The sequence below is a fragment of the Dreissena polymorpha genome, chromosome 10 (genome assembly GCF_020536995.1).
Source record: "Dreissena polymorpha isolate Duluth1 chromosome 10, UMN_Dpol_1.0, whole genome shotgun sequence".
NCBI lineage: Eukaryota > Metazoa > Mollusca > Bivalvia > Myida > Dreissenidae > Dreissena > Dreissena polymorpha.
In genome coordinates, this window is record NC_068364.1 from 88,035,398 (window position 1) to 88,107,486 (window position 72,089).

At 34.1% G+C, this 72,089-nt stretch overlaps 2 protein-coding genes across 2 annotated transcripts; both read right to left on the reverse strand.

Annotated features, from left to right (window-relative positions):
* Positions 1-9,875: 9,875 nt before the first annotated feature.
* On the reverse strand, positions 9,876-16,627 carry LOC127847785 (uncharacterized). Its single transcript, XM_052379927.1, has 5 exons — positions 16,510-16,627; positions 12,298-12,559; positions 11,876-11,991; positions 11,522-11,590; positions 9,876-10,538 (listed from the first exon to the last, which is right to left on the reverse strand). The coding sequence occupies exons 1-5, from the start codon at positions 16,559-16,561 to the stop codon at positions 10,291-10,293; spliced, it is 747 nt and encodes a 248-aa protein (XP_052235887.1). The 5' UTR covers positions 16,562-16,627; the 3' UTR covers positions 9,876-10,290.
* Positions 16,628-30,413: 13,786 nt separating this feature from the next.
* LOC127849313 (histone-lysine N-methyltransferase EHMT2-like) lies at positions 30,414-48,452 on the reverse strand. The gene is made up of 3 exons (XM_052382032.1): positions 48,351-48,452; positions 47,821-48,057; positions 30,414-30,491 (listed from the first exon to the last, which is right to left on the reverse strand). The coding sequence occupies exons 1-3, from the start codon at positions 48,450-48,452 to the stop codon at positions 30,414-30,416; spliced, it is 417 nt and encodes a 138-aa protein (XP_052237992.1).
* Between the last annotated feature and the right edge of the window lie 23,637 nt (positions 48,453-72,089).

Sequence of the window (72,089 nt, forward strand, 5' to 3'; positions counted from 1 at the left end):
TAACATAAATTCGCTTTCATAACAATATAAAAAAGGTCAGCTATAAGTGGAGCACAATTAGTACCCATAGGAACGCCAATAATTTGTTTAAATATTTTACCATTAAATTCAACAAACAAGTTATCCAAAAGAAAAGTAAGTGCTGCACAAAAGTCAAGACCAGTCCAAATGATGTAATTATCTAATATCTGATTAGTAAAAAAAGCTGTTTTAGTGTTTAAAGCTAGATACAAACACTTCTCTCTAGCAAAAGTTTTTTTCAATCAAAGAAACAAGTTTGGATTTTATTAAAGCGTGAGGAAGCGTTGTATATAGTGTCGAAAAATCATAAGTACTTACCTGTGACACCTTATATTTTTTATTTTCAATTTTATCAATAACTTCTTAGGTGTTTTTTATTGACCAAAATAGGTTAATATTACTATTTTCATAAACTTTATTACAAAATTTAGCTGTATGATATCTAATAGCACTCAATGCAGATGTAAGATACACTGATAATTGTTTGGTGGTACAAGACACTGAATTAGCGATAAAACGACTTTTATATGGCGTCTTATGTAATTTAGGTATCCAGTAAAGTGATCCAGTATATCCAGTATAGCCGACATCCGCTTTGAAATCGAGAGACTGATGCCAAATACATGGGACTCATTCAACACAGACGAGAAAGTACACACAATTATAGACTGTTCTGGTTTAAGACACAGGGGTAAATTAACAAAAACAGAGACACTGAGGCTTCAGAGTGTTGAGTTCCATTGTAGAAGACTTTTATTTACTCTACATACTGAAAGATATAGACACTTACAAATAATAAACGTCATTAAAAACAAGGCTACATCCGCGGTGCATTCTTATAAGTCTAATATAAGTAGGAAGGTCTCATCGGTGTCACAAACTTTACACTAACGCTCTGACGTGCTTGTCACGGTTGGCCCATAAGGGCTGTTAAGACAAGGAATACGAATACGAATACGATGGCAATTTCTTGTCAGTAATATTGACTTTTACATTTAACTTTATGCATTGGGCAATATGGTCGGTAATAACTTCATTAGGTTGCTTATTGTACTCACAATATGATGTAGTTTGCGAAAGTTCTTGTGAAATAGTTTGAACATAAAACACTCGTCATATTATGATAACATTATTAGCAGCCTTATCAGCAGGAACTAAGACGAATTTAGATTTTAAGTCTTCAAGCAATTTACAGAGATTTTGTTTATTAAATTTAGGTGAATGTGGTAGGGCCAAAGGATGTGTATCATAAAAACATATTTTATTCATGGCCATACTAAATATTTTTGTTTTCCAATCATTGAGTGCAGTAATTTCAGCATTTTCCTTCCTGCACCATTTAGTGCAATAATCATGTAAGGATGTTACGATATTCTTAATGCAGTCATCAAAATCAACAGGAATAGGCAGTCTGTACTTTGGGCCTCTGCGAAGCAAATTTCTAAGGTTTTTATTTTGAATGAAATTAAGGTTCCCAGTAATAACATGTCCAACTGGACCATATATATATTTAGAACTAGTACAGTCACATAATGTAGGACAATTTCTTATTACATTTATATCTGTGGAAATAGAATTATTATAATTAAAAACGATACTTCTTACAGGTTCACTATATTTGTAGCAAATAAGTGGTGATTCAGTATTGCGGAAATAAGGGGGAATCAACCGACGTACATTTTTATCATTGAATATTTTAGGAAGGTAAATTAAATCAAGACCTTTGTTACAAAACTCAATTTTGATACGATTTCTAGTTTTGTTAAGTACATTTTCAATAAAAGCAAGACTTACGGTATAGTTGTATCGGTTGGTAAAATAAACAAAACGCCAACAAAAACAAAGTTGGCAAAAAAAAATATGATGTTATGTCAACATATAGAAGAAATATAACCCGGTTCTGCGATAATATCACTAACTTGTACATTGTTATAACCTGCTAAGACTAACCAACTATTTGTTACTTAGTCATCGTGTAGTTTTTGGAACCCATTTAACTTACACAAAAGTATATCTTCTTCTTATCCAAATTAATGTTACCCATGTGTCCCTCTGTACTGCCAAATGAACAATACGAACATGCTAATTACGACTATTCTTCTTTTAAACTATTTAATGTCGTTTTAATTACTTAGAAATACCATATTAATTATATGTAGGGTTTAATTACTTAGAATTACCATTGTAATTATAAGTAGGGTTGCATCTATACAATAATCGGTCACCATACAAGGTAGCATTCGTGGCATGACTTTAACATCCAACACTGAGTTTTCATTTATAAGTTTTATCCCACCTTTTTCGTAGGGTCAAAGAGGTAATTGTATGCTAAAAATGAAATAATTTTATGATCAATGCACATTTATCTAGCGACAGTGATTTCTAAAACGCACACGCAATCAGATACGGCCTTACTGATTTACAAATTACGTGCATAACATGGACACATGACATGCTTTACTTGTTCTGCACTTCGGGATAAAACGATTATGTGTCTAAGGTGCCGAATTGGGATGCTAAACGTCTTGTAACTCGTCATTTGTACGGCAGTACACGTGGGCCGCTTTTATTAAACAACATATTTATTTATTATTAGGTCTTCAGTTGAACATTTAAATCGTAGATGTGTTTAATCTTCATGTTTTTGATTATAAAAGATTCTCCTTCAGTAGCTCGTCTATTAGTGTCCATTTGTTTACAGTTGAGTTAATATTAAAACTATGTACTACAAATAATCAAATATTGCATGTTGATGGGTGTATGTATTTTGAATTTTAAAACCACGCGACTTGAAATCCCCTTGCGTCCCCAGCCTAACGCGGAGGTAAATATAATATAAATGTCATTCAATATATTGTAAGAGCCTAACAATTGTGTACACGCCGGATCAAACTGACCCGTGAAAATTACCACAAAGCATTATGGGAACTGTGACGAACTATTTTCGATATCCAACATGAATGTGGCATTGCCTTAAAATTTCGGTTTTAAGCATCATAAAATTGTATCACATCAGATTATTACGGACTAAATCACTAGGTCAGTTGGTATAGTGGTGTACTTGTTTCCCAGGGCCGTGGGTTCGAGTATCATGCCAGCCTTCAGGAAGTTACAAGTTTTGTACATGTATAAATACGCCGGGATTTTGTATTGGTGTAGTTGTCTAAAAAGTATTAAATACAAGATTTGCCAAGATCCTAGGCGACCACATTTTTCAAAAGATGACAAGTGCTTTTCACTTAATTATTTTACTTTATGGACATATACGAGGGTGATAACCAACTATATTTGTATAAGACGCTGTGATAAATGAAACAATCCAATTCGAGATAACATAAAATGTGTTTTGGGCAGATGCTGTTTAGGATAGACAATACTTTGTACATATGATATCTGTGCAAAGTTTACATATGTGCATTAAACTTTTACAATTAAAATACCATACCACCGAAAATGTTCGACAGTGAGCTGCCATTTTCACAAACGGCCGTTCAATCGTACTAAGGCCATGTTCTGATTTAATTGCAAGACGAGTGTTCAACGTTTTCAGGCGGATGTGGGTTGCAACAAAGAAGCATTGTTTAACCGCAACGAAGTGAATGTTTTTGTTAGGGATGCAGATCAACAAACATACTCACTTCTTAAAATGTTCACCAACATTAGGTCACATATCATATTATAAGTATAATTATAATTTCGTCTATGACTAGCCATAACTCGTATTTCACAATTATGAAAATAAATAGAAGGTTAATATGAGTGATCAATACTGTTTTAAGATGTGTTTAAAACTGTTAACTTCTGTTCGCCCTTTGTACAGATCACCCTTGCAGTCAACTTAAATTGACGATTCGTAATCATTTCGACATGCCTTAAAGCCACACACCTTATAATGAAATACATGGCATAGTAAATATAAGTATAAATAAGAAACATATTTTATCTATGCAAATTACAATAAATCTGGTGGTTACAAGGTAGAAATCCGTCTTTTTGCGCTTTAAGACTTAAAAATAATCGCGTGTTTCGAAATGGACGTATACGTCTAGAAATCCTACTTTCGGTTTTAAAAGCGGTACCGTTTGAACAATAATATATTACTTGCTAACTAGGCTATAGATTTAATTTTATCTATGCCAATTAGAATAAACCTGGTGGTTACAAGGTAGAAATCCGTCTTTTTGCGCTTTAAACTTAAAAACAATCGCGTTTGTCGAAATTGACGAATACGAATAGAAATCCTACTTTCGGTTTTAAAATTAAAAAAATAAATAAATTACTTGCTAACTGGGCTATAGATTTAATGACAATTTTGCACACTTTCAAATTACATCTACATGTATTGATTAACATGTATTTTATTTCAGGTGTGTGGCTTTAAATATTCAACACCTTCATTGTTTTCGACTGTGTGATAATGGATTAATTTAATGTTTGATCTGCATAACGCCTGCATAATATCATAAGACAAAACATGTGCATAGTTGTCTTTTTGTAAGATTTGTTTTATATTGAAAACAATAATAACGTTTCATGTTTGTGCCGACATAATTTGCATAGATATTTAATTAGTTGTAAATATATGGCATAACTAATGAATATTAAGAATCACTCGCTCGAATCATGTTTCAAAATAAGGTTATATAATTCAAGTGTCTGTTTTTTCTTTGGCATTTAAGGCTTAATGCATGTAATTTTGAATAGAATACTTTACGGGAAGCTGCTATTTTATGAAACAAAACAGTTAATTAATGAATGACACGCTAAAGTTCCTAAGATATATACTGCTTACGACGAGTACTTGTCAAACAAATTCAAACAAAATCCTCCCTTGATATATTTGTTTTAATTTAAATAGATCAAATAAAAGAAATTGCCAGTACCGATAAATACATTCCAGAACATCCCAGTAAAGAGCCACTGAATATCGTATTTCTTAAACAAGTGGCAATACAAGTGCAATACATTTTTTGTTTTAATAAACTACTCAAACTTTAAGAACTTTCGCAAATAACACTGTTGATGATGAAGATGATGATGAAGTCATGATGATGATGATGATGATGATGATGATGATGATGATGATGATGATGATGATGATGATGATGATGATGATGATGATGATGATGATGATGATGATGATGATGATGATGATGATGATGATGATGAAATGCCTGGCATTATTAAACTGTATGTCAATATGATGATGATGATGATGATGATGAAATGCCTGGCATTATTAAACTGTATGTCAATATGATGATGATGATGATGATGATGATGAAATGCCTGGCATTATTAAAGTGTATGTCAATAAATCATCATCATCATCATCATCATCATCATCAGTAGCAGCATCATCATCATCATCAGCAGCAGCAGCAACAGCATCATCACCATTATTATCATCATCATCATCAAATTGCTTTGACCATTCCAGGCTTACCACTTAAATATATCTGACAGTTCCACTAACATTTCAAAAGAGTCCCAAACGGGCAAACCTAACCAAACCAACTGGCCATAACCATTTCGTAAAACCATGTTAGACTGTTACACATTTTGGCTTCATGTTCTGTACGACTTTGGGCGAGTTTTCACGCGCCGTTTAGTGGACGAGCTGGTAATTTAAGGGCGACATTTGCTCGAGTTCTCTTTAACATTGACACGAACATTTAGAGAGCTCAGCAAATATATATATTTATATATTCCCTATGTTAGTATGTCAATCGCAGATATACTACTTGACTTCGAGAATAATCGAGTGTAGACGATTCTGCACGAGTTTATAAGCAGATGTCGCTCGCGATTTCCAGCCCCCCCTCCCCCCCTATCAAAAAATGCACACCAAAGTCGTGTTATGCCTTAGAATGCCAACAGGAAGCTAAATTCTACGGGACGTGGAGACGTACAGAGGAAGTGTATTCGAGAGTGCACGAGTGTCATGAAACGTGCCCTCGCTACGTGTACGATGAGCGACGACAATTTTGAACGGTTTAAAATTATCGCCGCTTCTTGGCGAGTTCGAGCAACAGAAGAAGACAATACTGCGGCAAACAGCGACGAGTGGGCAGATTCACACGACACAAGGCAAGTTCTGGCGAGTAAAAACTCGTCAAAACCCATAGTCTTTACCAGATTATTTCTGGTCCAGAGTCTTCAAGACTTAATGTAAATGAAACTGAAACTAGTAATGCAACACAGAATAAACATCCGAACAAAGGTTAATTTATTCCACATGACGATCATCAGAGATCCTTTCAGAAAAGCTAGAATAATCTGTATTCATCGTTTGTTTAGAACAGATTTATGCAATCGGAAATTCATTCAATTATAAAACTAAGTAATCTGCCCTTGACTGGAAATGACATTTCAGAAATATAATATGAAATTAACGGTCAGCATGCAAAACGTTCTGCATTTTACAGTCAGTAAATTGCTATTTGGTTCATCGGCTAGATGTTTATTTGTTGTATTAATCTCTGAGCCATCATCTATTTAACAAAGTTAACGTGTACACACTTTTAAGATCACCGTCACACAGACTCCTAAACTGGTGTATTTTTGTCTCTTGTTCACTTTGCACATGCAATAGCGAGGATTTTTGTTATAATGTTTCGTCAAAAAACACATCGAAAATTGTTTATATTGTGTCAACTGCATTATTTTATAAACGAACAATTTAAGTTGATGATTTTCTTTAGATTTTTTTTTATTACAGTCAATTTACAGACCTGCTTCAGAAGAAAACAACATACTTACACACTGGCATGAATTCAACTGCATCATCGCCTTCGCAATTAAAACGCAAACTTTCATTTACCTTCCATTTTTAATCATAATGGTTTTAGTTTACGCGGACGTAAAAATTGTACTTAATTTCTGTTGCTCAAATGTCTTAATTACATATATTGATTGAGAACTTATACTAAAATATATTGCGTTCGTAGCTTACCTGCCAATCTAACATTAATGTGTGCATGAATGATTATATTTTAATCAGATTTATATTGTACGCGTAAAAACATCTGCTTTCATAGCATGAAGATGTTTAGTGTTGTATTCGGTTGCATGTCAATGTAATTCAGAACTTTAAACGGACAAAATTGTGTGACACTTTTTAAACTGAATACATTTTGCAATGCACACTTTGCTGACCATAATCGCTTTTGTACAATTAATTCATTGGCGTTTCGGTTTTAACACAAACACACGAATTTTTCTTAACATCCAATGTGTTACCGTAAGACCTGTTAGTTTAAACGGAAATAAACATCACTGTATAGCAATTAAACCTAATCATTTTCAATTTAAACATTTTTTGATCACCATGATCATAATTATTCCTTCACATATGAAGTATTTTCTTGTACATGAACATTTAGACACTCTGATCGCCTCTTTGTGTATGTGTTGCATGTTGATTGTTTCATTCGTGCATGATTTTCATAAAATGATTTCACCCTCCATATGAACAGTTTGCGCAATACGCGCTATACATTTCCTCATTTGATTTACTTGCTTTGTGTTTACTGCTGTTTACAGAAACGCACAACCATTGTTCTTCGAAAGCAGTTACTGGCACACTAAAGTAGTTAATTGAACAATAAATCGCTAGCATTGAGCACTTAGCAATCATAACAGAGCCGGCCCGTGACAGGATATCTATACTTTACAATAATATATCACTTACAATTTAATAATTAAACAAAATCCAAATGTTTTCAATTAATACATTGACTGCATATGACACGAACAAATTATTAAAAGCTGCATATACATTTATTTCACGATATTTTATTTTTAGCAGATGGTTATACAAAACAATATTTCACGCCCAGCTACAAGAACATTAATCGTTCAGCTTGACATTTAGAAATGTCTTTCTTTCTTTCTCCCTTTCTCCCGCAGAGAATTCAAAGTTTAGTCATCCTTAAATGAAATCAATATCCATCTGCAAATCATATACTTCGCATTATACAAGCGGCTATCCACGATCTTTCGAAACAAACAGCGTTGATGAGTAACAAGCTTCAAGAAAGATTTAAAATAAATAGTACCAATAGATAAATAATTTTGGTATGCTTTCTTATACTTTAGATTGAACAATTAATGATCAAATACACGTGCCCACTTTAACATTTCTCACTAATCAATGCACATGTGTTTACACCACCCAGATGCACGATGCTTGGTTTTTCAACAAATACGGTTACATTTGACGATTTCATAGAAAACTTTTTTTTTTAAATTATTTGATTGATTGTACCACAAACTATAATGCATTAATTCTATTTAATCTTAATGGTTCATATAAATAACTTGGCTCTAGATAAAGAAAATGGCAAGTTCTACTTTAAACGCAAACACACACCAAATAAATCGCTATAAAACTGTTTTCAACTGTTACACAAAGTCACATGGTATGAGCTTTCATACAGTTTGGCAATAATACGTACTTATTAGCAGTGCAATATTCAGAAATAATAGCTTCAATTCAAAATGTTCTGCTATATTTGCCATAATGCTAACTACACCTGTAAACATTTAATCGGTGCAAAGCTTCTTAATTTTCTTACGCACACGATATATTTTCTGAATAAATAGAGTTAACAGTAATGGAACATATTTGGCCTGATATGATTGTCTATGCATGCATATAATTATGATAATGTAAAACGATATCAAAACGAGTTATGGGGGCTCATAACCATGTTTTCAAAGTTATTGTTTACGTATTTGTTTCGGTTAAGACAAAACAATGACAATATAACACTATGGATACTTGAATAATGCATAGTATGGAAGATCAGAATTATATATCATGAGAAATAGTTGCAGAAAAAAATCCTCGAATGCTGCGAACATTGATATCGCATTTTCCTGAATACAATCGCGCAATGTCTGGAGTATAATTCCACTTAATATTTAGTTAAACATATGTGCTCTCGTTCAGTGCATGTTTAAGTGGTTAGCACGCAACTGTTTTCCTCGCGATTAGCATGCAAACTATGATGAATTTCATCCCCATAGGTTTCGACTTATATCTTTATTATTTATAATTGTTACAAATGAAATGCTAGTAACACATACTAACTATATATATGTATGATATTGGACTGGTATGCAAAGCTTATATTTCAAAACAATGGTAGATGTACACAAAAGATGATGTTTTTGTCAAAGGTCACGATGCCACGATAGCATCGCATTATAGTATTAAATCATGGCAAACAGTTCTGAGGATCCGATTTAAAATTATTAAAGTATTCACAGAGACATTGTTTCTTATTATCGAGCACGTGTAGGTGAAATCAAAAGAAGTGTTAAGTTTAATTTTCTAGCGCCAATGATTTATTCTCTACTTTCGACAAATATTAGTGTTCTGTGTAATTCAGAAGCGTTTGACCCCATATCTCAAACATATATGTGGTGTTGCAGGACACTGAAGCAGATTCGCCTGTGATGTTAGATGATAAGAGTTTTTATGTGGCAGTCAACAGCAATCATAATTATCATCATCATCATCATCATCATCATCATCATCATCATCATCATCATCATCATCATCATCATCATCATCATCATCATCATCATCATCATCATCATCATCATCATCATCATCATCATCATTATCATCATCATCATTATCATAATCATCATCATCAGCTTCTGCAGCACCATTATAATCATCATTATCATCATCATAATTATTATTATTATTTCATTTGATATTTTTATTATTATCATTGCAATCATCATCATTTCCTAAATAAAACTATCGTTCTAAAACAATGGGACATGAGACATGAAACATGAGAAAAACGAGATATAAATAATCAAATAAATGGCAACACGTTTTAGAGTTACTTTATTTCAAAAAGTAAAACAAACATATTAAGGTACAAACAAGTTTCATTATCCCAAAATATCGAGTACCCAAAGGTATTTCATAGAGGGACAATTCATGAATGTACATATCTATTCTACGCACACACAAATAAAATGTAGTATTTTTTAAACGCCCATGCATGTACCATGTTTACGATGTATATGTTTTACATATTACATATCATATTGATTTTGAGATCCTTTGTCTCCGAAGTGTAAAATACATTTTTTTAAACAATGCATATAATGTTATGAGCATATACATATATATATATATATATATACTTAACACAACTTGGAATACTGTTGTTTCTTTCATTCTCGATGTATGAAAAAACGATGGATAGTCCACATATTTCATGCACATTCGTTGACAAATTAGAATAAACGTGTGATCAGCAGTGGGATCAGCAGTAAAATGGCCATGAAATGGATTTGTCCAGCTCTGCTACATCCTCCGACCGTGACCTTCACGACAGTTGTACCGATTGCGGATGCACCGGTTCCAGTAGCGGTTGCAGTGATCGTTGTGGTGTATCCGCCAGCTGTAGCGCTTGTCAGTGTCTTGCCCGTTACAACCATGAGCGCACCCGTTGAGGAGACAACAATCAGGTCAGTGACAGGAGCTAGGTTCAAATTAGTAAAATATTAACTTACTTATTTGCCCAATATTTATCATGCTGTATTTTACTATGTGTATGCGCCCGTCTATTGACGTGGCGCATTACGGAACAACACTTGCCAATTGGCGGACGGGCAAACGGGAAGACTTGCGGTTTTGTGGGCGGCTTAATTTTTGATTTTCCGCTCTCTTACTTACTAAGTTTTTTGAATCTTCACCAAACTTTCCGGAATATTTTTTGACATCGAATTGAGACCAAGTTAGATAAAATACATATTTACACGTGGACTTTTAAAGTTATTGCCATGTAATTAGACAAAATAATTGAAATTCGCTGTGTCCCCTCTCTGCAGCTTTCGTGGGATCTTCTTTGATAGTTCTGGGACCATTTATAGACATTCAATGGAGGCCTAGTGTTATAGCCCGCCTGTTCGCATACGTCACTTAAAGGGTTTTTTACTTTTTTTTCAAAATAGTGAAATGCGTTCTTCCCGCTCTTAAACTTGTAGTTGTGATCGAATCGTCATATACCTCCATTTAAATAGCACACACAACACAGGGGTCATATAATGTGTTTTAAGATAACGGAAATAAATTATCTATATGCTACTGAGAGTTAAAAACATGTCCGAAGTGTAAGTGATTATATAGGGTCGTATGGTAAAGTGTATGTTACCTCTTAAATCCTCTTATGATCTCTTAAATTCGATTCGTACTTGGAACTGTTCATAGCATGATTCATAATTCTTCATATATTATTTTTATTTATTTAGATATCTTCTAATATGGCAAAACATAAATGATACAATGGGAACCATGTATGACACACCTATATTTCTGGCAATGACCTAGATATCTAGAGACATGCTTTAAGTGCACGTAAATGGTAAATATGTATATATTCGTTCAATTGTAGTTTAAAACATGTTTAGCTAGTTTTATATTGTTCATGTTTCAAATATGGTTTGGTTTTAAAAAAGTTCTTACTATTAGTGTAGGCTACTGTTTCTGTTCCTGTAACAGCATCGGCTACTGTGTATGTCCCAACCACAGTTGCTGTTGAAATAATATTAAAGCAATTGACCACAAAACACAATAAATGTTTTAATACCCAAATGTATGTTATCAATTCCACCGAAGTACTGAAAGAAGATACGTATTCGTTGCACCTATTTTTTGCAATATAAATCACATTGACATGAAATATAGACGACACAACAGTTAATTTTTACTTTCAATATTTAAAAACGTATACAGTCGGTGCGTTCTTTGTTCAAACATCTTTAAATAAACAAACGCTGCTTTTGCCTAAACTATACGAATGGGTGAAAATATGTGAACCTGCTACAGTGCCTTCTGCCACGCATACTTCGTAACTTGTCTTTGCAAACTCCAGCCTGTTAGTAACGGTCAGCGTAACCGTCAGTGTTACGGCAACATTACCAGCGTCATTTCCTCTGAAAATAAAGAGTTGTTTGTACGACAGCTACAAAAACAATCTCAAAAGATATGTAATATATCAATTTTAAGTGGACAGTGTATGCAAGCTTGTCGACATAGCATGTGGGAATTGTTATCGAGGTAATGTTGTTAGAAAAACAAATGACCCATGGCTTTTATGAAATACGGTGTAGAGGATTAACTAAAAATTACAAGTTTCATGTATGGCCTAAGGCCTTTGGGTGAAGATGAGTGAAACAGTGATACAGATAATTATTATTAATATAAAACAAAAAAGATACGGCATGTATTAAAATGCTCACGTGATCTTAAACACAAGTGATTTAGTCGTTTCATAGTCGATAGATTTCGATGTCGCCAGCTTGACGTTTTTTCCATCTATTACAGCCACAGAGTCTGGGTTTCCGCCTGTAGCGAAGACATACGTCGGAGTTGTCCCTTCCGTTGCATCAAAGGCAAAGATAATATCCCCTGCAGTACTCGTTTCTGCTACACTGGCTGCGCCAGTTACATCTGGTGAAGTACCTCCGATCGTGCCGGGACCAGTGAAGACTATCGCTGCATCTGCAAACAAAATAAAATCATGGTACGGGAAATAAAGAAATTGTACGGCAGCTGATTTACGCTGTACATACGTCCCATGATAAACATGAGTACAGTCTTGTGGACACAAATTGGGGACTACCGATCAAATCTACACGAAAAAAATATTTTTTACATAATACGTACACATTGTTAAATCTACTCGGACACATAACACATCCACACGTACACATTTTCAGATCTACGCGAACACATTTTCACATCCGCACGAACACATTTTCAGATCTACGCGAACACATTTCACATTCACGCGGACATATTTTCACATCCACACGAACACATTTGTTAAGATCTACGCGGACACATTTTACATCAACACGGACAAATTGCACATTCAAACGGACACATTACAAATCCACACGGACTCATTACACATCAACACGGACTTATTACACATTCACACGGACACATTACACATCAACATGGACACATTACACATCAACATGGACACATTACACATTAACATGGACACATTACACTTCAACACGGACACATAACACATCCACACGGACACATTACACATCAACACGGACACATTACATATCCACACGGACACATTGCAAATCAACATGGACACATTACACATCAACATGGACACATTACACATTAAATCTGACACATTTTCACATCACACGGACATATTTTCACATCCACACGGGCACATTTTCAAGTCTACACGGACACATTTATACATCAACACGTACACATTTTTACATCCACACGGCCACACTTTTACATCCAGGCGGATATAATTTCATATCCACACGGCCATTTTTCACATCCACACGGACACATTTTCAGATCCACACGGCTATATTTTCACAAACACACGGCCATAAATTCACATTCAAACAGAGATATTTTCACATCCATACGGACACATTTTCAGATCTACGCAGACATATTTTCACATCCATACGGATACATTTTCACATCCACACGGACATATTTTCACATTCACACAAACACATTGTCACATCCACACGGATATATTTTCACATCCACGCGGAAATATTGTCACATCCACACGGACATATTGTCGCATCCACACGGACATATTTTCACATTCGCACGGACATATTTTCACATCCACACGGACATATTTTCACATTCACACGGGCATATGTTCACATCCACAAGGACATATTTTCACATTCACACGGACATATTTTCACATTCACACAGACATATTGTCACATCCACACGGACATATTTTCACATTCACACGGACATATTTTCACATTCACACGGACAAATTTTCACATCCACGCGGACATATTTTCACATCCACACGGACATATTTTCGCATCCACACGGAGATATTTTCATATTCACGCGGACATATTTTCACATTCACATGGACATATTTTCACATCCATAAGGACACATTTTCACATCCACAAGGACATATTTTCACATCCATACGGAAACATTTTCACATTCACACGGATACATTTTCACATCCACACGTACATATTTTCACATCCACACGGACATATTTTCACATCCACACGGACATATTTTCACATTCACATGGACATATTTTCATATTCACACGGACATATTTTCACATCCATACGGACACATTTTCACATCCACGAGGACATATATTCACATCGATACGGACACGTTTTCACATCAACACGGACATATTTTCACATCCACACGGACACATTTTCACATCCACACGGACACATTTTCAGATCCACACGGACATATTTTCAAATCTATACGGACACATTGTCACATCCACAAGGACATATTTTCTTATCCATACGGTTACATTTTCACATCCACAAGGACATATTTTCTTATCCATACGGACACATTTTCACATCCACACGGACACATTTTCACATCCTTACGGTCACATTTTTACATCCTAACGACATCATGTTTACATCCGCACGGACCCATTTTCACATCAACGCGGACACATTTTCACATCCACAAGTACACATTTTCAGACTTACGCAGACACATGTTTACATCCATACGGCCATATTTTCACATGGGGTGACAAGGATGACAAGGGCAATATAAAATTGTAAACAAATATGATATAACGAACGTTATTGCCTCTGTTGTAACGAATTAGATGTCGAGGATAGGTTTAATTTTGTGTGTAAATGTCTTTTAAACGTTGATATCAGACGAAACTATCAAAAGAAATGTTAAAACATTAGGCCTTCTGTTTATAAATACCACCAGTTGCTGAACACAACGAATAAATTTGAACTAAATTAATTTGCCAAAGTTGTAAAAGAAGTTCTGATTTTAAGAAATAATATTCTTATGATGTTACTTGACATCAAATAGTAATCTTCCATGTAAAACAAGTGTTTTAAATAGCCTTTTCGTAACCGTAACTGCACAATTGTACATTCAAATAATGAACAAACATCAGTAAAAGAAAATGGTGTACACCATTCAATTCAATAATTAATGAAAATAAATGGAATTTCATATTTCAGCTACCGTTTTGAATAACCTCGGGTGTAAAAGTTCAGTGATTCCAGTACAGGTTAATTCACGTGATTCATGGAAAAATACGCATTTGAATACTGTGTAACAATTAAAACTACTGATGATCTTTTATGTTCATTTTGCAAACAAATTGATGAAAATTCAAGAACATTTATTCTGGGAATGTCAATACTTAAAGCAAATTGTTCACAAACTGTTACAAAAATATCCATTAAAAAAACGAACAATTAAGAATCCTTTGACAGTTTACTGCTATTGTGTAATAAAATTAGAATTAACATTTGATGAATGATGTATTTTTTTTTACCATATTATAATTGTTTACTAAATTTTATATTATTTAAACTTTGCCGTTACTTAAATAAACAATTGTAAATTGTACAAAGCGAAGACTGCACGTCAGTTTACACTGCGTATGTAAACATAACTGTGTGGTAGCCACGAGTCGAGAACCATAAAAGCGGAGCTTTGTAAACGTGTCTGTTTTTAAATCTCTTAATCAAATAAAAATAAATAATTCTCCCTTCAGCAAAAACAACTCGGGTCGCGGTTATTTCGTTGTGTCGGTTCAAAACAGGAAACGTTCATAATGTTATTGATGGCCATACTATCAGTACTACTACTCATTATTATTATTATTATTATTATCATTATTATTATTATTATTATCATTATTATCATTATCATTATTAATATTATTATTATTATTATTATATTATTATTATTATTATTATTATTATTATTATTACAATAATTATAATAATTATTATATTGCAATTAATAATTACAGTATCACAAATCCAGTTTTTTAAGTTTTATGAAATAACTCCCATGTTGTTGTACACTTTTCTATAATTTTAATAATGTCGTCTAGAACGCCAGTGAGACATCGCGGTTTACAATTAAATGCTCGAATCTGCAATTCATGGGTTAAGGGATAGAGACCAATGCTAGTGAACAATTATATGATCCGTGAACTAGTTTAAAAGCTTAGATATGCGGTTGAAATCATCATTTTTTTAAATTACAAAACGGTGAGGGAAAGATTTATCAATAACCTCTATTTTCTTCCGCTACTAGGGAATTTTAGCACATGACGACACGATTGTATGCAATTATTAAGACCAAACACTATCTCAGATATATGGCATGTACTCTTAGTTTTTAATTCTGCCCCCTTTATAGAAGTCCTGTTTATATATAGTTAAATTACATGTTGATGTGTATGCAGTATTTAATTATCTGTAATAACAATTTTTTTTTATTATCAATATATTTATTATTACACTTTTTCATGTTATTATTAGTTTATATTTATTTTTTTATTAGTTACTTTATGCTGTGCACATGTATATACCGTTAAATTTTCTCAAGTAGACGTACGTGTTCCGAATTTAATCTTTAATATTAAAATATCTATGTACCTGCACAATGGAACAGGTAAGCCACAGCGAGTATTCCTATAAATCCTTTCATTGTAGGTTTCAAGTAAATCCTTTCGTTGCTGACACGAACTGCGTTTGAAGCATAATTCTGCTGGACATTTATAGAAATGGTCAGTACCGGAAATCACGTGCAACTGTTACTAGGAAGAAACAACACAATTCACGTTTCGAAAATAATATTTAAAACAAACCTACTATTTTAGGAAAAAGGCGTTCATCTTACCTCGATTGATCGTTCCAAATACGTCGTTAGACCAATGAGATCATTGGTTTCATTTGATGTACGTCGTGTTTTATTTTTGATTGGTCATAGAGTTCGTGAAATTCGTAAGCGATCCTGAACATTTCAGAAGCCCTCGCTGAATGGTTAAACCGTCGTGAAATTGGCAAACTGAACCTCGGCGAGTAATATTGAACTATGATAAAACCGCAGTCATTTCTTTACCTCGTCATTCGCTGCTCGGATTAACACTCGACGAGATGTGCAAAACGGAGCTTAAATTATAATATTTGAGAACTAACTGGATTAAACTTCGCGTTACCATTCGATTTGCAAAAAGGAGCTAAAATTGTAATGTTGAAGAAAAACCCGGATTTAACTTGGATGTTACGTTGAATATTTTTAATAATTTAGTTTCTAAAATTTGGAATACAGAATTAACTGCCAAATGTGAGTTTAAGGAATTTCATTTTTATTAACAAATGACTATGAACGTATATTATTTCATCCGGGCAAACAATATCATTTTAAATTTAAAAAAAGAATGAACGAACTATTATTTTTATGTCATTAAAATAATAAAATAAAATCGTGAAAGTAAAAAAATGCAGATGTATTTCATATAAAATTATACGTGAAATATTTTCAATAATTAAGTTTTTAAAAATTGGAAAACAGAATAAACTTCAACTGTGAGTTTAAGTAATAGTATTTTATTAACAAATGAGCATGAACGTATACTATTTCATTCAGGACAAACAATTGCTTTGAAAGTGATCTAAATTCGCTTGAAATTTGGCCAAATTAAATGGTACACGCCATACAATATTTGACGGATTTGCGATTTTCTCCTCTATTATTGTAAATTATTCTAACATTACCAACAAAAATTTAAAGCATTTAGTCTTTGCTTTTTAATTTTTATTAAGCATACTGCATATAAATCATCATTTGTCTTAAACAAAATGTTGCAACGTATTTATTGTTGACACGTTCCTGGAATTTGCAAACAGAACATTAAATTCTACCAAATAATTCACGTTTTGAATCCCGGAATAAGGAGGGGGAGTTTTAATAAAATTTCTACATTTTAGGTTATACCAAGTATCATCTTGTTCGAACTCCTCAATTAATTCCAACTCACGATAAATGTATTATCAATTTACTACTAGGCACACACAGTTCACATAAGTGAGATCTCTTTTAAGAAAATTATGCCCTACATGTTTAAATAACGTCTTCAGATTTTTCAATCGCTTAGTAAAACACAACTTTTGTTAGACGTTAGTGAAACATGACGCTAGCGTTGATTTTCCTCGTAACGTTTTCAGTCACAGTTTTGTGCGTTACGTCTAAGTATGTTTGCTACGCGCCACACTATATTATCAATTAATTTCAGTAGTAAGTTGTATTGCCTTTCAATCTGGCTAGAAGTCTTTATAAATAAACCCTTTTTCTCATAGATTTCTTTCTAATGTGGGATCAAAAATTATTTGTAACTCGATATTGTCGTAAAATTCACGATTAGACATGGTTTGTGTTATTAAGAAACGAACCCGATAATTTAAGCCTTTTAAGTCCTGTTTTCACATTTTATACGACGGAACTCGAGAATAATCGGTACCCGAAACGACATTGGCCAAAACGCGTCACTAGAAATGATATAGAACAGACTGAATGTACATACTATCTTATGTTATACCTGACTGCATTGTACTGAATATTAATGTAAGAGTGTGGCGTTCGTGCTGCTTATATTTAAATAAACTAAATGGAACATTGAGTATCTTGCGTGTACTGTGTGTGTTATTATCCTACTAATACTAGTAAGAAACGGCACGTATATATTACAAAGATTACATAAATAACATATAATGCAAATTAACAATCCGACAAGCCTGTTTTACAAATGTATTAAGATACAACAATTGTTGGAAATGGATCATTAAACACACGCATATCTTAAATTATTCTTATGATACGAATACTTAGTAGCGAATTCGCTCTCTGATTGCGAGGATTATATACATAAACATAAACATTCAATCAAATCAACAAACAAATGAGCAAACCCGCAAATCCGATCATTCACAAATTCACCTTTTGGTATTCGAATTCTATACAACATTAAATGTTGACCACCTGATTGAAAGAGCTTCTTAAATAGTAAACTAAATATCTTCTTCGTTCGTACATGTTTTCCTTAGGCTTAGGGATTTTTATATTGATGGTCGCTTGAAATAAAACTATAATATATATTTTTCTGAGTTTTAAAATAAATTAATGGTAACTATCCTCTATGTCACACGACTTGCAACAAATGCAATATCAATTTATCCATATTATGCAGTTATTACTGAATCTATCGGTTTGAATTATATATAGATGTCATGACATTCTTAATATACAGACGTTAAGTCTGAGACTTTTAGGAAGAACATCTAATTTTATTTTATATTAACGATATTTTAGATTATGTGTACAGTAATAAAACTAGACTGTTAAGTGTGTGTCGCTTATATTAAATAAACCAATCTAGGACACTTCATTTAAATTAAGTTAGAAATGCTTGTGTAACATACTGGTAATTTGAAACACGTTCGCAAGCCGATAGGCATTTCGGATTTTTCTTTTACAGTTGTTATCTAATTTCTCTTCTGATAAATACAGTTTTTAAAAGCCTCCTAATAAACAACCCAAAATATTGTTTTATCACTTTCTTAATTTTAAAACCAATTTTTAATTATTCCAAGTATATGTGGGTATAAAGTGGATATCAACCGAGTTTATCATAGACTGTAACAGAAAATACATATCCATTAACTCTTTGTAATAAATTACAATATTTAAGGTGAATTCGTTCTAGTTTTTCAGATTTGGTATAACCCGAAACTTTACATAAATTGGGAAGATCTGGTGTTACAAATGCATCGAATAATTGACAACATGTTTTTTGGCGAAAGGTTAAATTGGTCGCATTTGCAAAATAGAACATTTTATGATTGTGAGACCTTTCCATTGAGATGTTCACTGTTAATATAAAAGTCCAAAGTGTATTTAAAATAATATCTAAATTGCTACAATCATCGACTACTAACTTTTGGTTGGATAGTATAGGTCATTTTTTCGTTTGCAAGTAATTCCCACGTGTTTGAATAAGCACTATGTTCGCTGTTAATGTATTAACAGTTAGAGCCCATGCACAACAATATGGATATACAATATCAGAAGCCTCTGAATTTCTCCAGGAGTTTGAGATATAAAAATACATATTGTACCATTAAAAACAAAATCAATGTTAAATCATTGATCCTTTATTAAGCCAACATCAATGTAACACTGCAAAGACAGCTCTAAATCTTCAACAAATTATGAAAACTAAAGAGGTGACACCCCTTCCCCTTGTCGTAAACCGTCATCGTAATTGAAATATTTTAGAATAAGAAGAGCATACCGTAACACAATATTGTATGTTTTCTATACATATTTCATAACTTTTCTAATTGGTTTTCCATCGATATCAGTTTTAAACATGTTTAACCAAAGTGCATTTCTTTTAATATAATACCAAGATTCTATCATGTCTACCCCTATGACTTAGAGCCTTATCTGTTCTTTCAATTTCTTCTGAACAACAAAATGTAACATACGAATTGGTTTCCCCAAAATCCGAATCGGGCTTTCGAAATACTATTATTGTCAGTACACAACTGTCAATATGTTACACTGCTACAATGAAAACTCGTTTAATAACTGATAATTTCAATGGGCTCTATTATGTTTAAGTGATTTAACTGCAGTGCGTTTTTAAAGTACGGTAATAGGACGCCCAAGTTCAGAAATAAACCACATAAATTATTCAAATTATGATTTCTGCAAAGCTATTCTGCTTTTTCGTTGTAACAATTCGATAACAGAATTACTTAAATTGACAAGCATTATTTAAATGTTTTTTTTTGTATTTCATTATCATCGTTTTATAAGAAAAATTACTTTTTATTAAAAGTTCTTAATGTTCGTGTGTTTTTTGTCGGAATTATATATATATTAGAAGTGCTTAAAAATACGACTTTTGCGCTGAATTACAGTCATTATTTTACCAGTCTTCGTTTTTTAAACAGTATTCTGTTGCGAAAAAATATTGCCAAAATAGCACAAAGAAAAAAAAATGGATAAGCAGCGGATCTTATAATTTCATAAAAGTCTCATACCATTTTTTAATAATCTTTACAAAATATATTGATATGTAGTCCGTAGGGAAACATGTTTTTTTTACAACAAGATATCGAAATAAACGAACTCCTCAATAAATTCCAACTCAAGACAAATGCATTATCAATTTACTACTAGGCATATTCAGTTCACATAAGTGAGATCTATTTTAAGAATGCCGAATGAAATTGTGCCATAAATATTTAAAATAAAAATTTAAATAGCGTCTTCAGATTTTTCAATCGCGTAGTAAAACACAACGTAAGTAAAACATGACGCTAGCGTTGATTTTCTTTGTATCCTTTTTAGTAACAGTTTTGTGCGTTACGTCTCAGTATGTTTGCTACGCGCCACACTTTCTTATCAATTAATGTCAGTAGTTAGTTTCATATCCTTTTAATCTGGCTAGAAGTCTTTATAAATAAAACATTTTTCTCATAGATGTCTTTCTTACGTGGGAAACAAAATTATTTGTAACTTGATATTGTCGTAAGATCCCTGATTAGACATGGCTTGTGTTATTAAGAAACGAACCCGATAATTTAAGCCTTTTAAATCCTTGATACCCATTTTGTACGACGGAATTCGAGAACAATCGGTAGCCGAAGCGACGTTTGTCTAACGCGTCACTTGAAATGACATTGAACAGACTAAAATGTACATTCTGTCTAACGTTATACATGACAATGATTTGAAAAAAATCGAATTTTACTAAATATTAGTATCATGTCCTACGAGGAAAACACAGTTTCCATTAGTGAGATCTTTTTTAAGAATGCCGAACTAAAATTGTGCCACAAATGTCATTTAAATTGATTTTGAAAAAGAATGAAGTTGTTACTCTGTTTTCTATAATTATTTACTAAATATTAATGCAAGAGTGTGGCGTTCGTGCTGCTAATATTTAAATTAACTAAAATGGAACATTGAGTATCTTGCATATACAATATGACTATTATCCTACTTATAACTATTAGACACAGCAAGTATATTTTGCATGGATTACATAAATAGCACATGCCAGCAACATTCAGGCAATTCTGTTGTACACTTGTAATAAGATACAACAATATTTTAACTTATATAAAATAAATGTTTGAAATGGATCAGCTAACAAATGCTTTTTGTAAATTATGCTAATACTACTAATAATGAGTAGCGATTTCGCTATCGGATTGTGATAATTATATATATAAACATTAACACTTAATCTTGAACATGAACAAACAAATAAGCAAACCCGTGTATCAAAACAATTCACCCTATCGTATTCTATGCAACTTTAAATATTGACCACATGATTGAAAGAGCTTCTTTAATTGAAAACTAAATATCTTTTTCTTTCGTACAAGTAAGGCTTAAGATTTTTATAATTGATAGGCGCTTGAAATAATACGATATTATATATTTTCCTGAACATTAGATGGTATTGATCTTCTATGTCGCGTGAGTTCCAACAAATGCAATATTTTTCTAACATGATTATACGGTTATTAGTTTAAACCTATTTATTTTAGCTCGATTGCATTGAAAGCCTAAGGCTTATATAAACACTATCGAGTCCATTTCCTGGGCCTAGAACCAGTACTTTAGGGTAGATCTTAAGAACGCTCCCACAGTGTGGATCGAACCCGTGACCTCCCGGTCGCTTAGCGGACACCATATCCATTACATCACGGCGACCTATAATACGGTTATTACGGAATCTACCTGTTTGAATTAAAGCTAGATGGCATGACATTCAGACGTAAAATGTGAGACTTTTACGAAGAACATCTAAATTTATTTTATATTCACGATATTTTACATTATGTGGACAATAATAAAACTGGACTGTTTAGTGTGTGTCGCTTATGTTAAATACGCCAATCTAGGACTATGCATTTAAATTCCGTAAGAAATGCTTGTTGTTTTAACATACTGGCAATTTGGAAACGCGTTCGCGAACATATGCATTGAGGACAGTTTTTACAGTTGTTATTAAATTTCTCTTCGGATTATTACAGTCTTTAAGAACCTCGTTTTAAACAACCCTTAATATTGCATTATCACTTTCTTAAATTTAAAACAAATATTTCGTTATTCGAAGTATATGAAGATATAAAGTGGATATCATCCGAGCTCACCATTAACTGCAGCAGAAAACACATTGCCATTATTTTGCAATATTTTCTAATATTTAAGGTGAATTCGTTCTAGTTTTTTTATTTAGTATAACCCAAAACTTCACACGAAGAGTGAAGTACTGGTGTTACAAATGCAAGTGTTACAAAATGCATCGAATAGTTGACAACATGTTTTGGCAAAAGGTTAAATTCGTCGCATTTGCACATTTTAAGATTGTGAGGCCTTTCCATTGAGATGTTCAATTTTTATACAAAAGTGTTTTTAAAATAGTATCTTAATTGTTCCAATCATGGACTACTAACTTTTGGTTGTATATTATAGGTAATTTTTTCGTTTGCAAACAATTTCCACGTGTTCGGATAATCATTATTTTCGCTTTTAATGTATTTACAGTTAGAGCCTATGTAAAACAATATGGACATAAACTATCAGAAGCTGCTGAATTTCTCCAGGAGTTTTAGGTTTAAAAATAGCAATTTTATCATCATAAACAAAATCAATGTTAAATCATTGATGCTATATTAAGCCTACATCATTGTAACACTGTCAACACATCTCTAAATCTTCAACAAATAATAAAAACTAAATAGGTGATACCCCTTCACCTTGTCGTAAACCATCATCGTAGTCGAAATATTTAAAATAAGGATGCATACCGTAACACAATATTGTATTTTATATATATATACTTTATAACTTTTCTAATTTGTTTTCCTTTAATATCAGTTTTAAACATGTTTAACCAAAGTGCATTTATTTTAATAAGTACAAACATTCCACCATGTCTATCTGTATATCATACAGCGTAATCGTTTTTTTCAGTTAATTCTAAACAAAATAATCTAAGATAAGAATTGGTCTACGCCCTTTACAAAAGCCTAATCGCGCTTCCGAAATACTATTATTGTCAGTTCACAACTTGTCAATATGGAAAAATGAACTTGCAAGTGTAATAACACGATAATTATTAATCTCGCGTGGGACGCCTGTTTAATGCTTTTGTAGTATCAAGCCTTTCATCAAGCGTTCTGGTTTTTAACCCGGAAATTTTAAATCCCATTAAACATATCACATCCATTTCTATTTAGAATCGCAACACACTTTGCAAAAATTTCGTTTTATAACTGCCCGTTTTCTTGGGCTCTAGTACGTTTAAGTGATTAAACTGCAGTGCGTTTTTTGATTACGGTAATTGGACGCCCAAGTTCAGAATTAAACCACATAAATTATTCAAATTATGTTTTCAGAAAAGCTATTATTCTTTATTGTAACAATTCGATAACAGAATTACTTAAATAAATTGACAAGTATTCTTTCAATGCATCAATAGCAATGCCAGTATAGTCCGATGTTCGCTTAATGTTACAATATTTCCAAACGTCTTTTTTACATATTTTCAGACGTTCAATTTTTCTTAATGTTTCCCAATAACTGATTTTTAACAATATTTCCTTTCCATTGTTGTATAAGAAGAGCAACTTTCTATTAAAATACTATATTTTCGTTTTTTTGGTCGGAATTAAATATATATGAGAAGTGCTAAAATCAAAAAACGACTTTTGCGCTGAATTACAGTCATTATTTAACCAATCTGCGTTTGTTAAACTGTATTCTGTTGCGAAATTTTTTTTGCCGAAATAGCACATAGAAAACAATGGATTAGCAGCGGATCTTATAATTTTATAAAAAATCTCATACCATTTTTTAATAATCTATACAAAATATATCCATATTTAGTCCGTGCGGAAACATGTTTTTGTACTCGTGTTGAATCGTTTAATTTCCGAATATTTCTTAGTAGAAAACTCGCATGTTTTCGCCTTATGGAAAAAGCATATTTTACATTATCATTATTAAAAAATATGTTTTCACGAAATCTTATTAATATTAATTATCCTAATGTCACAAAATGAATTTAAGTTATCCGTTTTTTTAACAAAAATATGACAGCTAGAGATCGAAATAAACGATTTTGTAAGTATTGAACGTCTAATCCTTCTCAACAATCTTATTTGAAATGTTAATTGGTGCGATTGTATAATTTCAGTGCAAATAGATATATTGAAGTACCAAATTTTTCTGTTTTATCAAGAGAAGGTACTTGTATAAAAAAAGGGTCTTTGCTTAAAATACACGTTTAATGCTTAAACAAATACAGTTTGAGAGTTCGTAATATTTTTAATAATATAATATTATTCACAATTGAATTTAAAAAAAATTGCGCATTTGATACATGATGCCCAAAAATTATGTCTTAAAAAAAGAAAACATCTTTTGACATTTAAAATCACGGGAGACGGAAAACTACAATGGGCGAGGCATGGTCAGGGGTGATAACCCCAAAAAAGGGTTAGGGTAAGGGTTAGTGTTAGGGGTCGGGTTAGGGTTAGGGTTGGGTTTAGGCTAACCCAAACCCTAACCCGACCCCTAACACTAACCCAAACCCTAACCATAACCCTCTAACCCCCCCCCCCCTTGCGCAATACCATACCATGCCTCGCCCGTTGTAGTTTTCCGTCTCCCTTAAAATCACCGGGTATTTCGACATAAAAATAAAACATATCTGGTAGCAATAGCTTATTGCATTCTAAGCATATAAATGGAGTAGCGTTTAGATTGCACGACAGAACAGTTGAAAGCATTCTTATATTGTAATGCATTTCATGGTTGGATTGTATATATCAAAACAATAAACTCATACCCGCTATTCTTATTTTGCCTAGTGTTCAAAGCATGAAAGTATTATATATGCATATCGACTGCTAAAACTGTCGAATATTTTCGTCTACATCTTTTAAAATTGAATCTCGTTAATACTTTATTTGTCCACATCTTCTTTACAGCGTCAAAAAATCAGATATCACAGCTTAAAATTACAAACAGCAACAATGATTAACGTAATAAGTGATCAGCTGCTGTTGTTTTGTATTTCAAAACTTCAATCAAATATTTCAATAAAAAAGGGTTTTAAAAATTAAACAAAAAATATTTTCTTCTTGCGTGTTTATGTACTGCTTCAATACTGTTTTAATGCAGTATGTGTGTGCACTTTATTTATTGTTTATCAGAAGAACATTCATCAGAGATTTAATAAATTCAAAACGTTATTCATAATTTATGCGAACCATACTGTTTTCCACATTATCACTTAGCAAAATCTTGATAGAAAAGTTCGTTTAGGTCTTTCGTTCACATTTCTTTGAAGGTTCATACAAAGAAAAAACAGAGAAAAAAAACATTCACTACACAAATATAAATATAAACAAGCATATTTAAGATACAAACACGCACGATTCAAACGACTATTACTGTAATTGAAGTACCAGATAATAGGAATCAACCATTCCAATCAATTTGCGATTGGAAACCAGCATGATTCATAATCTTCACCCTCACCATTCACATTATCAGAGTCAGCTATCTTTTTTTTAAATGTTATTACTTTCTAAGTATTAAAATAAGTATGTAAACAGATAAATACATGTTAAATGCGAATGGTGGGTATTTAACGAAATAAGAGGGACATGTTTCACTAGGATCAGAAAGGATTTGAAGTAAGACGGATATGGGAAAACATGTGTAAAAAGTAATTAAAGAAATGAACGAGAAATTGTTCAATGATATTGAAAGGTAATACAAGTAATAACAATATATACAAAATGTGAAAACGGAACATTAAATATATTAAACAAACCTCTTTCGAAATAGAAAAGGTAATAACATATTTTATTGGCTTTAATTGGAAAGTATTAATTACAAACCTTGGAATATCATAACAAGCAATATAGAATTATTTTATTTTTTTACGGGTGGATAAGGACTGAAATAGACTGTTGAAAACTTTTTTTTCAAGATCTAAGCTTACGATGAAGGAATATGTGGTGTCCAAATAAAATTAGTGTTCATGAAGTGTATACGGTTTGATTTCGGAGTGAAAGGACAATGGAGTGAAGGATTTCAGGCGCGGAAAGTGATAACTGATGAATCTCTAGCACATTGGGCATTTTGTATTAATTATTTAATAAAAATTCAAAATGCCCAGTGTATTGAGCACAGAATCGACAGTATGGAGGTAAGAGTTTTCGTTATTTTTATGATATTTTTTATGCTTTACTGTGCTTAATACATGTGTTTTGTGATACAGTTAATATTTTAAAATCACGGTTTAAAAAGTAAAAATATTTGTTCAAACCTTGAGCGATATCTTGTGTAAGCTTTAGTGAGTGTTTTTGATCGATATATGTTTTCATTGTTGTTGCTGTTTTTGTTGTACATAGCATTTGAATTTTGAGTGTTTTAATTGTTTTAAATATTTAAGACCAATGACCAAATGTATAAGTTTATTTGGACGTGAATGTATTTTGTATCAAGGAATATCAAAATTAATTTTCATCTATCTCGTATGAATTCAATGCTATATTGACTGCTGAAAGAAAAACTTGGGTTATAAGCGTTCTAATCACAAATGATAATGATTTTTTTTTCTTTTACAAAGAATTGAATGATTCAAAGCAGGACGCATTATACCGAAATTTTAATATAATATAACGCTTTGATTGAGACCATTGAAGATAAGAATGGCTATTTATAAAAATTATAAAGCGATAGGATACATATAACGAATACGATAAAAATTCGGTGTTAAGGTTCATGTAGAGGCTTCATTTTGAAAAATGTGGGACCCCAAGCATTGAACTCAAATTTGACTAAAGGAAGAGTGCCACATTGAAAATGTATACATATATGCTTTGAAGGATGTTTTTCCTTCAAACTGCTACCAATTTTGTACATCAACGTATCATACCATCCACAGAATCAATCAAAATACAAAGCGATTTTAACACTAAAATATACATTATTTTCAAAAATCTGAATCATGTTTATTCCACGTATTTCGGCGGAAAATTATATAACTAGTGAATAATATCGACATTGACGAGGGCAAGTTACGCTTAAATAGTAAAACAAGTTTACATATCTAGAAATATCAAAACTCGAACACATGTCATTTCATCACCATGGGGGCAGCCATTTGTAAATTCATAACATAGAAAGAAACATGCTAAAAACTAACTCATCGCCTAATTGACATTCCAAACGGTTGACGATGACAAATGCATTGGATTGTAATCTTTCCGTTGATGTTTGCAAACTGCACGATCAGACCTCATAAACACTCAAAAGAATAACTATTTAAGAAGCATTTCACCAATGTTTACAATTGTTGTCGAATCACCATACTTATATTATTGCGCATAAAATAGTACGCTTACAGACTGACAGAAAGATCGATACGTAACTCCGTTAAATTCATCACGGTATACTATTCTATTGATAATATATAATAACACATCGCTTTAACAATCTAAAAGGAGAAATAATTCTTTTAAACAAAGTTTTTAATAACGAAAGTGAAAACAACGGAAGTTAGATGGATATTCTGTGAGATGCACTTCGGCTCCAGAAAAAACAATACAAATAAACTAAAAAAGACGTGTGGGGGACAATTTTCAGCTGGAAAATATTTGAAATAGGGTAAGTGATGATATCTCTACGTGGTCATTTCTGTTATTGAGTGCGATCTCTTGCTGATTAATGTTTATAGTTGTTTTACTAGTTGCGAACCAACTGTCAAAATATGTTTGTGTTTTCTCAGGTATGTGAATACACATACCCGGTTTTCTCACTACTGCACGTGGTTTCGACCGATTTGTTTTGCACGTTTTTCTACGGAGCACAGCGAGGGCCACGCTTTCAAAATGGGTAGAAGTAATCGAAATATAAAATCAATCGGTTTGCCAATTTCTTTATAATTCTTTACAATTTTATATGTCGTGTGCAATCTATTTCAATTTTAGATGGTTTAAATTTGCAATTTGGTTGAGAGGTAAATAACAAAATTTTTAAGCCTTTGAAGAAGAATTGTGACTCTTACTATCCACCATACCTGGATTTTTAAAAAGTAGTTACGTTTTAGTTATTTTTAGAACTTTGTTTAGGAAATTTATCCAAAATAGGCAGTTGAATAAAAACTCATTTGTTGTTTTATGACAATAATTTTCTGTGAAATGTTGCTAACTTGACCTTGTATATGTATATAGCTTTGTATTTATTCAACTTAAGGTAGTGCATATCCTTCCTAACTTTAGATTGAGATTTTGTAAATTAGTGTAAAAATGTATTGGTTTTAAACCAAAATATGAATAAAGCACACAAATATTGAATGTCAAAAATGTGTTTATGTTATTCTATCCGTCTTTAGCTTTAAAATGATATATAGTTTGACCATATTGTACCACATTGAATGAAGAAAAACCAAAGCGAATTTTTAATGAATTTTATCCCCCCCATGAACCTTAAAGGTTGCTCTTTATCACTAACTTAAATTGTTTGCAAATGGTAAGCACGTTAAAATCCTGAACTGATAAACACATAAAATGTACTCATCACTAAATTGAAAGTTATTACTTAATCTAAATTTATTTGCATATTCGTGCGATATAAGGTATATACATGTAACTAAGTATCGTCCTCATCATCATCATCCTCATAATCATTATCCTCATCATCTCATCATCTCATCCTCATCAGCCTCATCATCATTATCATCATCATCATCATCATCATCCTCATCATCATCATCATCATCATCGTCATCATCTTCCTCCTCCTCCTCCTCTCCTCCTCCTCCTCCTCCGCCTCCTCCTCCTCCGCCTCCTCCTCCGCCTCCGCCCTCCTTCCTCCGCCTCCTCCTCAGCATCAGCATCATCAGCATCAGCATCAGCAGCATCAGCAGCATCAGCAGCATCAGCAGCATCAGCATCAGCATCATCAGCAGCAGCAGCAGCATCAGCATCAGCAGCACCAGCACCAGCAGCAGCATCAGCATCAGCATCAGCAGCAGCAGCAGCAGCAGCATCAGCATCAGCAGCAGCATCAGCATATCAACAGCAGCAGCAGCAGCATCAGCAGCATCAGCAGCAGCATCATCAGCAGCATCAGCATCAGCAGCAGCAGCAGCAGCATCATCATCAGCAGCAGCATCAGCAGCATCATCATCATCATCATCATCATCATCAGCATCATCATCACAGCACCAGCACATCATCATCATCATCATCATCATCATCATCATCATCATCAGCAGCATCATCATCATCATCAAACAGCATCATCATCATCATCATCATCATCATCATCATCATCATCATCATCACATCATCATCATCATCATCATCAATCATCATCGTCATCATCATCATCATCATCATCATCATCATCATCATCATCATCATCATCATCATCATTATCCTAATCCTAATCCTCATCCCTCATCCTCATCCTCCTCCTCCTCTTCCCCCTCCTTTTCCTCCTGCTCCTCCTCCTCTTCCTCCGCCTCCTCCTCCCCATCATCATTACCATAATAATAATCATCATCATCATCATCACCATAATCATCATCATCATCCTCATCCTCATAATCCTCATTATATTTCCTCTCCTCCTCCTCATCATCATTATCATCGTCATCGTCATCGTCATCATCATCATCATCGTCATCATCATCATCATCATCATCATCATCATCATCATCATCATCATCATCATCATCATCATCATCATCATTATCATCATCATCAACAACATCATTATCATCATAATCATCATCATTATTATTATCGTCATCAGCATCATCATCATCATCAGCAGCAGCAGCATCATCATCATCATTATCATCATCATCATCATCATAATCATCATCATCATCATCATCGTCGTCGTCGTCGTCGTCTTTGTCCTCCTCCTTATAATCCTTCTCCTCCTCCTCCTTCACTTTATCATCATCGTCATCATTATCATCATCTCTATCGTTATTATCATCATCATCTTTTTCCTCCTCTCCTTCTCATACATTTTCATATTCATATTCTTTATTATCTTCACCATCGTCATTATATTCATCATCTTTATGATGCGTATCATCAAAACCACACCCACTACCACCAACACTCTCTCAAGTATTATTATAAAGACTACGACCATAAAGCACACACAACAGCTGATGTGTATGATGATACATATATTTACGACGATGGTGTAAGTCTAATGAGCGTGTCTGTTTAACTAACTGCTGGTTAGGAAAAGGATAATTATACTTTTTTACACTACCTTTTGTTTTAAGTATGTTAATATCGCAACACAACGTTGGTGTAGAACACGGACATTTGGTTGCGGGCTTTGCTAGTGACATAAAAAAGTGTGGATGTTCCCATGTCACATACAGTACAAAACACGTGTTATTTATGATTTTATTTACATCAAACAATATTTTTCTTAAATTAAAAATATTTGCAAACAAGCATTTGTATTTTACATAGAGTTTTTGCAAACTTGTTAAACAGAAATGTTGATCACCTTTGTGTTTTCAAATGATATAGGCATATCTCTAAGCTAATGAAGAAATTTTGTCTTACATTCTGATATATTATGAATAAATGTAAGGTACGTTGTAAAGAAAGCGTTTGCATTTATACGAGCCCGAAAGGCGAGTTGAAATAACTATCATAATGCGGAGAATGAGGAGTTTCACCAGACTAAAAATGGTGAACTGTGTACATGTTAAGTGACATAAGTGTGTTGTTTACACCTAACGTTCTTCTTTAAAATAGTATGAAGTCAATACCAAGTATACTGCGCGTAACTCTATAAAATCTCTAATAGCCAACATAAAAAACGTTGAGTGTGCCTCTCTTTACGAGATCATATTCAAATGGGACAAAGGGCTTGGGAATAACGATTGATATGGCCAACTTGTTAAAGGGTCGGCATTCATGTGGAAGGCTAACCTGCTATTCTGCTTATAAATAGACACATATTAGATGTAATTATAAGCGTGCTGATATTTTTTCAGTAAAATTCTAGCCTCTTGCTGCATGATATATCAACGCAATTTCATTGAGTGAAAACAAAGAACAACGCTTAAAAAAAATGAAATTAAGCTTTATTTTTATAGTACCTTTGTTCTTATAACGTTGCGATGAACAAATGCATACATCACATGACCGTACGTGGTCTATTTGATTTTTCCTGTTTATCAACCCTTATAACGGTCTCTTCTATCTTTAAAAATGTTAGTTCCGCTTAAATAATGGTAATATTAGTGAGCCAAACAAAGCAAAAACACGTGCAATGGTTGGCACTCGTTATCTAACGGGCAGTGTGAGGAAAAAAGTAAATCATTTCCGTGGATGGTATTGTTTATTGTTAGTCACCGATTGTTAGCAAACGATTTATGAACATATGCTATGGGGGAGGGGTTAGTTTGTCGAAGTGTCACTCAAAACTGTAGAATTCATATTAATTAAAACAAGGAGGCCCGTTTTAACAAGAAATGTAATATGTAATAAACCAATTTAAAAATTGTATATACATAAACGTTCATAAATAACACAATGTAATAACATAATATTGCGGATGTCAATAGTTTCACTCATAACGATTAATTTTGTTTTGTGTTATAACCCTGTCCCTTGCTAACGCGAATACTGTCATTGTGACACTATTAAAAAGTATAAGAATACATACTTTACTGAAAGCGCACAATGTGCATGAATCATTAAGACAACAAAAACTGTCGTGTACAATTTCATCTCGAAAGTTATACTGCGAAAACCAGAACAGAATATATTCGTTAATTTATTTCTCTAGATATTTATTTTATTTATCATTATACTAATTAGCATAGTTCTTCTGTACGATTTAACACTTACAGTCATTTGCAAACCGTCGTAGGGAATCTAATAAAACTCTTATTTCAGATTAACTTATGTTCAATTCTAATTGCTATAACTACAACGCAAATGGTAAAGGGGCGTATTTCTTTGATGCTGAGCAATTAATATCTTTTCAGATATGTTAGATCAGCCGAAATCATTTTAAACATTTGCACAAAATCCATTAAAATTGTCCTCAAATCGTATACATATCCATTCATCAATCCGTTCGTACATCCGTCAATCCGACCATTAATCCATTCATGCATCTATCCATGAATACGTATGTCGTCCTCACATCCCTTCGTCCGTCAATCAGTATAAGAATCCATTAATGCATGCACAAATCATTACATAAATCCATGATTCCATCCAATAATCCATCCATTTTTGCACGAAAAAATACATCGAACCATCCATCGATCCATCCATCAAACCGTCCATCGGTCCGTCCAGCAATCTAGCAAGCCAGCCAGCCAGCCGTTATTTTTTAGTTATGTCTCAAAACGGACAAACACAGGAATATCAGGCATCTTACGAACTATACAAATAAAACTAGTGATTTTGGATGACAATTGAGGCAAATACTACTATTATCGGGAATAAATAAATTGATTGAATAAGGTTTAATAAATAAATGAAGTAATGTTTTAATAAATAAAGTGTATTGAATATTGCGAAAAGCAAAGACAGGTGCTATAGTTTCAGTAAGCGCATTTAAAACTTACAGCTTGACACAACAGAAAATAGTATTACTATAGAACACAGTTATAGATGAAAATCGCGTGTTATTGAGTTGCTCAGTAAACGCTAATTTAATAGACTAATTTGAATTGAAAGCAGTGTTCATTAAGTCTGATTTATACTCATATTGAGTTGTAGATAAGCTGTTATGTACAGGACATTATTGTTTTTATAAAAGAATTGTCTAAAAACATATATGACTGTCATAGCACTGAAATCTATTTCGACACAAAAATCGTATTTTTTGCATCTTCGAGTGTATCATGCTTTAAGTGAAAAGTTGACAATTTATTGTGTCTGGCTTATGTTTTTCATAATTAGCTACGTAATTGTATTTAGAGAACATATACATTGTAATCCATTCGCTGCTCCTGATGGTGTCTTAGTAGTGATTACACTGACTTAAAGTATGCATTTAGACCCTACTCCCTAACCACAAACTTTGTGGAAGTCATTCCACAAAGGAAAAAAGTCAATTAAAACTGGCGAACAGGGTAAAGTATTTAACTATGTTGGTGATGTATGCAAAAATGAAGTTGAATATGAATTTGTTTGTTAAAACATGTATTAAAATCTTATTTACGTTACTACAGTTTTTAATATTTCACCTTTGCATTACGTTTGGAATGCACATTATGATTATAGATCTTAAGTTAGTATTATGTAAATTAATGTATCCTTACGATTAAACTTTATGCAAAAATTTACTCAGAAAAATGAAACGTATCAAGGGAGATAATTGCATGCAACATTCATATGAATTGACGAAAACGTTGTATGCCTTTATTTAGTGACTAGTTATGTTATGACTTTTTAGTGCAAAAACAAATCTGACAAAGTGTTCCAAACGTGTTTCACTTATAGATCAAAATCGTATTATACTTAATCCATATTTGTCTTTTTAGCATTGCTTTGCACACACGACCTCCATGACCTGTCTTAAAATCAGTATACATACTATACTATTAAATCGGAGACAACTCATTTACCGTTTTTGTACCAGCGCACTGAATTATATGTACGTTGATTCCCATCTTAAGCACATGTTTAACGAATCATTTCTATTTAATATTTAAATCGTTGTTATAATTTATAAGATTGATCACAGCGTCGATAAGGGAAATCCAATATTAAATCAAAGTATATTTTGGACTGAATGTACACGTTATGGATATCATATGAAATGGCATTGTCCGTCTTCAGAAGGTTTATATATTACATTCATTAAGTCGATAACAAGCCAGAACGCATTAGGCACGTTTGCAAAATCGATGGCCAAATTTAGATTGTCCTGTCCCCAACTCCGATAGTTTTACATCGGATCATCACACAACTTGGTGACATAATCGTGGGCATACAATCTCAACCAAGTGTAATAATCAGCCAGATTGCATGAACTACTTATTAAGAATGGTCCTTACCTTATTTGTGTTTGCCAATAAATGTTGTCAGCTTCTTGGTTTTGTTGTTTTTCTGCTTATACGTTAAGTTTTCAATACAATATTTTGCTGAAACATTATTATATATCTAGCATGCGTGGAGCTTGAGATGGTAATTGGGGCTTAATGTGTTAAGGTCAAGATCACTGTAACTAAAAATAGAAAAAGTTTCCGCTAAATAACCAACTTTTGTATGGAGGTATTGCATACAAAGGTTGTGTGTAGGAAGCTTTCAAGGAGATCTAGCTTTTTGAATATGTAGGTGGTCAGATTATATTAAATGTCACGTGAACTAAAATATAACTACGGTTCTTCTCTATTACTTATTATTATCGGAAGTAGGTGTCGAACGGTAACTGTGTTAGTAGGTACCGTACTTGCAGGCCTATCTTATGATGGATTTTGGTGGCAGTCAGGTTAATGTCTTTGTCATTATAAAAACAAACAGAAGAGCAGTTCCATAATAATCAATGGAGTTTGATGTGGGGCATTTCACTTAATGACTGTTGCTAAAATTGCAAAATGACATATATTGATGAAGAACGTATACTAACACATAGTGCGTTCGTAGCTTACCTGCCAATCTAACCGTAAATTGTGCATGTATAATTGTAATTAAATCAGATTTATAGTGTATGTGTTAAAAATCTGCTATCATAGAATGGATATGTTTCATGTTGTATCCGGTTGCAGATCACTATAATCCAGACCTTGTTAAGGGCGTTATTTGTGACACTTTTTAAACTGAATACATTTTGCACTGCATAATCAATTTATATGCGTTTCTGTTTAAACATAAACAAACTAACTTTTTCTTAACCTCCAAAGTGTAACAGGAAGACGTTTGTAGTTTAAACAGATGTTAACATCACAGTATAGCAATCAAAATAAACTATTCAATATAATCTAAGGATCACAATGATCACGATTATTCCTTTTCATATACTAACAGTCTTTACTTGTTCATGTGCATTTAGATATTCTGATGGCATTGAGGTTAATGTGCATGGCTTTCGTAAAATGATATCGCTCTCCATATGTTAAGTTTGTGAAATACGCGCCCTATTTTCATTTACTCAAATGATTTACTTGCCTTGTGTTGTATGTTGTTTTAACGCACACCAACTGTTTTTCAAAAGCAGTTACTGATTCACTGAAGTAGTTAATTAAATAATAAATCGCCAGAAGTGAGTAGTTATCAAACAAACAGAGACGACTCGAGACGGGACATCTTTACTTTACAATGATATATTAAATTATTTTACTGAAACTAAACGTATTTGAACAGAAAACATTAACTGCATATTAAACGAATGCATTTATTCAAAACGACATTAACATGTAATCGACGACATTGTTTTTTTTTAACAAGTGGTTGTAAAACGCAATCGTTCAATGCACTCCCGGCCACAAGTACTAAAATTATTCTGGATTACATGGAGAAATGTGCGCCTTGCTCAAGAAGAGAATCTCAAGTTAATTCATAATAAATTAAATCATTCTCTATCTGCAAACATTATACTTCGCATTTTATAAGCGACTATAAACAATCTTTCGGAAATACTTTTTGGATTGATAAATAACACACATTATTAAAGGTTCCGACTAAAAGGTACCATAAGAGAAAACATTTTTTTACTTGTTTTTACTTTTTGATTGCACTTCGCAATTGATGATCAAATAAACGTTTCCTTTTCCTTTTAGGCGATGCTAACTATTCAATGCACAATTGTTCACACGACACAGAGACACGATACTTTAGCAACAAATTCGGGTCAATCTGTCGGATTCGTAATATACTTAGTCGTTATAAACTTATTGCAATAATTTCATTGATTGCACTAGTATATATTATGCATTGATTTTATGAAATTTATCTCCTTCATATTCATAAATCGGATTTAGATATAGAGCATAGCATTTTTATTATACAAACGCATAAACTTACCGAATCAATCGCTTGTAAATAATTTACTTATTTGCAGTTAAATTCTGCATATCAATACACACTACACCTATAGAACATTTATTTTGTACAAAACGTCATTATTTCTTTAAAAAAACAATATAATTTTCGAACATTTGAAGTTTACAGTGCTAATTGAAAAAAAATGTATTTGTTCATTTATTCATATTATAGAGATTGTAAATGCAGTTCTTTTTTTACGTATTTCTCTTGTTTACGTGTCACATTTTTAATAGTATAATAATGCAATAAATGTTTATAACTTGGAGGTATAAATAATGCATATAAGCAAAATTCTATATGAAGAGAAGTGGTTGCAAAACGTATGGTTAGACAACTGCTCACAATAAAGTAGCTATTTAGGCAAAGCAAAATTGCGGAATAATATCCGGAGTACAATAAGTACTTATTTACTTAAACTTTTCACAAATTGAGTCTCGGTCATTACGCTCCCACATGTTTTATGCGATTATCAATGTTATGATGAATTTCATCCAAAAGATATCGATCGACAGCTATGGCGAAAATAAGTCATAAGCAAAAAAGAGACCCTCTGTCGAATAATGAATATTGTAGCCTGATTAACAAGAATTAATTAAATTGGATCCATTTAATTTCAGACATTAACATTCATATGTTCAAATATGAAAATGTAGTTTTAATAAAAAAATAAATCAATGAGGATGAGATTCGAATTCACGCGGGTAAACTCCAATCCATTAGAAGGGCATCGTCTTAACCAGTCGACCACCTTGTTTACCAAATGAATTGTATTCAATGACATTCATAAATACAAATATTGATTATTAAATAAACATTTTACATATAGCTTAAATATCTATAAGGAGTAAATAGTGCTTAGAAAATACACTAATTCATAAGAATATAGTTTTAATACTCGGTGAAAACACGATATGTAGGGTGCGATGACATTTACCGCGCCAACCCATGTCACTAGGTAAACCTCCGCTCAGAGATTTGACTGGGACCAGCATAGCTGGATCAAATCCATGCCTTCATAATCAACCCCAATCTCCACGCAAAATTGTCGTTCCATGCTCTCACATACAATCTCTGCCATCACAAGAAAATTTTATCAAATTAAGTGGGCTTGTTGTTGTTATTGTTTACGTTTTATATTATGAAAAGCAGTATCATTTTCTTTTATATTTTGATAAAAAGGCATAGGTTAGGTTCATTAGAAAAAATAAATAACTTAAATGAGAAAACAAAACGATAAAACTATTGTACCACGTTGTTAGGCTTTCATCACGTTGTTGATTATGAAGGCGGGAATTTGATCAAGCTATGCTGGTTCAAGTCCAATCTCTGCGAGGAGGTTGAATCAACCCCGTGAGTAAAGCCTCGAAACGTGGTGCAATAAGTTTACCATTTTGTAATCTGTTTACTTAAATTTAGGTTAACAATTGTATTATGAACCTTAATTATTAGTTTTTTCAAAATATAAAATGAAAATGATACTACTTTTTATAATACAATACAACAACAACAAACATTCCTGCAAAACCTAGTAGAATTTTCTTGTGATGACAGACATTGTTTGTGAGAGCAAGACTCTGGTAGGATTTTCTTGTGATGGCAGACATTGTATATAAAAAAAAGGAACGGCAACTCTGTTTGGAGATTGGCAGACAACATGACAGACGCGTGTTTTGAGATCGCCAAAGCAGCCCTTGCATTTTATGAAAAAAAATAGCACTTGAACGCGGCCACCTGATGATTGACGCATAGTTGATATGCAAAATAAGATTAACGCAGTACGTTGCGGTACTTCATAGGTATGTGACGTAATAGCCACACATTACACAGTTAAAAAAATCAAGTTTTTTTTACTTACATCCAAATACGATCAAGTGAAAAACAGAATAATAGGTATTGAGACTGAAAAATAATCGCTTTTCTTAAAATAAAAACACTAATTCATAAGAATATAGTTTTAACACTCGGTGAAAACACGATTTATAACATAAACACACCCACCACTTTCATCATCATACCATCATCACCATCACCATTATCATAATAACAGACACAAATATTTTCATCAATAATTTATCATTTGTATTATCATCCTTATCACAACCAGTATCATCAGAAATATTATAACACCACCATAATTGCAATCACTACTATCATCGAAACGTTTACCAACAATATCATAATGTCAGTCACCAGCACTTAAAAATATATACTTTGACGTCTTTCATCGTCATCATTTGCAAAAGTGCCATCACCATCATCGTCAAAACTACAATCAGCAATACAATACACGCCTAAATCGTCATCCTCTTTACCACCACTCACAGCATTACTATTTTAACGACTATCAGCTTTACCATCACAACCACTATCTGGATTACTTTCACATCGCTATCTGATAGCATTACTCTCGCTCCACTATCAGCATTACTATATTAGAAACTCAGCCTTACTATCACACCAATATCAGCATTACTATAGCCAAGTATATCAGCCTTACTATCACACCAATATCAGCATTACTATAGCCAAGTATATCAACCTTACTATCACACCAATATCAGCATTACTATTTCCGGGTATATCAGCTTCACTATCACTCATCTATAAGTATTACTATTACCAATACAAAGAAGTGAAACTCCAGCTGCTGGAGCAGTATTGAATTTTCATTAAAAACAATTAGTTGGTCCTTTATTTAAGGCAAGTGACCGATTGCCCAAACAGTACAAAACAGCACAATACAGCACAATACAAACCAACATAAACACAAAATAGCATTACGATCACACCACTATCAGCATTACTATTATCAACTATATCAGCCTTACTATCGCTTCACTATCAGCATTATTTTACCAAATATATCAGCATAAATATCAAACCACTATCAGCATTAATATTACCATTTATATCAGCCTTACTATCATTCCACTATCAGCATTATTTTACCAACTATATCAGCCTTACTCTAACTCCACTATCAGCATTACTATATCCAACTATATCAGTATTACTATCACTCCACTATCAGCATTACTATTACAAACTATATCAGCCTTACTATCATACCGCTATCAGCATTACTATAAACAATTATATCAGAATAGCTATCATACCACTGTCAGCATAACTTGCAAATCACTATCAGAATTACTGTCACACCACTATCAACATTACTATCAACACCACTATTAGCATTACTTTCGCCATAACTATCACCATAACTTATCTTACCTGTATCTACTTTACTTACACAACCATTATCAGCATAATTATCCCCACCATTATCCGTTTAACTATTACACCACTGGAAGCATTACCATCAACACTAATATCAGCATCACTATCAAACCACTATCAGCATTACTTTTACACCACCATCAACATTACTATCACACCACTTGCAGCATTTCTATCCCCACCGTTATCCGTATAACTATTACACCATTGAAAGCATCACTATCGCCACCACTATCAGCATTACTATTTCACCACTATCAGCATTTCTTTTACACCAATATCAAAATTGCTATGACACCAGTATCGACAGTACTATCAAACCAATACCAACATTGCTATCACACCACGATCAACATTACTAGCACTCCACTATCAACATTACTATCATACCACCATCAGCATTGCTACACCAAACACTATCAACATTATTATCCCCAACACTATCCGTATAACTATTACACCGCTGAAAGCATTTTAATCACACCAGTGTCAACATAACTATCACACCACTATCAGCTTTACTATCACGTCACTGTTAGCATTACTTTCATCTACACTTTCATCTTCACCATCACTAAAACTATCATTAACCTAAATCCCCACCAATATCATAATAACCATCACTGCCATGATCATCGGCATTAACTCCATCAATACCAATACCATTCTTTTCGTGAACATAATAACTTGTATTGACATCACAATCAATATAACCTTTACCGACACTATCATCATCACCATCATCGCCACTACCAACACTTAAACATCACAATATATAGTATCATCATCGCGGTTATTGTGATCGCCTATGCTATCAGCATCACCATCACTGCCATCATCACCCCTAATACTTACAGCACAACTACTGTCCTTATCACCATCACTATCATAGTCATCATTGTCATAGTCACGGTTAATTGAAATTTTGTTTCATTTTACAGGCACTCTACTCGTTGCTATACAATCAGTTCCACGCTCTCAAAATTGCATTAAGATTCTAGGCGTGTTCATTAGCGCATTATCGATCTTCATTTTAAGGTGTGTTGCTCTTCTTACATGATCACCTTAACATATAGATAAACGTTTAAATAACTAATACCTTTCGACCATTAACATTTAAGGATACACAGTTTCAGTCGTTCAAAATTGCAAACGAGGAAACATCCTGAAATGCGAAATACCGTTGTATTTTGAAACCCGCTCAAACGTGTCGACCGAATAATAAAGCAATATGCAAGATCACATTGTGTATGGTTATTATGATATTTTGTCAAACTATTTAATAACCTTGTTCACCAAAATCTGAAAATTTCGTTTACTTAGGGCAAGCAGTGTTACAACCCGTTTTGTAATAAAAACCCGAATTGTAATAATTATTACAAAGTGGGTTGCGATGCATTATTACATTTCGTTTTGACAGTAACAACCCGTTTTGTAAAAAAAAACGAAATGTAATAAATTGTATTATGTCCATTAAATCAGAGATACAGACTTTTTTAGAAGTTATTTTCATGTTTAAATTAGTTTTAGAGTAAGTATTGACTGTTCCCCCGACCTTTGTTCTTATAGACTCCATCAACAAATCATGAATGTACTAATTTATTACAAAGTGGGTTGCGATGCATTATTACATTTCGGGTTGACAGTAACAACCTGTTTTGTAATAAAACCCCGAAATGTAATCAATTGTACCATGTTCGATAAAGTCCCAGATACAGTCTTGTATAAAGTTATTTTCAAGTTTGAATTAGTTTTACAGTAGGTATTTACAATGCCCCAGACATTGGTTCTTATAGACCCCATAAACAAATCATGAAAGTAATAATTTATTACAAAGTGGGTTGCGATGCATTATTACATTTCGGATCGACAGTAACAACTCGTTTTGTAATAAAAACCCGAAATGTAATCAATTGTACTTTGTTCGATAAAGTCCCAGATACAGTCTTGTTTAAATTCATTTTCAAGTTTAAATTAGTTTTAGAGTAGGTATTGACACTGTTTAGAGTAGGTATTTAGAGTAGGTATTTAGGGCAGGTATTCCCCCGACCTTTGTTCTTATAGGCTCTATCAACAAATCATGAATGTAATAATTTATTACAAAGTGGGTTGCTATGCATTATTACATTTCGGGTTGACAGTAACAATCCGTTTTGTAATAAAAACCCGAATTGTAATAAATGTAACTAAGTGAGAAAAATTCCGTGATACAGTCATTTTTGAAGTTATTTTCAAGTTAACATAAGTTTTAGAGAAGGTATTGACAATTCCCCCGACCTTTGTTCTTATAGACTCCATCAACAAATCATGAATGTACTAATTTATTACAAAGTGGGATGCGATGCATTATTACATTTCGGGTTGACAGTAACAACCCGTTATGTAATAAAACCCCAAAATGTTATACATTTGCCCATGTCGTATAAAGTCCGATATGTTGATATGTTTTGAATTTATTTTCAAGTTTAAATACAATTTTGATAAGGAAATGACAATTCACCCGACCTTCGTTCGTGTAGACTCTATAACAAAATCATGAATGCAATAATGTATTGCAAAGTGGGTTGCGATGCCTTATTACATTTCGGGTTGACAGTAACAACCCGTTATGTAATAAAACCCCGAAATGTTATAAATTGTCCGATGTCCGATAAAGTCCGAGATATAGATTTGTTAGAATATTGTTTCGTGTTTAAAAACAATTTTCAGTAGGAATTGACTATTCACCAGACCTTCGTTCTTATACATTTCATCAAACAAACATATATGTAATAAATTATTACTTGGTGGGTTGCGATGAATTATTACATATCGGGATGACAGTAAAAGTTATTCAAACGATCTGCGAAAATATTTTTATATTTAAATATAGCGACTGACCAAATTATTTACGACGACATACATGCGTTTTCAATCTGACTTAATTCGTCGCTCATTGTGCATATATTTGTAAAGCGTCTGTACTTTCAGTTTCTATAACGATGCGAAAAATAAAAATGTATAAGAGAGGTAGAAAGACGTCCTCGATTGTTGCGCCAAAATATCAGTTGACAGTTAAAAAGATATCAGTTAACAATAGTTTTGTTTTATTTAAAGTGTATATAATGGACAGTTTCAAGGATTAAAGATGTTATGAAACATCAGTTTATTTAAGTTAATTATGATAGTTTACAGTTTTATTGAATCAATACACGTGTGCAGCTTCAACAGAAGTTAAGCAGCAATGACTTTCAGGTATGCACTTTTATAACTCATTTCACTCTATTTCAAGAATGAAATCCCCCTATTTTTTAAAATCAATGGGTGAAAACCCCATTTCACAAATAATTACCTGGGGCACTGTAAAAACCATAATATAAACACGACAATAGCCTTCTAAGTCCTATGATAGCCTACGAATCTTCGACATAATTCTACGTCGAATACACATTGTAAACTTCTAAAAGTGTAAACGTAATGTTCAAATCAAAGTAAGTAAATTACCGCCTGTAATCAGCCAGTGCTCATTTTCTAAATATAAGTAAACACGAAAATGCACTATGGAAACTTGTAGAACAAAATAATTAACCCGTTCTTACCTGTAAATTTACATCAAACTTAAAAAATCCTTGCCTGGATACGTTCTGCTCAATAAAACGGGGCGTATTTGAGAACTTTGTACCTAAATCACTTGTTGCAATAATACAACTCCCAGCTATTGACTTTCCGCGTCGCTCGAATGTATTTAATAAAGGTTAGAGCATTCAAGAAAAAATACCTAAATCACCTGCTCGTTATCATTGTGTTTAGGTTACAATATACTAAACAACGAACACACCAACACTCCCGGCCAACGTACATACCAACACCCCGGCCAACGTACACACCAACACGCCGGTCAACGTACACACCAACACTCCGGCCAACGTACACACCAACACGCCGGCCAACGTACACACCAACACTCCGGCCAACGTACATACCAACACTCCGGCCAACGTACACACCAACACTCCCGGCCAACGTACACACCAACACGCCGGCCAACGTACACACCAACACGCTGGTCAACGTACACACCAACACTCCGGCCAACGTACACACCAACACGCCGGCCAACGTACACACCAACACTCCGGCCAACGTACATACCAACACTCCGGCCAACGTACACACCAACACTCCCGGCCAACGTACACACCAACACGCCGGCCAACGTACACACCAACACCCCGGCCAACGTACACACCAACACGCCAGCCAACGTACACACCAACACGCCGGCCAACGTACACACCAACACTCCGGCCAACGTACACACCAACACGCCGGCCAACGTACACACCAACACCCCGGCCAACGTACACACCAACACGCCAGCCAACGTACACACCAACACGCCGGTCAACGTACACACCAACACTCCGGCCAACATACACGCCCGATCAGTGGAATAAGTGTCAGGATATTTGCAGAATCTGCTGTTGTTTAGTTATATTTTAGTGAATACAATTTATTTATTAACAAGTATGTTAGTTTTTGTTTTACAGCCATTTTAAACGCTTTAGGACAGACCGACAGACAAACAGACCGAAAGACAGACAAGTTCACTCCTATATACCCCCCCCCCTAAACTTCGTGTGTGGGGGTATAATAAGGTCGTTTTATTTGTCTATGTTTCACATTCAAAATGATTGAAGTGGACATACTAGTACTAGTATATGCAAGGTTCGTTATATATTTGAAGACAGATACAATTGCCATTGATGTGGTTTTGTTGCTTAAAGGGATCTTTTCACATTTTGGTAAATTGACAAAATTGAAAAAAGTTTTTACAGATTCGCACATTTTCGTTTTAGTTATGATATTTGTCAGGAAACAGTAATACTGAACATTTACCATGGTCTAATATAGCCATCATATGCATCTTTTGACGATTTAACAACCTGAAAATTAAAAAGTGTTGCAACGCGAAACGATTGAATAACTTGGATAGTTCCGTTGTTGTTGTGAAACTACGAAGATTGCTTATATAAAGTAAAAAATACGTCACTCATATATACTTGGCAGGGTGGCCGATCGGTGTAATTGGTTTTTACTCCAGGACTCCGGGGGTCACTGGTTCGAGCCCTGATGAGGGCTACTTTTTTCAAATTTTTTAATTTTATTCTTGATTTTTTACTGGAGCTTTTTCGATCCAATGTTTACATTTATCATTATAAAGCATTTAATGACAAACTTCAAAACATGCCAATATCTGTGAAAAGGCTTTTTTTGTCAATTCTATGTTCAAAATAACATAACATAACATAACATAACATTTATTCGGCATTAAATAGCATATTGCAAATTTATAGCCTATACATTGTTATAGCCTTTGTTTGAGATAGCAAAATCATGGTTCATGTATTTGAGAAGTAAAACACAAAATGATGTATACATATAGCGGGTAAAACAAAAAAGAAAAAAACATGTCAAAATCATTCAAATAATCGAAATAATAAGTCATTTGCATAATGAATATATAATTTCGGTGGTGAATTTCATTTACAAAAAAAGTTCTCATTGTTTAAATGATCGAATATATTTTCAATGCTGGATACAATTAAAAATTTAAAAATTGTTCAATTACACAGACTTAGTTAAGTAACATTATTACGTAATGCTTATGCTTAAATTACAAAAAATAATTAGTAGATTTATTTAGTCATTTAGCATTAAACATATGTTTGCTGTCTCTTTTAAGTCAATTTGAATATTCTAATTGATAATGGTAACAAAACAATTACCTTTAGAATATTCTAGTAATATACTAGAGTTATTCGAGTTCTATCCTTTTCGTATGCCATTTTTATTTAAAATTGAGTTAAATATATATAATAATGTTTATTTGACACTGACATATGTAGAAGACTAATGAATTGATCTTCCTGTTTGAGTAAGCTTAGCTACATAGCGGTTTACATACAATAGAAATGGGCCTTGCTCTGTAAAAAGGAGTTTAATGCATGTGCGTGAAATGCCGTCCGAGATTAGCCTGTGCAGTCCACACAGGCTAATAAGGGACGACACTTTGCGCATTTATGATATTATTCGTTTCAATAAATTCTCTTCTTAGCAAATATCAAGTTTAGGTGGAAAGTGTCGTTCCTGATTAGCCAGTGCGGACTGCACATGCAAATCTTGGACGACACTTTACGCACATGCATTAAACCCCCTTTTCACATAGCGCGGCTCATATGTTTTATTGAACATATCGCACTGAAACAGACGCCATGCCTACTATTCAATTCAAATTTATTCAGGTACAAGATCAAGGTACAAAATATCAATAATACAGATAAGAACCTATACTAAAACAAATATGGTAAAGAAATAACAGTGTACACATATATATTGATTTTGCAGACCTGGGATAACCCAATAATGTAAAAGTACTTATTTCCATTGGGGTCCCTTATCTTAAGCAAACAAGAAGTACAATGTTACAATATACAGAAGTGAAAAACCACAAAACTTGTGTGAACAAGTTTTTAAGACACCATCTCAAAAAAATAAAAATTTGGAAACGCAAGGCAGATAAAGGTGCGGAACGGACAGTCTCACACGCACACCCTAATTATACCTTGCTGTCAATTATATTTAAGCACATAACACTGTTTATTAAAAATAGATCATTGTTTAAAAATTAATATAATATAAGAACTAGACGATATAGTAATTCTGCACCTGAATATTTATCACAGAAAAACGAACTAATAATAGCAATAAAAACATAATATACAACATTCAATAATAAGTAGAATCAGAGTTTTCTCTATCACGTGCAGACTTGTTTAAGTACCGTTTAACATCAAGTTTGAACCCCTGCTTAGATTTGATCGCTTTTATGTTATTTGGCAAGGCATTCAAGTCATGTATGGCCGTGGAACAAAAAGTTCCAGATTCAGAGCCAGACGATAGTGGGACTTTAAAGTGATATGTACTAAATCTTGTTCTGGAGTGAAAAGATGATACTCTTACAAATTCATTTTCAAGATATTTGGGGGCCTTACCATTGTAGATATTAAAAACATGATTTAACCTGAGCTGGCGAGCTCTATCATTGACCTTGAGCATCTGAACGGACTCAAGCTCGTTACAAGTAATGCTAGTTCTTGACGGAAGGTCTAATAAAAATCTAATGACCTTATTTTGCGCCACTTGTAATTTACCCTGTAATTTCTTTGTTAGTCCAGCATACCAAGATGAACAAGTGTAATCGAAGTGACATTGTACCAATGCATTTGTAAGTGTTTGTTTGGTCTGAAGACTGAGGTTTTTACAGTGTCTATATAAAAAATTCACTCTAGAATTGACCCTTTTGACTATATTGTCTATAATTGCTTCACAATTTAAAGTGCAATCAATAGTTAGGCCAAGGTATTTTACTTGGTCCTGAGATGGTATCGTGTTACCATTACAGCTTACATGAAAATTTCGAATTTTCTTTAATTTCCTTGCAGACCCAAAAAGCATACATTCGGTCTTGCCTAAATGTAGGGATAACTTATTATCGATTAACCAAGTGGAGCAATTGTCCATAACCCGAGAAAGTTTATTTGAGATGGTCGCAGAATCTTTATGTGCAAACAAGATAACGCTGTCGTCTGCGTACAAGATGAGTTTGCAGTCAGTGTCTATACATGTGGGCATGTCCTTCACGTAGCAGAGGAAGAGCAAGGGGCCAAGAATGCTTCCTTGAGGAACTCCGCATGTAACTTCAAGGCTGTTTGAAGACACCTTGTTAGTGTGTACTAGTTGTGTACGGTCAGTCAGATAGGACTTAAACCAATCAATAGATTCCACTCCTAACGCATGTAGTTTATTATACAGTATTGAATGGTCTACCGTATCAAATGCTTTCTGTAGATCGAGTAGCACCATCCCAGTATAAAGACCCTTAGCATGATTACCTTTTATAAAGTCAAGAAGATGAATAAACATGTGTCTGTTGAATATTATGACCTAAATCCTGACTGGAATTCATACAGAAGGGAATTTACGGTAAAGAATTTTGATAGCTGGTTGTATATAGATCTTTCAAGTATCTTTGAGATTACACTAAGAATACTAACCGGCCTATAGTTGCCGACTTCGAGAGGACTTGACTTTTTGTATATTGGAGTAACACGAGCTGCTTTCATATCATCAGGAACCACGTCTGAGTCAATGGACATGTTAACAATGAAAGTGACTGGGATTTTGAGTACAGCAGCACCATCTTTCACAAATCTAGCAGGGATTCCATCTAACCCTGTACTCTTTGACGCATTTAACTTGCACAACTTCTTATATACAAATTCTTCTGAAACATGCTTTATTATAAAAATCGTATTTTCAGATTTCTTTTTACAATAATAACTTTTAAAAATATCATTTCCTGTAGTAAAAATATGTTTGGCACTAGGTAGTTTGTCAACTAGACTTGAGGCTACTGTCGTGAAAAACGTATTGAAATGATTGGCAACTGTAGACGAGTCATGGCATATTTCATCATTAATATTGAAAACAATATCAGAACTGGATTTGGTTTTGGTTTTATAACCAAGACTTTCACAAGACTGACTGTTCAGGTCTAGTAAAACATTACGTCGGGCCAGTGAACGTTCAGTTATGTATACAGTCGGTCTCGTGTAAACTTTACATGTTACTCTAATTGTATAATTATACATGCTTCTGCATTATAAAAATAATTATGAACACTGATTAAATGTTAGGATGTTATATTATTATTATCCTTGATTCAGCAAAAGCAGGGCCTTAATGAAACAAACATAGTTGTTAATTTTTACAAAGGTTAAGTTGAACAAAAAAACATGTAAGGTTGTAAATATCAAAGTTTTAATACAACGATATTCATAAAATATTATTTAAAGCTATTGATTACACGACGTTGTCGCGAATTGACTAGCAAATAATTCTAATCGGTGCTACAAATTGATAATACGATCATTAATTGTTTAAATTTTGCATTGTTACGTTTTCCTTGACGTGAATTTAAAATGAGTTGCACACGGAAGGCATCTTTCAAACTTCCATTCTTAACGTAGTACTAATTGCCTGTTACTTTCAGATAAATGTAGTCGAGGTTACTGCTATGTTTTTATTAACGTCGTTACTTGGTACACATCGAGCGTAAATTATAGTTTTCAATTATGACATGTAAATGTGTTTCATCATCCTAAGATAAGTTAGGAAATTGCAATATAAAGGACCGACTTGTTCGTAAAATTGTTCACAAGTAGCCTACAGTATACCTACATTTCATTAAACACGGAGTACGAATACAATTACAACATTGATTAAATCAAATAAGTCTCGCTCTGTGAAAGGGGGGTTTAATGCATGTGTGTAAATTTTCGTCCATTATTAGCCTGTGCAGTCCGTATAGGCTAATAAGGGGCGACACATTCCGCATGTATATTTTTAATTGAAGAAAGTCGCTTCATGTCAAAAATCCAGTATAGCCATTAAGAGTCGTCCTTGATAAACCGTTGCCGACTTCTAATACCACAGAGTGGTGCAAACATTTTTTTGTATTAATTGCCTTGACCAACATTTTTTGGGTAAACTCTGCTTATAAACAATTGTATTCAATAATATTGTTCAATTCTGGATACAAAATTTATAATGCATCAAGATTAAGTATCGTTTTGTGTTTCAATTGTATATAAAATATTATAATATAAAGTAATAGGAATTTCTATCAAATTAGTATTACTAATTCATTCGCTACATGAATAATCAGTATTTGACCGACGTTAACCTTTACCTGAAAGGAATTTCAAAAATCAAAAGTTGTTAGTTCTGTAAAAAGTTTGAAACTCTTTCGCAGCTATTTATAGAATGTACCTTATTTAGTACCCTCGATAAAACTCTTATATATTTGTTAAATATTGCCTCAGAATCAAAAATCACTCTTTCTGAAAAGATGTTTAGGTTTTTTGATTTTAAAGCAGATAGTGCTGGACATAATTACACAATTTTAGTGATCTTATCTATTTCCAGATTTGTTATTTGGCATTTGCAAAATCAAACAAAACATCATAACACATAGTTTAAAGTTATCGATAGTCTTACTATGTTTTTGTCATTATTTAGATTTAGATTTTTTTGTTGATTTTAAAAGATTGAATTACTCTCAATTTGTTGAATCATGGGGATTGTATGATATTATCGCCCCTGTCAATAATGAACTTGTTTTTGGGGCAGATAGTTTTGTTGAATTTTATGTTAAACGATTAAAATTGTAATTGTATTACTTTTGAACATGATTGATGTCCCATTCAGCCAGGAAATGTTGAAACTCCTGGGAACTGTAATAGCTAACGCCATCAGAGACTAATCTCTTTGGTGCTGTTTAAAGTGATATTATGGGCATTTTTCACTGTTGAATTGAGCTGAAAAGACTTTACAGGCTCACATCGTACAAACATGATCAGTTGTCAAACGGAAGTACGGTTGATATACAAATGCATTATTTTTCGTTTTCCGGGATATTGTTTTAGTATGTTGATGCTGCATTAACAAATATAAGTGTATATGAAGTGAAAACACCAAAAATAAACAACGGTTGCGATAGACACCTATAAACCAGGAGGTCGCATTACATTCCTACGAGATTTGAAAGCATCACAATTGTTTATTTTTAATACAAGCATTTAACGAATTTTTGCTGTCAACTTCAAGAAAACAAACATCTGTAAGTATCTGACGAAGCAAATTGCGTTGCAGAGTTACAATACACGAAATAAATAGAACGTCCGGTAAATACTGCTGTCCGACAAATACTCGCTAACCAGTATAATGGAGGACAAGGTTTGGTTGCGGGAACTAAGTTTCCTTAATTGTATCAACCTTAAGACAGTTTTTATAACACTCAATACATGTATGTCGTTTTTTAGAAATAACAAAGTAAACCGAAATCTATATTCAGATATGAGAAACAATATTCAAACACTAATGAGTGGACCATTATGTACTGATAAGAGGTTTCATCTAAAGTGTAACCGGTCTGCTATCGTAAATGACGTATACATTACGTCAAACATACCAATTTACTCACTAGCTATTTATATATAATTTACGTGCATTTCGCTGTTGCGATACTCAGTGAGTGGAACATTATGTACTGAATAGGCCAAACAAAAGAAATTGTGTGTAAAGGAAATATTAAGAGCATGGATAAGTGTAGGGACCATCGCTTTATATTTGAAATACTATTTATAAAGGCGGTAACCCTTTTCAAATACAGTCCGATCAGCAGCATTTTCGCTCGTAAGTATAGTATACCTACTGTCTGTCTGTTTGACAGCCTGGCCGCTTGCCAACTTAAAACAATAACCTCCTCCTCCCTTCTTCCTCCTCCCTTCAAAAGAAAGAAAAAAGAAAGAGCGAGAGAGGGGGGGAGAGAGAGAGAGGAGGAGAGAGAGAGAGAGAGAGAGAGAGAGCGAGAGAGGAGAGGAGAGAGAGAGGAGAAGAGAGAGAGAGAAGAACGATAGATGAGATTATCATGAGCTATAGACTCTCTCTCTCTCTCTCTCTCTCTCTCTCTCTCTCTCTCCCTCTTTCTCTGTCTCTCTGTCTCTCTCTCTCTGTCTCTCTCTCTCTCTCTCTCTCTCTCTCTCTCTCTCTCTCTCTCTCTCTCTCTCTCTCTCTCTCTCTCTCTCTCTCTCTCTCACACACATCGTCTCATCCCACTTTGTAATATCTTTTTACATTTATGATTGTTTGATGAAAACATATTAGAAATAAAGTCTTGTGAATTGTCAATACCTACTATAATACTAATTTATAATTGAAAATAACTTTAAACAAGACTTTATCTCGGACTTTATCGGACATGGTACAATTTATTACATTTCGGTTTTTATTACAAAACGGGTTGTCACTGTCAACGCGAAATGTAATAATGCATCGCAACCCACTGTAATAATTAAATACATGCATGATTTGTTGATGGAGTCTATAAGAACAAAGGTCGGGGGAAAAGTCAATACCTACTCTTAAACTAATTCAAACATTAAAATAACTTCTAAAAAAGTCTGTATCTCTGATTTAATGGACATAATAAAATTAATTACATTTCGGATTTTTATTTCAAAACGGGTTGTTACTGTCAAACTGAAATGTAATAATGCATCGCAACCCACTTTGTAATAATTATTCCAATTCGGTTTTTTATTACAAAACGGGTTGTAACAAAGCAGCATAACTTTTCATCGTTATATGGGCAAGTAAAACATTGTTTAAGTGAGTAGATATTTTCACAGGTATTCAAATCCCCTTCAGACCATTTTAAGTTGTATAAGTAATACATGCTTTAACTAAATTTATCCCATCTCTTGTTCCAAACCACCACAATTATCCCGATCTTGCTCATATCCACCATATATATATCCCGCGCGTGTTTAAATCAACCCCTAAAAACCTATATTGTTTCTATCCACCACATTCATACCACTTTTGTTCATATCAACCATATCAATCCCGCGCTCGTTCCAATCCACCCTATATAAACCTCTGTTGTTGCTATCAACCACATTTATACCACTTTTGTTCATATTCATAACATTTATCCCACCTCTTGTTCCCATCAATCACATTTATCCCGCCAATTGTTCTTATCCACGTAATTTATCCCAATCTTGTTCCTATACACCGTCATTTATCCAAATCTTTTTCCTATCCACAACATGCATCCACCTCTTGTTCCCATCCACCACATTTATCCTCCGTCTTATTCCTTTCCACCCCATTTATCTCACTATTTCTCCTATCCATCAAATGTATCCCACTCTTGTTACTATCCACCTCATTTATCTATCTTCTTCTTCCTATCACATACTTAATCCTACGTTTGTTCCTATCGACATCATGTATCCCATTTTTGTTCCTATCCACCTTATTAATCCAACTCTTGTTACTATCCAACTCATTTATCCCACATTTTGTTCCACCTCATTTATCCCACTCAAGCTGCTATCCAACCAATTTTAAAACAGTTATCATTTAGTAATAGAAATGCTCAATGATTATTTATTATTACCGCCAGTGGGATTCGAACTGACATCGACAAAAATGAGGCACAGCCAAGCATGACCTTACTCTCAAAGCATATATTTATCGCCAACAGCAGATAACATTGAAACAAACAATTTATAAATTGATATATATACGTAATTTATATATCGGATGAATGACTTGTCAAATAATGAAAGGGAGATAAACACATAAAACATTCAAATAAGTTGTGTACATTGTATTTTCCCTTCATATGTATCGCAAGGTTAGATTTAGCTGCCCGGCCGTAAAGTTGTAATTTTTCACTAGTCCTGAAAATAAGGTGTATAGTAAATACTTAAGCCTTTTAGTTAGGGGTTATGCTTTCAATGAAGAATCCAAATGATGCCGGGATGGTTACGTTGAGGGCTTTGCGAAATTCAAGATGGCGTGCTATATGGCTGCCATTTTCGGTCTTATTTGTTTTAACATATAGAAAGGTAATATTTTATGTACTAAATGTATTTTTAATATTTTTATGCATTACATATGAGTTAAGCAAAATCGAGGTATATAAAAAATGATTGAGATGTATTCCAACATGGCTGCCCGAATCAATATGGTTGCTTAAAAATTGTTCATTAAAACAAACACCATATCCAAATTTTGCATAAGAATAATGAATATTTACAAATAATACACCTTAGAAGCAATTACGTGTTTACTATGTGTCCGAGTTAATGACGTCTAACTATACATTTTCAGAGCATAGTATTACATATCGACATTATCATGAAGAATATTTGTATTATCTTTATGTACCGCATAAGCAACTTCGTCAAAAGTGAATTGTGTTATGAAAATACACCGGTGTTATTTATTTAATCACATTTTGTATCTTTTGAACACCCATAAAACGTAAAATTAAACGTTTGTTCACTAAGGTCATAATCCAATCACATTTTGCAAACATCTTCGCATAAAGTAGTATTTGTACTAATTTTGCTCAAGCTTTGAGTTGTCTATCATAGATTGATGTTGTATCGTAAATATAAATTAATTTCACATGTTTTGCTTATCACACTTACAATAACATGACAAAATACACTAAAAATCTCAATCTTTACTTTGTTATCGACAAAGTAAGAAATCTAACGGGCATGTTCGATTGTTCGTCTTCTCATCGTTACATGGTACATGTATTATGTCATCCTGAAGCTTTTGGCGAGCACAAGAGCTAGTACACAGTAGTCGTACTTGATTACATGAGCATCGAAGTGCTGAAAATGGGCTATCGCTTGTTCACCCAAATTTTATAAGTGTGCGTACACTTGGTTGAGCTAAAACGCACATCTGATGCTACTGTAATGATAAAAAACGTTGTTTGACACATCGTATTTTTTCCAACCGTAATCACTTGGATTCAGATCTGAAAGATCTTCATTTTTTGCGTGTTTGCATTATAACATGTATGCACGACTGTATGTGAGCACTTCCACATTTCCATAGAAAGCCTCTGTGCATGACTACAAGATTGCTAGCGAGGGCATAGCCTTACCCGACTTGCCTACCTTTGTTGGCCAATGGTGTTGTCGTGTAATGTTCCTCTGTATAAGGCTTTCCATAGCATGCTGAGGCGAATCTGGTCGATTCTATTACAACTTACTTCATACTAGCAGTCACATAGCCTAACAGGCTGATGGAGTTGTTCAGCATCTTAATAACTGTACCCTTAACGATACCAACATATCCAACCACAGTGTCATATCAAGAGATATCATGAGCAGACAGCAAGTCGGTCGCGTTATTTTTATGCGTAATGTCAGTTTTGCGAACGTCTATAACCGCTCTGTCCCTCACAGATGATACCATGCAAACCAAAAAAAAAAGATCGTTGGAGGACAATATAGCGATTTAACAACAAAAGAAACACGTCTGTATAAGCTAACCCGTACATGATATTGTATACTGCTACTACAGCATTAACCAGCAGCCTTGTCATTACAACGTCGGCTCGGACATCAGCTAAATTGTTATGACACTTTTATATATTTCAGTTGGTGTATCATGATCTTTTATGTGTTTTAAAGCACGAGTGGTGAAATCTTCATCTGTGAGTATAGCTTGAAAAATCACAGAGATCAGCTGTTGTTTATTATGAGTAACAACTAGTATAACATTATGTGGTGGTTATTGCATGTCACCAGTTAGTTTGTAAACTCTTGAGACAGTGAATTGTCTACCTGGCATCGCCACATTTGTTGGTGCTGAACTCCATGTATCGGTCAAAAAGTAAGTATGCATCACATTTCTGCAGGTTTTTTTTCTTGCATAAGACTTAACGTTGTCATTCTGGTAATGTATCATTCCGTTTATGAGCAAGTTAATGCCATACAGAACAGCAGATCCATCTTTGAATGAATATGTGATATAGAAATCAATGAGCCGCTTAGAAACTTCTAATTTTACTTCATTGTACAGCACCAATTTGGTTGATCTTATTATCCTGTTTCAGTAGACGTAGCAGTTTGAAATGGCGCCAATTAATTGCTTTGAATATGATTAATGCCAACTTTCCTGGAACATGCTTTTTAGCTTATCACTCTTGAATAAATTCGATTGACGTCTAGATCTTTTTGTCGGCAACCTACATGAGTTGTTAAAGTCTATCATTCGGATTTTACTAATATATATTCTTGATCAGCATTAGCAGACTGTGGTGCTATTATCCCAGTCACAATGTTCAATAGACTGGGTGGATGCTTGCTTGGATTCAACGAATCAATACATTCGTTCTACTTTCTCCGAGCACTCGCTTTATTTTTAGCATCCGAATTAATCATTCCAAGCTTTTCTTCAACTGCCATCTGTTGTTTTCTCGGTCCTTGAAATCGCTCATTATCAATATCATACTCAATCGGCTGGGTCATGTTTGATTTTGGTGTGACACTTAAACTTTCTGGGACGAAATGTCGGCGTCAAATTTATCGACAATAGGTTGGATCAGTTCAGCGTTGCAATCGTAAATAGCGCATACATTATTGTCACTCGTTGCACATATGGCTGCTGATGTCTTGAAGTGAAGCGACTCATCGTATAAATATGCAAGGCTATACCCATGCATCTGATTAATCAGAGTTTTTTAATTCTCATTAGTGCAATCTATAATGCAGTTTGTTGTTTCGTTAGCATACCTGTATCATTACCATTAACGTGTAGGCAGGATTACTATTTATAGCCTTGGGGACATATATGATATCATAGAAATCAATGTATTGCAAAAACAATTACAAACTAGAAATGGCGCGGCAGAAGCCGACGCGTATCCCCCAGAGCATTGATGTTATATTAAAAGGCAATAGGCGGTGGGCAAGGCCTATGTTGGTGGGGCAACGGGGTAAGTAATGTGGACATGGGTGGTCGAGATAGACCATGTTGTCATAAGAGATGTTCAGTATTAATTTGAATTCAACTGGTGAATAAATGAAAAAGTTATGTTAAAACAAAATGTTGGGTGGGCGTGGTCTATGTGGGCCAAGCGTCCAGGATTGGTAATGGGGCCGTGCATAGTTGAGATTGATCGTTGTGTCATAAGAGAAGTTCAGAATCAATTAAAAGTGAATCGGTGTAGAAATAAAGAAGTTACATGTAATGTAAAATAACCTAAAACAATGAGTGAAAATCTCTGACCCGGCCCAATCCAAACCCCCATAACTTTTGACCCAGGGGTCAGATCAAAATTCTAAATAGTGCACTGTCGCACATATGCTTATAGCTTCCATGTGTTTAATTTTCAAGGTTCTAGTGCTAATAGTGTAGGAGGAGATAGTGGCCAGGACGGACGGACTGACCACGGAGATAACTACATAATACCCTCGCTTCAATTTGGATCGTGGGGATAATCAATGACAGATAAGAATCAAAGAACTAACAGTACTGGTGTGACGATGCTTTTGCAGAGGATGGATATAAAAGCATCAATTTAAGTTTATCTACACCACCACAATTTTGTATGTGGGTACGAACTTATTTTTCGAAAAATAATGTGGGTACGAAAAACAAAAAAAAAATATTCCCCAAAAAAATTATGGTATGAACAAAAAGATAGGTTCGAAAGAAAATTTGGGTACGAAAAACAAATTGGGTACGGAAAAAAATTGGGTACGACACATTTTGGGTACGAAAAAATAATTTGGGGGTACGGGAAATAAGTACCCTAGGACCTCTCGATAAATTTGAAAGAAGACTTGAACAAAGCTGCCTTAATCTTTTTCAATTGCCGTGGGGTGGGTAATGTGGGCATGGGTGGTCGAGATAGACCGTGTTGTCATAAGAGATGTTCAGTATTAATTTGAAGTAAATTGATGAATAAATGAAGAAGTTATGTTAAACAACATGTTGGGCCCCACCTCAACTCCCATCGGCCACTATCTCCTCCTACACTATTAGCACTAGAACCTTGACACAAACACACATGGTAGCAATGAGCATATGTGCGACGGTAAACTATTTGGAATTTTGATATGACCCCTGGATCAAAAGTTATTATTATTGGCGTCGCATGTTTTTAGTGAAATGAGATTTTTACCCATTTTACCCATTTATTTACCCATAACTTTTGACCCAGGGGTCAGATCAAAATGTCAAATAGTGCAACGTCGCACATATGCTCATAGCTACCATTTGTGCAAGTTTCAAGGTTCTAGTGCTAATAGGAGGAGATAGTGTCCAGGACGGACGGACAGACGGCGGAGAGAACCAAAATATCCCCAAGCTTTTAAAAGCGTGGGGATAATAACCACTATTGTGTCTACGCTACAATCAAATAAAATACATACACATACATAAACACAAGTATAGTAATACATTTGTAGCGCTTTTCAACCATAATTTTGAAAAAAACGTATCTCACATTTATGGCGCTTATAATTATAATTTTAAAAGCCGGACCTCCTTAGTGGTAACGCGTTAGACATTTGACAACATTTTAATCGTTTATTCAATCTAAGGTATTGTGATACATTAAAAAGTATTTACTGACATTCAAAGGGAAAAATAAATCGTTAGCACATTATTTTTTACTCAATTATTTTTTAAGAATTGCAGGGAAGTTAGAAAGACAACCACTAACTGTTTTCAGACATGTAACAGATACAGTTACCACACGTCGTTTAATTCCCTCGAAGAGCGGTTTAAGCTGTTTTTGTGGTATGTGAAATCTAATAATTTTAAGACTTACGATGTTATACTTGCAAAAGGTAATACATTTTTGATCCGGTATGTTTCATGTTTTATAAAATATCGCAAGGTGAGTTGACTTTTTGAAATAAAAATGTGTTTTAAAAGATCTACGTTTTAATACAAATGTTCTAGAAGATAAGCCATGTATACAATACTAAGAATTACATGAAATAAAACATATTTTAAAAAATGCGTATGTTCAACATTTATTTGCCCTCCAAAAATGTAAAAAATTACATATTACCTAAGATAATTAATTGCACGTGGCTTGACAATTCTAACAAAGACCATACAATATTATTAACAGCGACAGCAAAAGGTAAATTATATCTTTTGAATTAAAACAACTGTCACACACATATTCCAAAAATATGAACATATTTTTATTTATTACGGTGAACAAATTCAACGCGTAACAAAAACTGAATAAATGATGCGCCATAAGATGTCATATTTGAAATGATTGAATTTTAATCTATCTCGGGCTCGCATTCTGTTTAGCGCTTCAATCTTTGATCCAAATAATAAATCTCAAATGTGTTGGAACACTCTTCTTAAAGTGTAAAGTTTGGATTTGCAAGTAGGTTAAATTTAACGCCAATAAAAAATGGTCATTACCAGATATTTAATAAATTGATTCAAATGATCTTAACATCAACTTTACTTGCCATAATTATAAACACCTTATTACAACAAAGAGCATATTTCCATTCTTCGCGATAGTTTTTTCAGATAATTTTCCACATTGCAATAAAATTTGACTTATCGACTTCATTATTTAGCCTATATTAAAATCACGCGAATGTATGTATGGGAACCTAAACTGTTAGAGAGACGGCGTTAAATATCGTATCGCATTTCACAATCCATTCACAACCCAAGACATTTGCACACGATTAACATCAGTAGCTTTTAAATGGCAACTGTGATACTCGCACATAAATACGATCGGTGTTCATGAATTTAACATTCGAGTAAGCAGATTGTTATATGAAAGCAAATTACTGAATGATTCAATTATGGGGTGGGGGCTTATAATGAAGTTCGCTTTAAGGGGACTCACAGGTTTTGTCCAGCTGTTTTCAATGGATTTCTGAACTTGATATATTGAATGAAATGCAAGACTTCCGGCAGGAGAAAAACGTGTTTTAACTAATAGTGACGATGAAGACAAACACGTTGGACTGAAAGTAATTTGATCCAGGGCCGTCAAGATTAATTTCTCGGCGTACTATAGTTCATGTAATCTGTCAGCGAATTTACTCATACATTAACGAAAACAAAAGGAACACAACACCAAGTAAATTGTTTCTCGTTTTAAGGGCATTAAATATTGGGCTAAAATCGCTTAATAATTCTAATTGGCAATATGACACCTATTTACTGTATGAAACCTATAAAACTATGACACCTATTGACACAATAACATATGTTAACAGTATCAAACCCATTAGCACTATGACACATACTGATAGTATGGCACCTATTGACAGTATGACACCTATTGACAGTATGAAACATATTAAATGTACCACACATATTTGCAGCATAACACCTATTTGACTGTATGACACCTATTGGAATTATGACACATATTAACAGTATGACACATATTTGAAGTATGACACATATTTGCTTAATGACAACTAATGACAGTATGACACCTATTGGAAGCATGACAACTATTTGCATAATGACACAATTTGACAGTATGACACCTATTGGAAGTATAATACCTATTGAAAGTATGAAACATATTTGCATAATGACACCTATTGACAGTAAGACACCTATTGGAAGTATGACACCTATTGGCATAATGACACCTATTAACAGTATGACACATATTGCCAATATGACACCGTTTGGCACTAAGAAACAGTTGACAGTATGATACCTATTTGCACTATGGCACTTATTGACAGTATGCCACAAATTGACAGTATGATACCTATTGACAGTATGACACCTTTTGATAATATGTCCCCTATTGACACTATGGCACCTTTTTGCTGTATGACACGTATTTACAAAAAAACACCTTTTGACAATATGACACCTATTGACAATATGACACCTTTTGGCAGTATGGCACCAATTGATAGTATGACACCTATTGGCATTGTAGTATGACACCTATTTGCATTGTGACACCTACTGGAAGTATGTTCACTATTTACAGTATGACACCTATTGACAGTTCGACATCTATTGACAGTATGACACATATTGACAGTATGAAACCTATTGACAATATGACAATATTGACAGTATGGCACTATTTAAAGTATGAGACCTTTTGACAGTATGACACCTATTGGCAGTGTGACACCTATTGGAAGTATGACACCTATTGACAGCATGACACCTATTGTCAATATATCACCTATTGACAGTATGTTTCCTATTTACATTCTGACACCTACTGACAGTTTGACACCTATTGACAGAATGACACCTATTGACAGTATGACACCTATTGGCAGTATGATACTTATTGACACCTATTTAAAGAATGACACCTATTGATATTTTGACACATATTGACAGTACGACACCTATTGATAGTATGACACATATTGACAGTATGACACTTATTGGCCGTATGACACCTATTGATAGTATGACACCTATTGACAGTATGACACCTATTGCCAGTTTTACACCTATTAACCGTATGACATAGATTGACAAAATGACACCTATTAACATAAGGACGCATATTAACAGTATGACACCTATTGACAGTGTGACACATATTGATAGTATGACACCTATTGAGAGTTTGACAGAAATTGACAGTATGACACATATTGACAGTACTACGCATATTGTCAGTATGCAACCTATTGACAGTATGATATCTTTTGACATTATAACAACTATTGACAGCATGACACCTTTTGACAGTACGACACATATTGACATTATTACAACTATTGACAACTTATGACACCTATTGACAGTATGACGCATATTGACAGCATGACAACTATTGACAGTATGACACCTATTGACATTATGACACCTATTGACAGTATGACAACTATTGACGGTATGCCACTTTTTGACAGTATGACACATATTGACAGTATAACACCAATTGATAGTTTGACACATATTGATAGTATGACAACTATTGACAGTATGACACATTTTGACAGTATTACACCTATGAGCATTAGGACGCATATTGACAGTATGATACCTATTTGTAGTTGTGACAAATATTGACAGTATGACACATATTGACAGTGTGACACCTATTGACAGTTTGGCGCCAATTGACAGTTTGACACCTATTGACAGTTTGACACATATTGATAGTATGAAACCTATTGACAGTTTTGACACATATTGACAGTATGACAATATTTACGGTATGACACCTATTGACAATATTACAACTATTGACAGTATGACACATATTGGCAGTATGACACCTTTGCCAGTATTACACCTTTTGACAGTATGACACCTATTTACGGCATGACACCTATTGACGGCATGACACCTTTGACAGTTTGACACCTTTAACAGTATAAGACCTATGACAGTATTACACATTGACAGTATAACACTATTTACGGCAAAGACACCTATTGACAGCATGAAACTATTGACAGTATGACACCTATTGACAGTTTGACACCTAACCGTATGACTAGATTGACAAAATGACACCTATTAACATAAGGACGCATATAAACAGTATTTACACCTATTGACAAGTGACACATTGATAGTATGACACCTATTGACAGTTTGACAGAAATAACAGTATGACACATATTGACAGAACTACACATATTGTCAGTATGCAACCTATTGGCAGTATGACATCTATTGACCTTATGACACATATTGACAGATTACACATATTGACAACTTATGACACCTATTGACAGTATGAAACCTATTGATAGTATGACACTATTGACAGAAGGACACCTATTGACAATATGACACCTTTGACAGTATGACAATATTGACGGTATGCCTCTTTTTGACAGTATGACACATAATGACATTATAACACCAATTGTATTTGACACATATTGAAATATGACAACTATGACAGTATGACACATTTTGACAGTATTACATATTGACAGTATTGTTAAATTTGCAGTTTGCCCTATGAACAGTTGATCACGTATTGAAAGTATAAAAACGTTCGCTGTTTTTACAAATATTGACAGATCGAAACATATTTACCTTATAAACCACTTGATCAATATCAACATATGACAGGATCTACCTATTTACATATGACACCTGAAACCCATTTGTTACACATATGCATACGTTATCTTTTTACAATCTATATAGTTTGTACTTTCAGTATTGACCTTGATTGTCGGTCGATTAACAATTGTGTCAAATAGATCCCTAGCTTTCAAATATGGCCGAAAATACATTGAAAGCAACAATGTCTCTCGCTTTTTATTGCCTGCATCACGATAAAGCAAAATTCAAACTGCAATACAAATTTTCGCCTCTCCAACACAACACTGTATCAAATAAATTGAATTAAGTCTAAGACTGCTATCGGACCCTTAATGATGGTCTTAAAGGACTTCATGAACTTGCAATTATCAGACAATTTACTATAAAAGGTCACGGTTATTGGAAACTATATCTATAGACAACCATTCCAGCTCTGGCGTGTGATAACGTTTACATACCATCCAATTTTGTTCCTTCATTAACATTTATTTTAGAATCATATTTCCGTACATTGAATTTCATTCAATTGATTGCGTAATTTAGGACGTATCTCGTGTGACGTAACTTTTGTGACGAATCATCCATATTTAAGCTAGATTCTCGGGATTGTACAGACGACAATTCGGACTGTTTCAAATAGTGTGTTTGCCATGCATACATGAAAACTTTGATAGGAACAAATCTACCCGACCTGTCACTTGATTTCGTAAATCATTGCACACTGTATCTCTATCATTCCTTTTCTTTGCAACGTATTATTATCATTACCGGTATTGTCTCTTTTCTATGCAACGTATTATTATCATTACCGGTATTGTCTAACCTTTGGTAGATTTTTTGCTTAACTGTTGTGATCACAGCAACTTAATATGAATGTGGACGCCATTTTGTTCAGTGAAAGCCGCGCGATAAGATTATTTTCAGATATTAAAAATCCTCCATACTAGGAAGTCCAAAACGATCATATTGGCACTCACGATACGAACAACAACCTGCTCGCGGAGTCATTTTGTTTCTTTTTATAAATGTAATATATGCATATAAACCATTCATTTAATGTGTTAGCTAGACGCTCCAAAACAATATTCATAACACAACTAGTGAAGCCTGATTCAGAGTTTCGGATATCATTGTCTTGCCCAGAAGTTTGGTCTCCGCGGTTTTAGATTCTTTGGTCGTAACGTTTGCGTCACGCACGGAAGTCTCATCATTAAGTGGGCTCTCACGCCCCTAAACACTTTCACAAGATCAACGTCTCGGACTAATCAGCCGCCACGCTGGTCCTCGCGCTTATTGACTTCCCGTCTTCCCGCATCCTACCTGGAGGTACGATCCGCCTTGTGCACCGATGAGCTAGAGGCATGGACGATTTACACAAGGCATGGATAGGTCGCGACTTGGCCGGATGAACCTTTGTATCCAGCAGCCGTCCCCAACGTCACAACACGCGTAGAAGTATAGCGAAACCCGAATGTCGCAGTTTATTTGGAGCTTCCGTCGTCACAAACTTTGAAGTCTTGGCGCCGCTGTTGTTATTTAACAAACACTCCGAATGTGCACTTCATCTCCGGCATATTGTGTTCCAACATTTGTGACAATATTTTTTTCGCGCGAAGCCATGCTCGGTCTTTTCAAGGTTGTGTTTCCGTCGTCGTTAACGATTTGAATCTGTCTCCCATTAAACTACTTTCAAACTGCTAAAGCGAGTGATTTACTGATTTACATTGTGAGAATATATCCTTAAACTCGTCAAATTTCTTAAGAATTGCATATGGACTTTATGGCTATGCCATAAAATGCATATGTGTTACTATTGCAATCTGGCTGGCAAACGTTTGAACCATAAGTTGAGACTTTCGAAAAACGGCGTAACGGTATCTACATCGTTATGTGACATTATTTTATTTCTTTTACCTTGTACATTCTTCACAATTGCTCCATTTCTGCTAGTGCGCTATTTGTGACTCCGATTTTTTTCGTAAAGATGTTATGAGATCTATAACAGCCCTGCGTTTCAGAAAGAAGTCGAATATACTGCCGTTTCAAAGTTTATAATTTTCGTTCTCTTCGTTCTATATGTTGAAAAGTCCGATTGTTCAATTATCTAAAAGCTTATATCGAAACTAATAGTGTAACATCAAACCAATCTGACTGCATATATAAAACTAGAAGTGGCGCGGCAGAAGCCGACGCGTATCATCACGCCGCATAGATGTTATATTAAAATGCAATTTTTGGTAGGCAAGGTTTATGTTGGTGGGGCCAAGGGATGGGTCATGTGGAAATGGATGGTCGAGATACACTGTGTTGTCATGAGAGATGTTCAGTATTGACTTGAAGGCGATTGGTGAATGAATGAAGAAATTATGTTATTACAAAATTTCGGGTAAGAAAAAAAACATTTGGGTACGAAAATTTTGGGAACGAAAAAATGATGTAAACAAAAAATGGGGTACGAAACAAATTTGGCTCAGAAAATATTTGTGTATGAAAAAAAATTGGGTACAAAAAAAATTTGGGTTCGAACAAAATATGCCACACAAAATATCAATACAAAATAAAATTTGTGTACGAAAAAAAATGTGAGTACGAAAGAAATTTGTTTACGAAATAAATTTGGGTACGAATAAAAAAGTTGAGTACGAAAAAAATTTGAGTACGAAAAAAAAATTGGGTACGAAAAAATTTGGGTGCAAAAAAAATTTGAGTACGAAAAAAAAATGGTACGATAAAAATGAGGGTTCGAAAAAATGTGAGTACGATAAAAAATGAGTACGAAAAAAAAAATTGGTATGAAAAAAAATTTGGGTGCGAAAAAATGTGGGTACGAATAAAAATGTGGGACGAAAACATATTGGGTATGAACAACAAATTGGGTACGAAAGAAATTGGGTACCAAAAAAATTTGCGTACGAAAAAAATGGGAAGAAAAGAAATTGGGTAGGAGAAAATTTGGTTACCAATAAAAATTGGGTACGATACAAAAATTTGGTACGACAATTTTTTAGGTACGAACAAATTTGTGTACGAAAAACATTTTAGGTTTGAATAAAAAATTGGGTCCGAAAAAAAATTTGGGTACGAAAAAATGTGGGCACGAAAAAAAAATTGGGTATGATAACAAATTTAGGTACAACATAAAATTAGGTACGAACAAAGTTGTGAACGAAAACAATTGGGTAGGAAAATAAATTGGGTACACAAAAAATGGGTTCGAAAAATAAATTGTGTACAAAAAAATTGAGTACGAAATTTTTTTTGGGTACGATTACAAATTTGGAGAAGAAATGGGTTCGTTAAAGAAATTGGGTACGAAAAAATTTAGTACGAAAAACAATTTGGTACGAACAATATTTGGGTACGAAAAAAAGTTGGGTACGAAATAAAATTGGGTACAAAAAAATTGGGTACGAAAAAAAAACTGGGTACGAGAAATTTTGGGTACGAAACAAATTTGGGGAAGGACAACAAATTGAGTATGAAAAAAATGGGGACAAAAAATATGGGGTACGAAAAAAAAGAGGGGGTGAGGGGAACCAGTGTACCAGTGGAAAATTTGAAAGAGAACGGGAACCAAGCTGCCTTTACCTTTATCAATGGCCCTGGGGTGGGTAATGCGGGTATGGATGGTATAAATAGACCGTGTTGTCATAAGGGATGTTCAGTATTAATTTGAGGTCAATTGGTGAATAAATGAAGAAGTTAGGTTAAAAAAAATTTGGGAAGGTGTGGTCGGCCACTTTCTCCCCTATGAGCATATGTGCGACTGTGCACTGTTTGGCATTTTGATCTGATCCCTGGGTCAAAAGTTATTATCATTTTGTTAGAAAATTGAGTTATTTTTACCCATTTTACGGTTTACCCATTTATTTACCCCTAACTTTTGACCCAGGGGTCAGATCAAAATTCCGTCGCCCTCACCGTCGCACCTATGCTCATAGCTACCATGTGTGTAAGTTTAAAAGTTCTAGTGCTAATAGTGTAGAAGAAGATAGTGACCGAACGGACGGACAGAAATATTGAGACCAATACAATATACCCAAGCTTTTAAACGCGTGGGGATAATGACTTGTAGTGGCTAGTTAGACTGCAATGTATATACATGTAAAATGCAAAGGATATCAAATGGCGTAACGTTCGTTTAACAGACCGCTCTGATAATAGAATACTACTTCGATGTTTGATTTAAGCGATCAGAACATTAACACGTTTTGTCGTCTTATGTCTTCGTCTTTATACACATCATGTTATAAGCGTTATTGTGACATAAGCATCAATAGCTCCGATTGTATCGTAATTATTAGCAAAAACATCATACTCATAAATATAATGTCAATAAAAGTACCATCATCTTAAAGTATAGAAGCGTATATGGTATACCCTGATGCTGTGATGATGTCAACATTTTATGACGGCATGATATGAACAAGGTGACATGGCGTTATGGAACGCCATAGCTGTCTTACGTTGTCACATGTCTTTCTGTCTTCTTAAGAAGGTGTCGTATTATGTCAAACAGTCGTGTTATCGTGTTCAAATGTGGTGCTGACTTGTCAAAACACAGTCCTTTTAATATGTCAAACCGTAGTATTATCTTGTGTAAATTTGATATTGACTTGTCAAAATACAGTTCTATTATGTCAAACCGTCGTGTTATCTTGTCCAAATGTGGTGTTGACTTGTCAAAATACAGTCCTATTATGTCAAACCGTCGTGAAATCTTGTCAAAATGTGGTGTTGACTTGGCAAACCGTCATGCTATCTTGTCCAAATGTGGTGTTGACTTGTCAAAACACAGTCTTATTATGTCAAACAGTCGTGTTATCTTGTCCAAATGTGGTGTTGACATGTCAAACCGTAATGTTAACTTGTCTAAATGTGGCGTTAACTTGTCAAAAGACAGTCATATTATGTCAAACAGTCGTGTTATCATGTTCAAATGTGGTGTTGACTTGTCAAAACGCAGTCTTATTATGTCAAATAATAGTGTTATCTTGTTAAAATTTGTATTGATTTGTCGAGACACTGTCTTATTATGTCAAATTCAGTGATGTCGTTCACATCGGTGACGTGGTTCACTTTCATGATGTTCGTTTCTATATTGTTGACCAAAATATAGCGTTGTGTAGAAATACCGAAATCCCCTTAATTACCGAAATTCCCCGAAATCCCCCGAATTCCCCATTAATATTGATTATTTATTAAGATAGAATATTGCAAAATACACTGACATCACTGACAAAACATTGTTTTTATCCAAGCTTGATAGTGAAAAACTAAAACATAAACATTATTATTGGGATTCCGAGTATGAATTCATAGTGCATATTTGCACAAGCACGATCAGGTACCGAAATCTCCGCTGTAAAGATCTTCAAGTGTCAAAAAATCATCTGGGGTCTTTTTTGATATTAGAAAGCAGCGGTACACACAAAAACTTAACAAAAATATCCCCCTTCTTTTGAAAAATATTGACTTGTAGCGGGGATTTCGGTAATTCTACATTCGCCCACATAGTACCGAAATCCCCCATATTTACATCTAAAAGGGTCAAAATGTCTTTTGTATGATTGGTTTTTGGCTTCGCTTGAATGTTAACATGCAAAAAAATAATATTAATGTTAATTATTAAACACACTTGACAGCATACGTTGCCTCTTAGGGGGTATTTCGGTAATTCTACATTTGCCCGCCGCGTATCAAAATCCCCCATAAATACGTCCTAAAGGGTCAATATGTCATCGGTATGATTGGGTTTTGGCATCGCATAAATGTTAATGTGCAAATAACGATATTAATATTCATTATTAAGCACCCTTGACAGCATACGTTGCCTCTAAGCGGTGATTTCGGTAATTCTACACAAGAACAAAGACGGGCGACGGTACCGAAATCCCCACTGTACAAACCATAAATAGTAAAAAAATCATTATAGTGCTTTCTTATTCTAGAAATCAGTGATACAGACAAAAACCTATCAACAATATCCCCTTTGGCAAGTCAGCAGCAGGTTTGGACATGATAACACGATTATTTGACATAATAAGACTGTATTTTGACAAGTCAACATCACATTTGGACAAGATAACACGACGGTTCGACATAATAAGACTGTATTTTGACAAGTCAGCACCAGATTTAGACAAGATAACACGACTGTTTGACATAATAAGACAGTATTTTGACAAGTCAACATCACATTTGGACAAGATAACACGACGGTCTGACATAATAGGACTGTATTTTGACAAGTCAGCACCAGATTTAGACAAGATAACACGACTGTTTGACATAATACGACTGTATTTTGACAAGTCAACATCACATCTGGACAAGATAACACGACTGTTCGACTTAATAAGACTGTATTTTGACAAGTCAACATCACATCTGAACAAGATAACACGACGGTTCGACATAAAAGGACTATATTTTGACAAGTCAGCACATGATTTTGACAAGATAGCACGACTGTTCGACATAATAGGACTGTATTTTGATAAGTCAGCACATGATTTTGACAAGACAACACGACTGTTTGACATAAATAGACTGTATTTTTCAAGTCAACATCACATCTGGACAAGATAACACGACGGTTCGACATAATAGGACTATATTTTGACAAGTCAGCACATGATTTTGACAATTAAGCACGACTGTTCGACATAATAGGACTGTATTTTGACAAGTCAGCACATGATTTTGACAAGATAACACGACTGTTTGACATAATAAGACTGTATTTTGACAAGTGTACATCACATCTGGACAAAATAACACGACGGTTCGACAAAAAAGGACCGTATTTTGACAAGTCAGCGCCAGATTTAGACAAGATAACATGACTGTTTGACATAATGAGACTGTATTTTCACATGTCAGCACCAGATTTAGACAAGATTACACGACGATTTGACATAGTAGAACTGTGTTTTGACAAGTCAAAATCAAATTTGGACAGGTTTACTGTTTGACATAATAAGACTGTGTTTTGACAAGTCAGCACTACATTCAGACAAGATAACACGACGGTTTGGCATCATAAGACTGTGTTTTGACAAATCAACATCACATTTGGAGAAGATAATACGACGGTTTAACATAATAAGACTGTATTTAGACAAGTCAGCACCACATTCAGACAAGATAACAAGACGGTTTGACATAATACGACTGTGTTTTGACAAGACAACAACAAATATGGACAAGATATCACGACGGTTTGACATAATAAGACACCTTCTAAAGAAGACAGAAAGAAATTTAACAACGTAAGGCAGCTATGGCGTTCCATATGGCGTAAACAATAACTCAACGTGTCGACTAAACCTATGATGGCAAGTCATTTTCACAAGAGCATGACGCATAAAATTATGTTGATTTGTCGACTCAGATCATGTCGACCAATAATGTTTTCGGGAAAAGCCGGGACATTTATGTCCAGACTTTAATGTAAGGTCGTTATGGCGAGTAAACTTAAGTGGGAAAAACCTCCTAAACTTTGACGACATACCATGTTTATTTACAGTAAGTCGATATAAACAAATCAGGCATGACCAAACAATTGGGGTGTACCATATTTTATGACGGCATGACATGACAAAGGTGTCATGGCGTAAAAAATAACTCATCGTGTCGACTAAAACTTTGATGGCAAGTCATTTTTACAAGAGCATGATGCCTAAAATAATGTTGATTTATCGACTTAAACCATTTCGACAAAATATTTTGTCGGGAAAAGCCGCAAACATTTACGTCGAGACTTCAACTTCATCATCATCATCAACAACATCATCATGATCATCATCATCATCATCATCATCATCATCATCATCATCATGATCATGATCATGATCATGATCATCATCATCATCATCATCATCATCATCATCATCACCATCATCATCATCATCATCTTCATCTTCTTCATCATCATCATCAGCAGCAGCAAAAAATGCAAATTGTTAAAGAGAGAAAATTAATTATGTCAAATGACAATGTATATACAGTTAGGCCGCTTTTTGAAGATCTCTACTAATTTTTCAAACTTCTGCCAGTCAAATGGCAATAATCACACATATGCAATTCTAAAGAACTTTGAAGAGTGCAAGGATATATATATACACAGCGAAAATCAGTAAATTATTCACTTTAGCAATGTGAATAAAGTTTATTGAGAGACAGATTCAAACCGTAAAACTCGGCCATCCGTGCTCATACAAGTTTTTGACGACGGAAGCTCCAAATAAAATGCGACATCCGGGTTTCGTTATACTTTTAAGCGTGGTGTGATGTTGGGGACGGATGCTGGGTAAAAAAGGATCATTCGGCCAAGTCGCGACTTATCCATTCTCTGCGTAAATCATCCATGTCTCTTACTGTTTGGTGCACAAGGCGGATCGTACCTCCGGGAAGAACTCGGGCAGTCAGGAAGTCAATGAGCGCGAGGACCAGAACGGGGGCTGATTCTTCCGGGTGAGACGTTGACCTTGTGGAAGTGTTGAGGAGCGTGGGGGCCATTTTAATGATGAGACTTCCGGGCGGGACGCAGACGTTATTGCTAGAGCATATACAAGCACGGTGACCAAACTGCAGGGCAAGAAAGTGAGAACCGATACTCTGTATAAGGCTTAACTGGTTGTGTTATTAATGCTGTTTTTGAGCGTCTAGCTAACACATTTAATGAATGGTTCATATGCATATTTTACATTTCGTTGCAATAAATAGTAACACATAGACGTCTCGGGCAGTTTGCTGTTTGCGTCTTGCAATATGATCGTATCGGCCTTGCTAGTCTGGAGCATTTTTAATATCTGAACAGAATTTTATCCGCCGGGCTTTACTTAACAAAATGGCATCCATATTCATACTAAGCAAACGGTAATCAATAAAAGCCAAAAATTAATCAATGAATCGAACATAATGCTAATAAAACGGTACATGTTGTAGTAAACGGTAGTGTTGAGGAGCGTGGGGGCCATTTTAATGATGAGACTTCCGGGCGGGACGCAGACGTTATTGCTAGAGCATATACAAGCACGGTGACCAAACTGCAGGGCAAGAAAGTGAGAACCGATACTCTGTATAAGGCTTAACTGGTTGTGTTATTAATGCTGTTTTTGAGCGTCTAGCTAACACATTTAATGAATGGTTCATATGCATATTTTACATTTCGTTGCAATAAATAGTAACACATAGACGTCTCGGGCAGTTTGCTGTTTGCGTCTTGCAATATGATCGTATCGGCCTTGCTAGTCTGGAGCATTTTTAATATCTGAACAGAATTTTATCCGCCGGGCTTTACTTAACAAAATGGCATCCATATTCATACTAAGCAA

What these genes read in the sequence shown, in the direction of transcription:
- LOC127847785 (XM_052379927.1), bottom strand. Translation starts at nt 16,561, where the DNA reads ATGAAAGGATTTATAGGAATACTCGCTGTGGCTTACCTGTTCCATTGT. An exon ending in GGCAGAAGGCACTGTAGCAG is followed by an intron (nt 11,591 to 11,875) that starts GTTCACATATTT and finishes TTATTTCAACAG; the next exon opens with CAACTGTGGTTGGGACATAC. An exon ending in AACAGTAGCCTACACTAATA is followed by an intron (nt 10,539 to 11,521) that starts GTAAGAACTTTT and finishes ATTTGAACCTAG; the next exon opens with CTCCTGTCACTGACCTGATT.
- LOC127849313 (XM_052382032.1), bottom strand. Translation starts at nt 48,452, where the DNA reads ATGTCCATTGACTCAGACGTGGTTCCTGATGATATGAAAGCAGCTCGT. An exon ending in AAGTCGGCAACTATAGGCCG is followed by an intron (nt 48,058 to 48,350) that starts GTTAGTATTCTT and finishes GATTGGTTTAAG; the next exon opens with TCCTATCTGACTGACCGTAC. An exon ending in TCTCAAATAAACTTTCTCGG is followed by an intron (nt 30,492 to 47,820) that starts GTTATGGACAAT and finishes GATGATGGGGAG; the next exon opens with GAGGAGGCGGAGGAAGAGGA.